Source organism: Lontra canadensis, unplaced genomic scaffold (assembly GCF_010015895.1).
Source record: "Lontra canadensis isolate GAN:19392208 unplaced genomic scaffold, GSC_riverotter_1.0 scaffold134, whole genome shotgun sequence".
Classification (NCBI taxonomy): Eukaryota; Metazoa; Chordata; class Mammalia; order Carnivora; family Mustelidae; genus Lontra; species Lontra canadensis.
Genome location: NW_022631128.1, coordinates 1,874,306 through 1,944,578, shown reverse-complemented (window position 1 = coordinate 1,944,578; position 70,273 = coordinate 1,874,306). Strand labels below are relative to the sequence as shown.

General features: G+C 43.7%; 3 protein-coding genes and 2 pseudogenes across 11 annotated transcripts in view; 2 read left to right on the top strand and 3 right to left on the bottom strand.

The window, feature by feature from the left end:
- Positions 1 to 4,148, top strand: part of SLC38A5 (solute carrier family 38 member 5) — a 13,747-nt gene extending 9,599 nt beyond the window's left edge. For all 5 annotated transcript variants that reach the window (XM_032842976.1, XM_032842975.1, XM_032842971.1 and 2 more), the window contains exons 8-16: positions 142 to 224; positions 525 to 583; positions 682 to 819; positions 1,030 to 1,109; positions 1,732 to 1,832; positions 2,092 to 2,207; positions 3,012 to 3,156; positions 3,251 to 3,354; positions 3,815 to 4,148. In XM_032842976.1, the coding sequence (XP_032698867.1) occupies positions 142 to 224; positions 525 to 583; positions 682 to 819; positions 1,030 to 1,109; positions 1,732 to 1,832; positions 2,092 to 2,207; positions 3,012 to 3,156; positions 3,251 to 3,354; positions 3,815 to 3,916 (928 nt within the window). In that variant the 3' untranslated portion in view covers positions 3,917 to 4,148. The remainder of the gene's footprint in view (positions 1 to 141; positions 225 to 524; positions 584 to 681; positions 820 to 1,029; positions 1,110 to 1,731; positions 1,833 to 2,091; positions 2,208 to 3,011; positions 3,157 to 3,250; positions 3,355 to 3,814) is intronic.
- Positions 4,149 to 19,693: 15,545 nt separating this feature from the next.
- Positions 19,694 to 27,147, bottom strand: LOC116858265 (putative protein SSX6). Its single transcript, XM_032842968.1, has 7 exons — positions 27,018 to 27,147; positions 26,449 to 26,563; positions 26,001 to 26,096; positions 23,529 to 23,578; positions 21,711 to 21,849; positions 20,674 to 20,778; positions 19,694 to 20,205 (listed from the first exon to the last, which is right to left on the bottom strand). Exons 1-6 carry the CDS (start codon positions 27,084 to 27,086, stop codon positions 20,678 to 20,680), a joined length of 570 nt encoding a protein of 189 aa, XP_032698859.1. The 5' UTR covers positions 27,087 to 27,147; the 3' UTR covers positions 19,694 to 20,205; positions 20,674 to 20,677.
- A 2,082-nt stretch (positions 27,148 to 29,229) lies between these two features.
- Positions 29,230 to 30,318, bottom strand: LOC116858308 (annotated as a pseudogene).
- Positions 30,319 to 35,428: 5,110 nt separating this feature from the next.
- Positions 35,429 to 38,598, bottom strand: LOC116858282 (annotated as a pseudogene).
- A 10,607-nt stretch (positions 38,599 to 49,205) lies between these two features.
- Positions 49,206 to 60,245, top strand: ZNF630 (zinc finger protein 630). Of its 5 annotated transcripts, none has more exons than XM_032842922.1 (5): positions 49,206 to 49,575; positions 53,110 to 53,214; positions 57,631 to 57,757; positions 58,017 to 58,112; positions 58,306 to 60,245. In XM_032842922.1, exons 2-5 carry the CDS (start codon positions 53,200 to 53,202, stop codon positions 60,030 to 60,032), a joined length of 1,965 nt encoding a protein of 654 aa, XP_032698813.1. In that variant the 5' UTR covers positions 49,206 to 49,575; positions 53,110 to 53,199; the 3' UTR covers positions 60,033 to 60,245. The 5 variants fall into 5 exon arrangements, with proteins under 5 accessions (XP_032698813.1, XP_032698814.1, XP_032698812.1 ...); XM_032842923.1 differs by having other exon boundaries at positions 49,206 to 49,733; XM_032842921.1 differs by having other exon boundaries at positions 49,206 to 50,235.
- The last annotated feature ends 10,028 nt before the right edge of the window (positions 60,246 to 70,273 follow it).

Sequence of the window (70,273 nt, the reverse complement as noted above, 5' to 3'; positions counted from 1 at the left end):
GAATGACCTCTCACGGCTGTGGTGTCAGCTCAGCTCCCCTGACTGAGGGCAGAAATCCGTCTGTTCGGCTATCTTCTATGAGTGTCTGCCTGATAGTTTCTTTGGCAGGCAACTAGTCACTGTGTTCACCTGTCTCCCTAGGGGCTGGTTCTTGAAGGGAAACCTCCTCATCATCATTGTCAGTGTGTTAATCATCCTGCCACTGGCCCTCATGAGACACTTGGGTAAGAGGCTTCCTGTGTTGGTCATTGGATAGTGGAGTAAGAGAAGGGGAGTCAGATGGAGAAAAATCCCCATTTTCCAGGGCTGTGAAATATCACGGGAGAGCTTATGGGAGGTGGGCTTTAACAGATGAATAGGAGTTTGCTACGGAGGGCAGGCTGGTCCAGGTAAAAGTAAAAGCTTGTGCAAAAGGGTGGCCTAATTAGGGGGAGATAGCCTGAAAGGCCAAGCTAGTGCTTGATATTTGCTATGTGTGTGGGGGGTCCCTTGATTTCTAAGACTCTGTTTGTTACCCCTTGCAGGCTACCTGGGGTATACCAGTGGTCTCTCTTTGACCTGTATGCTGTTTTTCCTCATTTCGGTGAGTCCAAGGGAGAAGGACATGCAAAAAGTGAAGAAGGAGTTTGGAACATTGCGACACAGCCTTCTCCATGATCTCGCTTCCCCACCCTCCCCCAGGTCATCTACAAGAAGTTCCAGCTTGGCTGTGCTGTAGGTCTCAATGAAACGGCAGTGGAGAGCAAGAGCCCCCCAGGCCTTCCCATCCAGGGTCTCAACAGGAGCTGTGAGGCCCAGATGTTCACTGTTGACTCCCAGGTGGGGGCGCAGGCCTGTGTATGGAGCTTCCGCCACACCGAGGCGCTCTGGTCCTGCCCTCCAGTGCACTCAGCTCAGAATGGGGCCAGGCATTGGCCATTCAGGGTTTCCACATGTCTGATACAGTGGGCAACGATGGGGCCAGGGGGGTGGGGGTGGGGGTGAGAGACCCCTGGAGGTTCTAATCTCTGGTGTGGGCCATTCCCCTAGATGTTCTACACGGTGCCCATCATGGCTTTTGCCTTCGTCTGCCATCCCGAGGTGCTCCCCATCTACACAGAGCTCTGTCGGTGAGTGGGCCGGCAAGTGAGCAGAGGTGGTGTGGTAGTCCTCACGTCCCACAGTCCCTAGGGTAGTCCTGGTGTTGTAGCTTGATTGGGCTAGATCATGCGGGGGGAAGGGTTTGAGGTGGCCTTGGGGGTGGGGTACAGGGCAGTGACTTTCTACTGATGAGGGCTTAAAGATTCTACTTTTAACATCCTGTACAAGCATGAAAGGGCAGAGTGGGGAGGCAGAAATGTTCTGATGAAGGGGGTAGCAGGTGTGGTTGGGGAAGGGGAGGACAGAGAGAGAGAGAGAGAGAGTAGGGTACGGGTGGACAAAATGAGGGGCAGGGAGGATATGTTGGAGGGACATGTGGATGATCAGATGGGGGGGCACAGCATGGAGGTCAGATGCGAGGGAGAGGCAGAGATGGTCAGAGGGGATAGACAAAGATGGTCGCATGGTGTGAGATGGATGGACAGAGGGAGGCTTGGCTAGCCACACAGGCGAGGTAGAGACAGGCCTCCCAGTGTGTACCAGCCGAACATCTGCTCTGGAAGAAGGGGACTCTGGAGGGTATGGGCTTCTTCTGAGGGGCACCAAGTCCAGGGGTCTGGGCATGACCCTTCCATAACCTCTATGACTCAGGCCCTCCAAGCACAGAATGCAAGCGGTGGCCAATGTGTCCATTGGGGCCATGTTCTGCATGTATGGGCTCACGGCGACCTTTGGATACCTCACCTTCTACAGTGAGTGGGGCTGCGGCCAGGGTGGGATGAGCTGGAGCAGGGACTGGGTAGACCGCTGGGGCAGGAGCCCTGGTGGTTTGCCTCCATGCCTGGACCCATCAGTTTCCAAAGAGAGGGTGCGTGTTACACATTGTAGATTTCATTGCCTAGCATGTAAGTATGGGATCGTGTGTGCCTGTGGGGGCATGTGTGTTTCTGGGATGCTGGTCCTGATGCTCCCACCACATCCTGCATCCCGTGCCCCATGTCCATGGCCCAGATAGCGTGGAGGCGGAGATGCTGCACATGTACAGCCAGCAAGACCTGCTCATCCTCTGTGTGCGCCTGGCGGTACTGCTTGCGGTGACTCTTACTGTGCCGGTCGTGCTGTTCCCTGTACGTGGGGTCGAGGGGCAGGGGTGCATGGAGCGGAGCTATGTGCGTGGATGGGTGGAGGGTGGAGGCATGGATGTTTGGCTGGGGAGTGGAGATGGGAGTGGATGGATGGATGGAGGAGACAGGGGTGGCCAGATAGGGAAGGCAGAGTTGTCAGATGGACAGAGGAGGCAAAAATAGATGGTCAGACAGAAAGGGGACATTGGTGGCAGGACAGAGAGAACCAAGGGGGGGAGGTGGGGTAGTCTGTCAGAGGGAGGAGGCACCAGATGTCTGGCTAGACAGAAGAGGGAGGCTGGAATAGTCAGACAGGCTAGAGGCAGAGAGAGATGGACAGTCAGAATAAAGAGACAGGGATGGACGGCATCCCTTAGGAAAGGTAGACACAGAAATAGCGAGGCGTGAGAACAACCAGGCTCTCAGATGGGAAGGTGGGGTGACTAGACAGAGGAAGCAGGCAGAGGTGGTCAGAGGGAGAGAGAGGCAGGGATCTCAGACGGAGTGGAAGGACAGGAGGATGGTCAGAGGGAGGCAGAGATTCCAGAGAGCGGGTACAGGCATCGAGGGGTGATCGGACCAAAGGGAGAGGCATGGATTGTCAGAAGGGTGGCGGGATGCTCTATCGGAAGGATGCTCAGACCAGGTGGACATGGAGATAGTCAGACGGAGGGGGGATCAGGAACCTCACACGGGGTGGAGGCACAGACAGATGCTCAGAGGGTAGAGTTCTATCCAGATGACCCCATGGAGGGGGGGCAGCTGAACTTGAGCCCTGACTGGTGTCCCACCCCACTCTGACCGCAGATCCGCCGGGCCCTGCAGCAGCTGCTCTTCCCAAGCAGGGACTTCAGCTGGCCACGACATGTGGCCATAGCCCTGATCCTGCTTGTCTTGGTCAATGTTCTTGTCATTTGCGTGCCGACCATCCGGGATATCTTTGGGGTTATTGGTCAGTATCCGCAACCCCAGTCCCAGACCCCACCTCATATGGGCCTTATACTCCAAACTTCCATTAACTTCTGTTCCTCTTGCTTGGCCTCCAGGGTCCACCTCGGCCCCCAGCCTCATCTTCATCCTGCCTAGCATCTTCTACCTCCGCATCGTGCCATCTGAAGTGGAGCCCCTCTGCTCCTGGCCCAAGATCCAGGTGAGCATTCTAGGGGAGGGCCGGGGGCAAGAGGGAGCATTCTGAGGAGGGAGCTGCCCAGGATGGCCAGAGAGCAAAAACATTTTCAGGAGGGGGCTGGGGGAGAGGAGGGAAGATGGTCTGGATGAAGGAAAGAGGTTGTCTTGGGAAGGGGCTGAGTGGACCGAGCAACAGTAGGGTCTGCCGAGACAGAGGAGGCATTCCACAGACGGATGGAAGGAGGGCCATTAGAAGATGGTTGGGAGCACTTTCAAGGAGGATGAAGGAGAATGCTCTCAGAAGTGTTCTGGAAAGATGGAGAATTCTTAGGAAGGGGCTGGTGTTAAGGAAGGGGAGGGAGCAGGAGGGTCAGGAATGAATGGGGTACTCTGGAGGGGATGGAGGGCTTGAGGAATATTTCCAGGAGGAGCTCTGGTGTGGAGGGCCAAGCAGCCCCATCTTCTCTCCCTCTCGTTCACAGGCTCTGTGTTTTGGTCTCCTGGGGGTCCTCTTCATGGCAATCAGTCTAGGCTTTATGTTTGCCAACTGGGCCACGGGCCAGAGCCATGTGTCTGGACACTGACCTTGCCCTGCTCCACCCTGGGCCCCTGTGCGCATGCTCCCATGTGTGTGGAGGACGATGGGGCCGCTCTCCAGGGTCCCTCAAGTCTGGCTCATGGAGGTGGCTGGTTCCCATTAACAGGGCTCTTGGAGGTGGTGGGGGCCACGGAGGTTGCAGAGTGGTCCGCTTTCTTCCTCCCCAGGGATGCTGAGCTCGGATCATGGCCCTAAACCCAACCCAACCCCAGGGGGAGGAGGAGGAGGAGACTGGGTCCTTGGGGGAATCCCTGCCCCACCCCGCCCAGTCCTTTCTGCCTCTCCTGGCAGAAGCTGTTTGTCAGGATCACCCTCAAGCTAAAGGGGAAAAATAAAGATGCTGAATTGCAACTCCCGCCTCCGCCTTCTGATCTCTTTCTAAGTCTTCCTGGGGACGCCTGGCTCCCTGGCTTGGTTCAGACAAGCCCTGAGGGTAAACAAGCCCTGAGCGTAGGATTGAACTGGCTCTCAAACATTCACTCACTTGTCCACTCCTTCGGTAACTTGCTACCCAACTCGTACTTTTGTTCATTTTCTCACTCCAGAAACCTCTACTGAGAGCCTCCCGGGTGCCAGGCATTGTTTTGGGTTCTGGGGTTTCAATAGTGCATCAAGAGGACCATAATCCCTGTAGTTGGTGTTCTAGCACCAAAGTAGGCAAACCATGACTCCCAGGCCAAATGCAGCAGCCTCTTTGTAGGGCCACTGAGCCAAGAATAGCTTGCACACTTCTTCTAAATGATTGGGAAAAAAAAATTCGAAGAAGAATAATTTGTGACACTTGAAAATGACGAAATTTAAGTTGCAGCGTCTGCAGCTCTTTTATGGGAATGCAGTAATGCCTGTTCACTTACATATACACATTGTTTATGGTTCTTCTGTGCTAGAACAGCAGGGCTAAGGAATTACAACAGAGACCACGTGGTCCACCAAGCCTCAGCTCTTTACAATCTGGCCCTTTTCAGAAAAAAAAAATTGCTGATCTCTGATGTAGCAGAAAAGAGGAAAAGAGATCAATCATTTCTGATAAAGATGAGCACTGTGAGGGGCTCCTGGCTGGCTCAGTTGGAGCCGGAGCACAGGATTCTTGATCCTGGGGTCGTGAGCTTGAGCTTCTTGGGAAAGAAGTGAAATCTTAAAAGTGAGATCTTTTTTTTTTTTAAAGATTTTATTGATTTATTTGACAGAGAGAGAGATCACAAGCAGGCAGAGAGGCAGGCAGCGAGGGAAGCACGCTCTTCGCTGAGCAGAGAGCCGGATGCAGGGCTCGATTCCAGGACCCTGAGATCATGACCTGAGCCGAAGGCGGAGTTTTAACCCACTGAGCCACCCAGGCGCCCCTTAAAAGTAAAATCTTAAAAAAAATTGATAGGCACGGTTAGGAAAAGAAGTAATGTTGAGTGTGGTGCTGGGGAGGTGGGGAGCCACTGACAGGGTTGTCAGGGAGGACTCATTGACAAAAAGACTAGGAGCCGCGTCCTAGATTGGGCGGAAGGAGCGAGTCCTGTGGTTATTTAGATAAAATGTTGCAGGCAGAGGCAGCAGCAAGTGCAAAGACCCTGAGGTAGGAGCCAGCATGGCCGTTTCGCTGTCCCGCTGGCAATGTATTTGAGTGCCGATTTCACAGCAGCCTGGGTCATGAGACGTGGATTCTTGCCAACCTACCAGGTGAAAATAGTATTGCTGTTAAAATTCACCATGTGTTTCTTTATGAAAGACGTTTCTGGGTGTTTGAGAGACTTTTATTTATCTTCCCAGATAACTTTTAATGCACATGCAGGCCACTACAGATAATCTTTCTTCTCTCCACATTTAGACACAGGACAGCTGGTTGTGGTTGATTCATACTGTAGACTCCTTATTTCACGCTTCTTCATGCCTTACTGCCTGTAACTCAGCTCAACGCTCAATTTAAGCTCAATAAGCCTGCTTTTAAAGAACATGGCTAACTTGTAATTCCAGTACCTGGACTTATAAATGCAGATGTACATATTTAACACCCACAAGAAGAGATCATCCTCTCAACGAGGTTTCTTTTTTTTTAATTAAAAAAAAATTTGTTTTTGTTAACAAAAAATGTATTATTAGCCCCAGGGGTACAGGTCTGTGAATCACCAGGTTTACACACTTCACATCAACGAGGTTTCTGGCAGAGCAAAGTCTAATTTCATCTTTTAAAAAAATGGGTTATTTTAAAGAATTGTTTACCATGCCCAAGTTTAAAAATTTTACATATTCGGGACTCCTGGGTGGCTCAGTCAGTTAAGGTTAAGCGTCTGCCTTCAGCTCCAGTCATGATCCCAGGGTCCTGGGATTGAGCCCCACGTCAGGCTCCTTGCTTGGTGGAATCTGCTTCTCCCTCTGCCTGCTGCTCCCCCTCTAATTTTTGTATAAGGTATGAAGTTTAGGGGGATGCTTTCTTTTTTTTTCTTTGCCTATAGATACTGAGTCACTCCAGCACCATTTCTGAAGACAATTCTTCCTCTACTGAATTGCTGTTGTATTATTTTCTTTTTCTTTTTTTAAGTAAGCTCTATACCCAACATGGCGCCCCAACTCAGGACCCCAAGATTAAGAGTTGCATTTTCTGCCAGCTGAGCTAGCCAGGCGCTCCTTCCTTTTGTATTCTGTAAAAATTCAGTGTGGAACTATTTCTGGGTTTTCTATTTTGTTCCATTGATCTATGTGTTTTATTATTTCCCCAATATCAATATCCCCAATATCCCCAATATTGATTCCTGTAGCTATATAAGTATTGTAATTTGGTAGGTAATTCCTCCCTTTTTTCCCCCATAATTGTTTTAGCTATTCTAGTTTGTTTGCCCTTCCATATGAATTTTAGAATAATCTTATTTACAATATTGCTGGGTTTGGGGACAACTGGCTGGCTCAGGTGGTAGAGCAGATGACTTTTTTTTAATTGAGGTATAATTGACATATAACATCAGTTTTGAATGTACAACATAATGATTCAATATTTGTATATATTGTGAAATTATCACCACAATAAGTCTAGTTAAACATCTGTCGTCAAACACAGTTACAAAAAATTTTTTCTTACGATAACTTTTAAAAAAAATATTTTATTTACTTATTTGACACAGAGAGAGACAGCGAGAGAGGTAACACAAGCAGGAGGAATGGAGAAAGGGAGAAGCAGGCTTCCGGCCGAGCAGGGAGCCTGATGTTGGACTCGATCCCAGGACCCTGGGATTGCGACCAGAGCTAAAGGCAGACGCTTAACTGACTGAGCTACCCTGGTGTCCCAATAATAGTGTGTTTTGCTGTAATGAATACTGAAATGTACTTTAAAATCATGGTAAGTGGGCCAGAAGAGTGTGGTAGGCAGAATAAGTGCCCCGCACCGACCGTGTTCTCAATCCTAATCCCTGGAACCAGTGAATATGTTGTTACATGGGGAAGGAATGGAAGCTGCAGGTGGACATAAGTTGCTAGACCTTAAAATAGCTTCTCCTGGGTTATCTGGGTAGGTCCAATCACAACCCCTTGTAAGTGGAAGAGGGTCTGAGAAAGAGATGTGAGGATGGGAGCAGGGTCAGAGAGATGTTATGTGTTTGCTTTGAGGATGGAAGAAAGGGGGCACTAACCAAGGAATGTGGGCAGCTTCTAGAGACCAACAGGCGAGGAAATCGTTTTCTCCTGAGCCTCCAGGAAGGAACACAGCTTGCAAACACCTTGATTTTAATCCAGTGAGATGCATTTTGGATTTCTAACCTACAGAACTGTAAGATAATAAATTTGTGGGTTTTTAAAAACATTTTTGTAATTTATTTAAGTAATGTCCGTACCAAACGTGGGGCTTGAACTCATGACCCCAAGATCAAGAGTAATGTGTTCTTCCAACAGAGCCAGTCAGGTGCCCCCAAATCTGTGTTGTTTTAAGCCACCAAGAATGTGGTAATTTGTCATAAGAGTGATAGAAAACGAATACACCCAGAAACAGATTAGTGAAACAAAATAGAAGGATGAGAAACATGCCTATCTATACACATTCATTTCCAAGTGGGAAAAGATGGGTTATCTACCAAATGATGGTTTGACAAGTGTCTATCCACTTGGAAAAAATAAAGATTAAATTCTTACCTTATTCTATGTAAGATAATAAAGTCAAGAAAAATTAGAGGTTTAAATGTAAAAATGTAAATTCATAAAGCACTAGAAGAAAATTTAGGAAATATGATGAATCTTGAGGTGGCAGAGGCATTTCTTTGCATTACACCAAGGCTGTGAGCAATAAATCTGCTATATTTAAAAGATATAAAACTGAAAAACTCCTCTGAGTCAAAAACCATCATAACCAACAATCTGAAAGGGTAAATTTGAGGGAAAATGTTGAAACACTGTAAGGGAGAAAAAAATATTTTCCTTCTACCCTTCTGGGTTTTTGGTTGGGGCTTTGTAACAAAAGACAGATTAATAAGAGAAAAACAAATAGAAGGCTATTAACACGTGTCTCCAAATCGATGGTAGAGCTTTGGGTTTATATAGCAATTTGGACTCTTAACAGGAGAAAGGGAGTTTGGGCTTCTGGGTTTGGGAGGCAAGTTATGGGGAAGTGACCTGGGAGTGTGGTAAACAAGGATAAGGTTTGTTATGCAGATTTAAGTCATTGCTTTCTCTATTGATCAGTGTTTCTTGTGATTTAGACTCCTGCACTTGGGGGGGGGAGGGACAGAAACCCTTACAAATGGAAATTTCCTTTATAAATATAAATTTCCCTTAGATATGGTAGATATGATAACATCTACTGTTTCTAGAGCTTCTGTCTGCCATTTCTCAAAATAATCAGCTCAAAGTCATGGTTATGCCAAAGAGGCATATTTTGGGGTGGCATATTCTGGTCCCCTACAATATGCAATAAATTAAAAGTAACTATCGCTAATATATAACGAAGCTTTTGTAGATCAATAAGAGAAACTGGAGTAACTCAATGAAAAAAGTCAGGCAATGGTGTTACTTCACATTATGGTACGAAGGATTAAGAAGTAGGTAGTATGAAAGAAATCACGGAAATGGAGGATGGATCGCAGAAGTTTCAACATTCATCTAGTAGGAGTTCCAAACAGAGAATAGAAAAGTGGAGAGAGGGGCACCTGGGTGGCTCAGTCAGTTAAGCGTCTGCCTTCTGCTCAGGTCATGCATGCATTCCAGAGTCCTGGGATCAAGCCCCACATCCATGGGCTCCCTGCTCAGTGGGAAGCCTGCTTCTCCCTCTCCCACTTCCCCTACTTCTGTTCCCTTTCTCCCTATGTCCTTGTTAAATAAATAAATGAATGAATAAATAATGGAGAGAAGACAATATTTGAAAAAATAATGTTCTAGAATTTTCTGAGCTGGAAAAAAGACATGAATCTTCAAACTGAAAAGAGCCACTAAATTCTAAGCATGATTAACACACACACACATACACACACACAGTGCCCCCCACCCCGCCACAACCTAAAAATAAAATTTCTAGGTTAAAGATAAAATCCTTAAGAATAAAAAGAAAATCCTGAACGGTCTCAGAAGAAAAGAGAGAAGAGAATATAGTAGAGAAGTTCTTCAAACAGCTGATGAGAAACAACTTTGAACCTCTATTTGTATATCGAGCCAAGATAATCCAGATGAAAGGAAAAATATTTCAGAAAATTCATCACACACCTACCCCTTCTGAAAAGATTATTAGGGTATATGATCCAGCAGAAGAAAAAAAAATGGATTAAAGAGCAACAAGTGGGTTCTAGTAAGCAATGGCGAGGGGAAAAATAATAACATTCATCGAAAAGTCTAAATAAGTTTTGACTGTAAATTTTAAAAGTCACAATCTTTTTTTTCCTAAAGATTATTTATTTATTTATTTGACAGCCAGAGATCACAAGTAGGCAGAGAGGCAGGCAGAGAGAGAGGTGGGGGGAAGCAGGCTCCCTGCTGATGCGGGGCTCGATCCCAGGACCCTGAGATCATGACCTGAGCTGAAGGCAGAGGCTTTAACCCACTGAGCCACCCAGGTGCCCCTGAAAATCCCAATCTTGAACTAAAATTCCAGGTAATATAAACATGGGAGGTGAGGGGAGAGGCAAGAAAGAAGAGGTTCTTCTGTTGTTTAAGGGATGAATGTAGATGCTAATTAATGACCGAACTCTAGAACAGCTAAGAGTACTCGCCTTTCAGAGTGCAGACTCTGGAGCCATACTGGGTGGCTTCAAATTCCGGCTCCTCAGTTTACTAGTTGTGTGCGCTTGTGTAAGTCACATGATCTTTCTGTGCCTCAGTCTACTTAAGAGTAAACTGAGGATAGTTATTGAACTCATTGGGTGGCTGTGATGATCAAATGAATTAATATATGTAAAGCACTTAGAAGAGCACCTGTCATGTGGTGTTATTGTTGTTGCTGCTCTAAGTAATGACTTAAATTGTCTGTTAAAATGTAAGGGCAGGGCCTCCTGGGTAGCTCAATCTGTTAAGCGTCTGCCTTCGGCTCAGGTTGTGATCTCGGGGTCCTGGGATCAAGCCCCCTGTCAGGCTCTCTGCTCAGCAGGGAGTCTGCTTCTCCCTCTCCCTCTGCCCCTTCTCCTGCTAGTGCTCTCTCTCTCTCTCTCTCTCTCAAATAAATAAATAAATAAAATCTTAAGAAAAAAGAATGGGAAAAGGAAGATTTTACTTGCAACAGGTAAAGGAGAACACCTGAGGTATTTCCCAAAGCAGTCTCCCCAAACAACAAAACCACGTTGGTTTCAAGCTAAGAGTGCCGGACTCCTGGGTGGCTCAGTCATTTAGCGGCTGCCTTCGGCTCAGATCAGGATCCCAGAGCCCTTGGTTTGAGCCCCGAATCAGGCTCCTTGCTCCACCGGAAGCCTGCTTCTCCCTCTCCCACTCCCCCTGCTTATGATCCCTCTCTCGCTGTGTTGCTCTCTGTCAAATAAATAAATAAAATCTTAAAAACAAAAATAAGCTAAGAGTGCATACATATTTATAATGGGGCTTGCACAACGGGGAATACAGAACTGAGCCCAGGTCAAAGTCATGGGGACCCCAAGGGCTAGCATCATTGCTTCTCTGGCACCAGACAGTCCAGTATCTGAGTGCTTAAAGGGGTTTAGATCCTGCAAAGATACCTCAGTGTGCGTCAGGTTGATATAGAGAACAAAAGCAAAAGAAATCTAGAAAAAAGACTTCTTTACAACCTTTAGCCTATTGACAAGTACTTGGACAGGCAGAGTGAACTTCCTCAAGGAGCTCAGCTGCTTCAATGTTAATACTTGGCTAGAGGCAAAAGGCAGCCTTAGCTTGACTTTAGCCAGACCCCCAGGATCCTGTAAGTCTTCTTTAACATATAAACATCCCTTTGGGGCACCTGGGTGGTTCAGTGGGTTAAAGTCTCTGCTTTGGCTCAGGTCATGATCCTGGGGTCCTGGAATCCAGCCCCAGCCCCCGCTTCGGGCTCTCTGCTCAGCAGCAAGCCTGCTCCCCCCACAACCCCCCCAACCCCGCCTGCCTCTCTGCCTACTTGTGATCTCTGTCTGTGAGATAAATAAATAAAATCTTTTAAACATCCCTTTGGAAACTTCCTTGATCTCTACCCTTCTTGAGTCCTTCCTGCGCAAGATACATGTAAGCAGTCATCCTCCAAGCATAGGCTTGCCGATATCCATCTGAAGGGTCTCATGACTAAGGTTGAACTAGACAGTAGTAAATGACCTTATCTTCAACGGCGGCCCCCCAAGGTCCGGCAAACCTTGCTTCCAAATTCCTCAGCGACTTCCGCTGTGGCTAACTCCCTCCCAACTTGAAAGTATATAATTTGTCACTCCTCACAACCCCAGCACAGCTCTTTTTGCCCATGGGTCCTGTCCCTGTGCTTTAATAAAACCACTTTTTTTTTTTTTCGCACCAAAGAAATCTCAAGACTTCTTTCTTGATCATTCGCTCATTCGCTCCGGGATCCCAACATTTCACATCAAGGTCAGTCTTCACTTTTGCGTATGATTAGGTTATCTCCTAGCCTGATAGTGATTGTTTGTTCTTACATTCTTTTTTTTTAAGATTTTTAAAAATTTATTTGACAGACAGATCACAAGTAGGCAGAGAGGCAGGCAGAGAGAGAGAGGAGGAGGAGGAAGGCAGGCTCCCTGCTGAGCAGAGAGCCCGATGCGGGACTTGATCCCAGGACCCTAAGATCATGACCCGAGCCGAAGGCAGAGGCTTCAACCACTGAGCCACCCAGGCGCCCCACATTCTTTTTTTTTTTTTTTAAAGATTTTATTTATTTATTTGTCAGAGAGAGCGAGCGAGCACAGGCAGGCAGAATGGCAGGCAGAGGCAGAGGGAAAAGCAGGCTCCCTGCCTTGCAAGGATCCAGATGTGGGACTCAATCCCAGGACGCCAGGATCATGGCTGAGCCAAAGGCAGATACTTACCAACTGAGCCACCCAGGCATCCTTGTTCTTACATTCTTTTACAAAATGGCGGGGGGCCTAAAATAGGTTTTCTTACGTCAAGAAAGCTATGTCTGTCTGTCTTTTACTGGGGACCCCAGCTCTTTCTGCTTATAGAACTGTTGGCAATACTGGATATTGATTGTTCAGATAAATAATTCTCTGGGATAGGTTGGATATTAAAACAGATGCATTCGAAAAGGCAAGAAAAGTGATCAGGAATGGATAAATGGATAGAGATGGAGTAAGTGAAAGACAAGCTAATGAATAGGGAGGATAGAAATATAAATGTCAAAGCCCATCTATCAGCAGCCCGGTAAAGAGGGAATGCTTAAAAAAAATGATGAGTGAGAAGATCTCAGATTTAAACAACTTCAGATTTTAAGGGATCACAGTGTGCTGAACAGAATAGATAAGACACGCACATATATACACTCCCCTCGACACAGTGAAATGTCAGATTATGAAAGACGAGAAGGGAGCCTGATGCTGGGCTTGATTCCAGGACCTTGGGATAATGACCTGAGTGGAAGGCTGACGCTTAACCAACTGAACCACCCAGGCATCCCTATTTTATTTTGTTTTAAAGATTTTTCTTTGTAAGGAATCTCTACACCCAACGTGGGGTTCGAACTTACAGTCCCAAGATCGAGCGTTACACGTTCCACCGACTGACCCAGCCAGGCACCCCCGAAAAATTATTTTTAAAACACCTAGAGAGAAATAGCAGTTTCCTTACAAAGGAAAATAATTTAACTGACACCAGATTTCTCAAACACCACACCGGAGGCAAGCCGACAAGGGTGTAATAATTCCAAAGTGTTGAAAGAAGGGAATTTTATATCAGGCGGAATAAAAACAGTTTCAGGCATACAGGGTCTCAGAAGGTCTAAGACAGAGAGAAAGCATGAGCAAGAAAGGCAACAAGACAGCAGGCAAATTAATGTGTGAGGAAGGAGAATTTTTGCACACTGCTCAGCAGGAAGTAAGACATAAAGGCTTTTCTTCCACCACCAAAGGTTGAGTATTCTCTTGAACTTTTAGATTCATTCTATTGTAATTATGATGACTGCTTTCCTTTGCATCTTACCTGTGGATTTACAGAATATTTAGGCAGCCACAAACTCCCAGAGAAAGCAGAAATGGCAGTGGAGACAATGTTTTTTTAATTATTTTATTAACATATAATGTATTATTTGCCCCAGGGGCACAATTCCGTGAATCATCAGGCTTACACATTTCACAGCACTCACCATAGCACATACCCTCCCCAATGGAGATCATTTTTTAAAATATTTTTATTTATTTATTTAACAGAGAGATCACAAGTAGACAGAGAGACAGGCAGAGGGGGGGGGAGGCAAACTCCCTGCTGAGCAGAGAGCTCTATGCGGGGCTGGATCCCTGGACCCTGGGATCATGAGTCGAACCTGAGCCGAAGGCAGAGGCTTTAACCCACTGAGCCACTCAGGCGCCCCTGGAGAGAATTTTTTAAAAAGATGTAGCTATTTTAGAGAGAGCACACACATGCCCACAAGTGGGTGGGGGGGAAGGGCAGAGGGAGATAATCTTCAAGGGGACTCCCCTCCCCAGTGAGCGCAGAGCCTGACTTGGGGCTCCATCCCACAACCCAGGAGACCTTGACCTGAGCCAACACCAAGAGCCGGTGGCTCAACTGACTGAGCCACTCAGGTGTCCCGGCAGTGGAGATCATTCAAAAATGGTAGTTTCACTATAAAAGAATAACCAAAGAAGAACGCTGTTAGGGTAAATAAACACAAAAGTGGATATTCCCCGTTGCCCCAAAAGCAAAGAGACTTCCCTCCTGCAGTTTTCTTCAAGCATTTCCTTGAGAAACCTAGGATTTGTGCATATGATGTGGGGCTCGATCCCAGGACCCTGGGATCATGACCTGAGCCGAAGGCCTCAGAGACTCAAGGACTGAGCCACCCAGGTGCCCCTAGGTCCATCTTTTTAAGAGCTAAAGAAGCCTGTTGCCGGCCTATAAGCCAGGAATGCCTTTCTTAAGAGTGTTGTAGTCATCTCTTTGAAATGTGGATCTCGAGGAAGATAAGCGCAGGGTTTCCCTGTCACCTACAAGTTTAGCCTAGACACCTGGCTCCAAGGTAAAAGCACCCGCTTATCATGGAGATAGGAGTTTAATCTTTCCTCCGGATAAAGGCAATTAGCCAGCACAGATGGCTGTTACAACTGGTGAACTTAGGACATGCCCGCGAGTGCTCAGCTCTGACCCTTGGATGCCGCTGGAAAGCCGGGCAAATGAGCAGCGTTCCTGGCCTTTTTGGCTCTTCCCATGACTTCTGGAAACTGCACCTGAGAGCGTGTAATCTGGCTTTCCGAACAGCTGCCGAAGGGGTCAGGGATGCAATCAAGAAATGTGGGGAGTTAATGCCTGTGGGGTACATTTTGACTAATTAAAAAAAAAAAAACAAAACAAAACCTGGGATTGGGCCAGACAAGTCAATTCTCTCCTCCCTCCCTCTCCTCATGCACTGTTTTGAGCTGAATTTCTCTGTATAATCTGTCTGGAGATGTCCTATATGCCCCACAGTCTGTTTCTTTGGGGATCTGGTCTTGAACAGCGGGTCATTCGAACTCGTGAAGCCAATGTTAAGTGTTGATTCTGGAGAACCCAAGTCAGAGTGGAGTAAAACCGTCCCAGGGGGGAAAAAAAGGGCAAATAATAGGACTGGGAAAAGATAGAAGTGATGCAGGCTGGCTGGGTCCACGGACCTAGAGGGGGTCCCCCGGGAGCAGCCAGGAGGGTCCTTGACTTCACACAGGAATAGAAATGAAGAACTGAAGAGGAAACAAGGGCAGAATTTATTGAACACTGTAAGCGATGGAGTACAGCAGGCGAAGTGTCTGGGAAACTAGAAAGGAAAGGAGAGAGGGACTTCGTCTTTCCTTGGGGTCTGAAGTTTTTCTTTTTCTTTTTTTTTTTAAGTAAATTCTACCCCCAGTGTGGGACTCAAACTCACGATCTTGAGACCAAGACTTGCAAGCCACACCAACTGAGCCAGCCAGGCTCCCCTGGGGTCTGAGGTTTTTATTGAGGATGTGGTCTGGTATTCATGTCCTCACGGGCACCCATGATCTGGTCGAAACAAGGACGAAGGCTCCGATGTCCGCTGTAAGTCGCTTAAGCCCTGGAGCCAGGGGTTTTAGCATCAAGGTGTCTGGAGTCAGGGGGCTGGAAGACGTATGTGATAACTTGCCCAGTCACTTCTATGATGTTATCTACTGTGCCGGAAGACTCCAAAGAAATCATTAACTCCATGACCTTTACAAGGAGGACACACACTATCTGTTCTATGAGGCGTGTGTAAGGTGGGGGTGTAGGTCCTAGCAAGAATAGAGACTGCAGGGTTGCCTGGGTGCCTCAGTCAGTTGGGCTCAGTCTCCCTTCTGCTCAGATCATGATCCCAGAGTCCTGGGATTGAGTCCAGAATCCGGCTCCCGGCTCCTCGGGGAGCCTGCTTCTCCCTCTGCCTGTTGCTTCTCCTGCTTGTGCTCTCTCTTCCTCTGTCAAATAAATAAAATCTTAAAAAAAAAAAAAAGAACAGAGGCTGCAATAAAGCAGTCCTTCCTGGGAGTCCCTTCAGTTTCTCTGTCTTAGAAGGAACAGAAGAACTGAAAGAGGACTTCGGCTGCGTCTACTTAGACCTCAAACTTTCCAGTTTTCGTTCTTTCTTTCCACTTTGTCTCTTGGCTCAGGTGGGAGGCTTGAGGACTAAGCATCCCCAGACACGCACCCTGTCAAGCAAGAAGGACTGCCCTGAGCCAGCAAGACCCTCACGCATGACTGACCTCAAGATGATGATCCATTTGACCCTAACTGCCTACTTGTGCTTACCCACCCAGCTTTACCCCACATTTCCTTATATAAACCCGGAAGTGTTCTCGGGCACTTTGGAGGCAGTCGTTTGAGACACTAGTCCACGGTCTTCCTGGTGCAATAAATTCCTTTATATCACCACCACTCAGTTGTCTGCCTTTGGATTTTGTCAGTGGCCAGTGGCCAAACCCGGTCTGTTTGGGGACACCCCCCAGAGCCAGGTGCTCTTGCTCCCCTCCACCCTGTCTACAGAACCAGTAGTCAAATATTTTGGGGGGTGGAAGAGGTGATTTAGGTGATTTTTATAATGAATGGCTCAGCTCTGTAAGATACATACCTCCTTCACCTCCAACCAGTCTTCTCTCTGACATCTGCAATACACTGCCCCTTTATAACATTGGGAAAGGAATTTTCTTTTTGGAGAATAAAATAGATTGAGTCCTGCGCTAGTGTTGGTGTGAGAAGCCTACAGAGAGAGCCTGGGGCAGGAGTGGGTCTCAGATGGCCCTCAGCCTGTCATGGGAAGAAGAAGCCCAGGCTGGCCTGTTTGAGGGTTAGACCACAGGAAGCAAAGATGCACGCTAGCGAATGCCCCTCCCAGCTGGCTAACTGACTGCGACTGATCACAGGCAAGACCAGCAAAAGATCCACCTGGTCCAACCCCAAGAGCTGACCCGTAAAATCAGGAGCAAATAAAATGTTTGTTGTTATAAGCTGAACAAACCAAACCAAACCCCCAAAAAACTGCACTCCCAAAGGGGCCTGCACGTAGCCAGGTTACAGAATACAATATACAATTTTTTATTATTTCTCATTTTTTTTTGGTAGGCTCCACGCCCAGAGTGGGGCTTGAACTCACGACCCTGAGATTGAGAGTTGCGTGCTCTACCCACTGAGACAGCCAGGTGCCCTTTATATGCAACAGCTGATGGGTTTCCGTACACCAAGAAGAACCATTTAGAGAATAAAGCGGAGGAAAATTGCATTCATGTAGTGATCAAAATACATAAAATATCTAAAAACAGATGATTGGAGGAGGATGGCAGATAGAGACTGAACCTCTATCTCCCATCCCACCCAACTTTCTAGTGATTTGGGAAGAAAAGTGTTTTTAAGGATAAATTCTTTAAAAAAATTTTTTTAAATTATTTTTATTATATTTTAATCTTTTAAAAAATATTTTATTTACTTTTTGTCAGAGAGAGAGAGAGAGACAGCATGAGCAGGGAGGAGCAGCAGGCTCCCTGCTGAGCAGGGAGCCAGATTTGGGACTCGATCCTGACTCTGGGATCGTGACCTAAGCTGAAGGTACCCCTGTTTGGTTTTTTTAGATTCCATGTATGAGTGAAATCATATGCTATTTGTGTTTCTCTTACTTCACTTAGCATTATACCCTCAAGGCTATCCAAGTTGTCCTCTACTCTGAGACTTGGGACAGAACCTGAAGCATATTCAAGTTCACCCTCCAGTACACACCTGTCCTCCTTAATGTCTCTGAAGTCGCAGTGAGTTCCAAACCCATTCCTTCCCACACATGCAAGCTGCAGGAACTCTGGCAGCAAGTCTGACATCTGTCTGTGTCTCTGTTTCATCTATAATCTCTCTCTATATCTATCTATCTATCTATCTATCTATCTATCTATCTATCTATATCATCATCTATAACATCTATAAAACACAAGATGAATATTAATTGCACTTTCTGGGGTTATTACAGAAGGTGGACTGTGAACACCCCATAAACCAGACCTCCCTCATTCCTGTCGATGGTGTTCCTGGACTGGGGTGCAGAGTCTTAGATTTGGGACCTGTCCCATCCAGAGGCGGGACCTCAAGCGACAACATAATATTCTCAGAGAAGCAGGTAAATAAGGATCCTCTTGATACACATTCCCCAGGAGCTGACTCTGCTGTAGAAGGCTGTGCCGTGGGGTATATGCTGGTCAGAGAGAATTCATGTGTGTGTCCACATCTGTCTACACCCCTGGCCGTGCCTTATTCCTCATCATGGCCCACACCAACTCCCAAATCTAGAGCTCCAAACAACAGTGATTCTTTGCAGCCTTTCTCAGTCTCCCAGGGCAAAGTTCTCTGGGCCCACCAAGCCCCAGGGCTTTAGGAGACCCGGTCCCAGGGCTGATGTGAGGAGAGCAAGCCTGCAACCCTGCAGCTGTCACGGGGTGCCCATGGAAGAAGGCAGACTCAGTTCTGGCCCAGGAGATGTGGCCTCAGCCAGGAGTCATGATGACCCATCAGAGTCCGAGGAGAGCCTCGATTCCTGTCCTTCTCCAGGACCCAGTCATCTGTGGGTTTATGGTTTCTCCCTGCCTTTGATCCGAATCTACTGGGACAAGGGGGCGGGTCTGGAAGTGGAACAGAGGCAAAGGTAGGGGAGATGGAGGCTTCAACAGGAGAGCGGAGACCTGCCAAGCCTGGATGGTTGCTGGGAGGCTGAGGTGATGGGCAGCATCAACCGTTTCCAGCTGGGGCTGGTATTTGATAGTCCTGTGCAAGCCACCTTTGTGACCTTTGTTGACAGCCTTTATGTCTCCCAGCACACACAATGGTTTGTTCCCAAACAGACTCCCCTCTTTCCTTTCCAAGAGTTGATGCTGTGGTCTGCAATGGTGTGAACAGAAGACTAGCCCATTCGTGACTCTTCATCCCCACCCCAACCCCCAAACCTTTGGTCATGAGACTCTTGAGGGAAAATTTCATACCTCTGTCCAGTGGATTTTTCCATCTGCTGCTTTCCTGCCTCATGACTAGTGGACACTTCCATTCCTGCCCACCATATGGTCCCCAGTGGGCCACTCCTTTTGTATCCTTCCACATTCCCTAGCAGATGGTTTTAGCTCTGTCTCCTTTCACAGACTTCTATATTGTTTAAATATTTTATTTATTTATTTGACAAGGAGAGAGAGCAGGAGAGCACAAGCAGGGAGAGCAGCAGAGGGAGAGGGAGAAGCAGGCTTCCCACTGAGCAGGGAGCCTGATGCGAGACTCAATCCCAGGACCTTGGGCTCATGACCTGAGCTGAAGGCAGATACTGAACCCACTGAGACAGCCAGGCACCCCATCTCACAGACTTCCAAATGGACCATCCCAGCCCCCGACCCTGGAGATCTCACAGACATCAAAGGCCATGGTGTCCAACCAGCACCCGCCCCAGGTCTGGGGTGTACGGTGTCCGTCAAAATGAAAACTGAAAAATCCTCCATTAGAATACCAGCTCCACATGGGCTGGGGCATTTGTCTGTCTTGTTCCCTGATGTTTTTCCAGCACCTAGAACAGTGCTCGGTACACAGGACGTGCTCAGTAGGTGTTTGTTGAATGAATGAACCCGCTGACATGACAGCTCCACTTCTGAGACCGTGTGCTAAAGAAACATTCACGCATATGTACAGGGCTCTGTGCCCAAGAACAAGACAAGCAAACAACCGAGAGAAACTTGTAAATTTTTATTAATTATCAACAACTGAGGCAACACAAATGAAGAAAGGGGGTTTTGCAGCATGGGGCACCTGCTAGACAGCAACAAAATGAGGGGTGCTTGTCCAGGACGTGCTGGCAGTGGGAAAGAGCAGGTGGGAGATACTTAGAGTGGTACTGCACGTGCATGTAAATGCAGAGAAAAACACGTGGAACCAAACACCCAGAGCTGCCCTCCAGCAATCGCATCAGAGGAGGAGGGTTGTGCTGTTCTGGGCAGAGAATACCCCCACGATACTTTGTTTTCTAAAGTAAGTGCATGGATACACAGAAAGAAATATGCATTGAGTAGATGTCTTGCTTATTAACAGAGCTCTATTATCTAACAGAATATCTGGCACATAGTAAGAAAAATCGTGCTTAACTTTTCACTATTGTGAACTCTTTTACTTGCTATACACCTGATGGCTAGGAGTTCACAGCCGTGCCCATGTTCGTGAAAGGCCACCAGGTTCTGCTCCTTATCATGGGCACTTGTCACATCCCTGAAGTTGAGGCAAGGAAAGAGAAGGAACGTGAGTGGCAGTGAGCTCCGATCGCCTGATAAATCCACACCAAACTCCTCCTTCGGGCCTGCAGTACCCCGAGCACTCAGATTCTGTCCTGTCTCATGGTCTACAAGCACCTCCCACTGCTTCTCCAACAGAACCTTGTGCTCAGGCCACAGTGACTCCTTTACCTGTCCTCGGAGTTTCTAGGCTAGAGGAAGACGTGGCCTACACATCATGGTTTTGGGAGCCCATAGCATTCTAGGTAGGGAGGATCCCTAGATACACAGAGCAGGGAGCACAGAGAGCCTGGGGGAACCTCATCACTTAGCCTCAAAGCAGCACCTCAAGGGACTAGGAGAAAGGAATGTTCTGGGGAACAGGTGACAAGATGGGGCACCAATACTGTTAACAAGAAAGTACATTTCGCAGAGGGGTGCGGGTGCGGACTGAAGGGTCACTTACAGATTTAGTCATCTTCCTCGGGATCACTGATCTCTTCATACACGATCAGGGTCTTTCTTTCCCGCAGTCTATAGGCCCAAACGCTATTCATCACTTTCCTGGGTCCTACAGTGGAGAAGAGCTGGTAAATGGGGGGGCCAGATGGGCTGGGGAGTGTTAGTCTCTGTTTTCCCAGATAAGAAGATGCCTGCTCCTTCCCGAGGGCACACAGGCATTCGACATAGCCTGTTTTCCCCATGTTCTGGCTCAGAGAGGCTGAGATGTTAGACCCGCGCTGATACACACCAAATGCCAGTTGGAATTTTCGCTTCTGGCTCCTCCCATTGTCAGGTTTGGATTGCCACCCTCTTTACGTACCAGAACATTTATTCAGACCTTCTTTCATTCAGCCTATGTTTGTTAAGGGCATATTGTGCGTCAGGCATTGAGCTGAGGGCTGGGGATACAACTGTGAGTGAGATATGTTCCCGGGTTATCACAGATGGAATGACTTGACCACCTTTCGTGTTGTCAGGCTTTCTAGGCTTAACGCCTTGAACAATTTGTGAACTACGATTCTTTATTTCCATTTTACGGACAAGGAATCTGGAGTTCAGAGAATTTGGAAGACTTGCCTAGAATCACCCGCTGTTATATCAATGACAATTCAAACCTGTGACTCTGGAAGTCACGTTCTAACATCTCGGCTGGAGCTGGGTGAGCTCCTCCAGCAGGTCTGGCCCCAGGCCCGCCCAGGATCCATCCCCCATGCCTAGACCACATACTGGAACATAGCCAGGAAAGGCAGAGGGGTTGCTCCCACATGGCTACCTCTTACTTGGTATCTTCTGCTTTTTTTTTTTTAATTGTATTTATTTGTCAGAGAGAAAGAAAGCAAGAGAGCACATGTGCCAGCAGGGGGGATTGGCAGGCAGAGGGAGAAGCAGGCTCTCCGCTGAGCAAGAAGCCAGATGCAGGACTCGATCCCAGGACTCTGGGATCACGACCTGAGCAGAAGGCAGATGCTTAGCTGACGGAGCCACCGAGGCATCTCTTACCTGGTATGTTCTCACTCTGTTGACCAGAGGTACTCGCTTCTTCTGGGGGGCACGGCTCTTTCTGAGCCTGCTCAGGGCCAGGTGTTATTGGTATTGGTTCCGAATCGCTTTCTTCCTTTATTGTTTTCTCGAGCATCACCTTTTTAATGTGAAGGTCACATACAAAGAGTATCAATGGCATTTCTCTAGTGGTTTAGAGCTTACGAAGTGTCTTCACATCCATACCTTGATTAATGTCCTCAACAACTCTGGGAGATGATTATATAACCTGTACCTAAATTATGAGGAAGGTTAGGACAAAAAGGAATGGCCTAAATGAAGGGTGTTTCCAGGACTAGAACGTTCGTCTTCACCCCCCTTTCAGATATTCTTGCAAACAGCAAAAATGCTCCATGGAAGTGGTATGTGGTATACAGAAGATTCGGGGAAGAGTAGCATTCTAAGATTCCACATGGTCTCTGGAAGAAAGGAGGGGCTTCTATAAAATATAAGGGAATCGTGCATAAGCTGATAGAGAACTGCTGGGAGAGTAAAGGTAAAAATTCAGAGGGGACAGAACACTGCTGGAAAACAGCAGAAGGGAGAGGAGCACAGGGGAGAGGAAAGGAATGGTGCACAGCAATTAATATGGACAGCGAAGAAAGCCACGCCAGATGCCACCTTCTGTCCTGCCCTGGCAAGAACGGTTAATGGGGAAGTAGGCAAGATGGCTGCTGTACCAGTTCTGTTTGCGTCAGCGTGTGAGTCACTGACCAACAATCTTAAGCTACCTTTCCTTCAGCTCCCTCATTTCTGAAACAGGGAAGAAGAAGAGTAGAAGAAGCTAAGGGAAAGTCCTTTCCAAGCTTGCAAACACTTTTCAATGTGGTGATAATGAAAATGAATACTTTCTCTTCTGATCCTTCTTTGCATTGTCTCCAAGGTCTCCACACTGGCAATTCAACTTCCAGGGGCCTTGTCCCTCTAAAGTAGAGTTTAATCTAAAACTGTGGAATCACTTACTCAAGGAACAATTTGGGGCACCTCAGAGGGTCCCCTGTCCCCAGCCCCGGGGCCCAGATGGAGGCTTCAGAGATGCCTCAGGTGCAGACAAGTTCCCATAGGAGCTCACAGTAGGGAGGGGCTGACAGCTAAGGTCATTCTCAAGCCAGGAGAGACTGGCCCTACCGCAGAGCAGAGGGGAGCTGGTATTTCCTCTTTCGAGAGTGGATGTCTAAACCAAGGCCTTAGCAGCCTCTGTGGGGTAGAAACCTTGGTGTGTGTGTGTGTGTGGGGGGTAACTCCTGAACTTAGACACATGAAAGGGCTCATGAGCTGGGATATCATTTGGGGCTTAATTGTCCTGTGATTCGTTAACAGTGTTCAGCAAAAACAATATTGTTCAGCAAGAACAATAAGGGCTTTTAAAAAAAGAAATGTTTCAAATGTACAGATTACTATCACTGCCACATGGTCTCGGAAAAATTACTTAGAATCTCTGTGCTACAATAGCCTCAACTTTATGATTAGTTATTATTATTATTAATAATATCTTCATTATTAGCTGGGAATAATGCTAAGAAAATATCATTGAGGTTTTTCTGAAGGATTAAAGAAATGAAAGCCGGTGAATTATCTGACATCACTGTGAAAATAAAAGAAGTATCGACTATCACAATCGCTCATTATTAAACAACCGATGCATCAGGAATTGTCAGAAGAGATCAGGAAAGGGAGGCAGTGACGGTCCGGCTATATTCAGTACCCTCCCACTCTTACTGATGTTCTCATCTGTGGAGGGAGAGAATCTCTGGTTTTTTAGATTTGGGAGATACTTACCTTCATTTTCTCTCTCTCTTGAGCATCAGAAGCTTCCTGAGAAGATTCATCTAAAAGAAAGTGATAAATAGGAATTTTGCTTTGTTGGCAAATATTTCCAAACTCCTGAGACTCCTGTGGCATCAGGGGTTTCTGCAGGAAAGGATTATGAGTCCACTTATTGTCAAGGAGTTATTTTGAGACTGGTTTTTGAACTGTCTTTAAATCATGGTTTATACATTTATTTGTGGCACCAATTCATAATTTTCCTTCTGATGATTTCTTTTTTTTTAAGATTTTATTTATTTGTCAGAGAGAGAGAGAGAGAGAATGCAAGCAGGCAGAGGCAGAGAGAAGCAGGCTCCCTGCCGAGCAAGGAGCCTGATGCGGGACTCGATCCCAGGACCCTGGGATCATGACCCGAGCCTAAGGCAGTGGCCTAACCGACTGAGCTACCCAGGTGTCCCCTTCTGATGATTTCTAAACCTTTTTTAAAAAAGATTTTATTTATTTATTTGACAGACAGAGATCACAAGTAGGCAGAGAGGCAGACAGAGGTAGAGGAAGCAGACTCCCTGCTGAGCAGAGAGCCCGATGTGGGGCTCTTATCCCAGAACCCTGGGATCATGACCCGAGCCGAAGGCAGAGGCTTTAACCCACTGAGCCACCCAGGCGCCCCAATGATTTCTAAACCTTGAACCAAACCCCATCACTGCCTTATCCTGTGCTACTACATATTTCTTACCTTTCCCCTACCCAAGGAATTAAACTGATTGAATTAATTAAATTGATTGCATTGACTTAAAAGGATGTGGCAGCTAAAATCACTGTCCACTCAGACCAGGTGAATTTTATAGTATGCCAATTACATTTCAACAAAGCCATTAGGTGTATGAGGAATCGTGGGTGATTTGGCCCAGTGGTTCTGGAATATTTCCAGTATAAAGTTACTCCTTCAGGGACACCTGGATGGCTCAGTCGGCCCCTGCTCAGCGGGGAGCCTGCTTCTCCCTCTCCCACTCCCCCTGTTTGTGTTCCTTTTCTTGCTGTGTCTCTCTCTGTCAAATAAATAAAATCTTTTTAAAAAAAGGTACTTTTGTAGTGTCAAAAACTGTAGACTCTCAAGCACTGGATTTTCAGCCCTCTCAGCAATTTTGGGTGCTTGCAGAATCTGGCCTGTTTTCCCAGAGAGTCATAGGTCTGTTGGAGACAGTTTGAAAATTCTGACTCTGTCTGCTTACAGCTGTGCTGTCAGAGCAGAAAAGCAAGTGAATACATTTCATCCCCTTTATGGTGAGTACACACACTGATCAAATACACAAAGATTTCTAGAATCTGCTACCCTTTTCACCATATGTTACCTCTGCTCACTGATAAGGAGAAAAGCTAATGGGTGAAGGATCACTTTCTCAAACATCTCCCAAGCTCAACACATAGAATCAGGTTTAATGGGGAGCAAGAAGACTATTTGGTTTAGGTAAAACTTGGGGATATAGCCGTATGTCATTTCCTAATGCATTCATCACTCTCTCTTAATATATTTATCTGATACTTATGACCTATTATGACATTGACTCTGGAAGTTTTTTGTGGATTTACACTTTTTTAAATTTAAATTTTATTTTTAAAAAGATTTTATTTATTTGAGAGCAAGACAGCGCACATATGTGCACAAACAAGCCCAAGCTGGGGGAGGGAAAGAGATAAGCAGACTTTGAGCTGAGTGTGGAGCCCAATGTGGGGCTCTATCCCACGACCCGAGACTTGACCCGAGCTGAAATCAAGAGCTGGATACCCAACTGACTGAGACACCCAGGCGTCCCTGCACTTTAAAAAAAAGTAATCTCTATGCCCAACATGGGGCTTGAACTCATGACTCCGAGATCAAGGGTCTTATGCTCTACCGACAGCTGGCCAGACGCTCCACATGGATCTACACTATAATTAAATTTTTCTTAATTGTCCTGTGATTCATTAACAGTGTTTAGCAAGAACCATAACTCCTTTTTAAAAAACGAAATGTTTCAAATGTAGAGAAACTTAGGGAGAATAATTTTGGAAACATATGCACATCTACCACTGAGTCTTGTCAGAACTTCCCATTATCCCGCAACTGCTTCAGACTGTTCTGAGATCTTTATTCAAAATATAACAAAACACTATAAACAAGTCATAGCTGAAGCCCTCTGTGCAGTCCTCCCTGATCCCTGACATCCGTCCCTTTGCACTCCTGAATTTGATGGGTTTTATTCTCATTCAGGTTTTATGCACTTACCATTTACTTATTATCCATAAAAATACACACTCTTGCTTTGCATGTTTTAAGATTTTATATGAATGGCCTCTGACTCTACTCGACCTTCTACATCCAACTTTTCTCACTCAGCCATGATGCTTTTGAGGAAACAAACTCCAGAGAATCCTTCCTAAGCAGCTGGACCCCAAAGCAACTGGGCTACGGGATGCTCTCTTGAAACCTCTCCTTTGACTCACCCTGATTCTCGTTCTGATCATCATCAGAATCACGCCCGTTGGATTTCATGGCTCGTTTTTTAGGACACATGAAGGCCGGGAGAGAGGCCCTGAGACCTAGAAAGAAGCGAAATATTTGTCCCTTAAGAGACAACCGGAGAGGAGGAATGTGGGGTAGAATCCTGGGAGGCAGCAGGGACAGTCAAGCTCATCAGCTGGGAATTCCAAACCAGGGTGAGCAGAAGAGAAATGGGCAAGACCTAGGTCTGAGCCTCTTTGTGGCCACTTCAGGTCCTCAGCCCTGCACAGAATATTAAAAAGAGGAGAGTGCCTCAAAGCTGCCCTGGGATTTCTCCCTGCAGGAAGATCTGGGACACTTAAGCAGCCTAGGAAGAAGGCATGGCATGTAAAGGTACTGAGGGATGGTCATGTGTTCCCAGGTTTGTCTGCACCCAGAACTTTCTGTTACCTAGACTAGTCATGGTGTCATAGTTTCTCTTCATGTACACGTAGGTGATTTTATCTGAGTATCCAAGCTTTGCCCACTCTTCCTTAGAGAAGTATTTGGAAATATCCTTGAAGGCCTAGGAAAGAAAAATAAGTACGTCAGAGCAGCAACTGAGCTAAACATGTCTGATCTTCAGCGGGGGTCTCTTCCTCTGCTACAGGACCTCCATGTTGGGATCTGTGAACTGAGGAGAATAATACCCCCTGGTTAATGTCAAGGTTAACCGAGAGAACATGGGTAACATTCCCTACCCTCTTCCCCAGCTTGTGGTAGATGCTTAAGGCTGATGGCATGCTCTTTCACCTTCCAGAATGGACTGAGAGTCACCAAATGCAGTGCAAGGTCAAAGACTGGTTGTCTCCAGAGATGCTAGGTGAGGAGACAGTGAAGGTGGGGAGCTCCAGAGGCTATGGATCTCCCCCCTGATACTCTGCTCCTTCTCCCTAGTACCTCTGAACTCACCTCCTCAAAATCTAGTCCCCCTACAGTATCCCCTGGGCCATTCCTCGACCCCCTCCAGGACACTTCACCTTGCATTTCTTCTCTGATTTCTGGGTATCCTCCTTGGAGTTCTTTGCAAAGGAGCTGCCTTTATTCATGGCGCCGGGAATAATTTGATCTCTGAAGGATGTAGCCTAATCTCTCCAGCCACAAGGCCAAAGGTCCTGAGGAAGAGAGACAGCATTGAGGGTAGGTTATATTCAGTTAATCACCTGGAATCAAGGTTCTACTTTTCTCCATCCTGGGCTTATCTGTCCCTGAGAAAGGACAAGGAGGGGGTGTCAAGCAAACATGGGGCAGGATGTCTGGGTGGCTCAGTCGGTTAAGCATCTGCCTTTGGCTTGGGTCATGATCCTAGGGTATTGGGATTGAGTCCCACATTGGGCTCCTTGTTCGGGAGGGAGTTTACTTCTCCCTCTGCCTGCCATTCCCCCTACTTGTGCAGGCGCGTGCTCGCTCTCTCTGACAAATAAATAAATAAAATCTTAAAAAAAAAAAAAAGAAACAGGGAAGCTGGGTGGCTCATTCGGTTAAGCGTCTGCCTTCATCATAATCCTGGGGTCCAGGGCTCTCTGTTCAGTAGGAAGCCTGCTTCTCCCTCTCCCTTTGCCCCTCCCCGCACTTGGACACTCTCTATCTCTCTTTCTGGCAAATAAATAAATAAAATCTTTATTAAAAAAAGAAAATATTTAAATAAAACCTTTAAGAAAAAAAGGGGTGCCTGGGTGGCTCAGTGGGTTAAGCCTCTGCCTTCAGCTCAGGTCATGATATCAGGGTCCTGAGATTGAACCCGCATGGGGCTCTCTGCTCTGCAGGGAGCCTGCTTCCCCCTTCTCTCTGCCTGCCTCTCTGCCTACTTGTGATCTCTGTCTGTCAAATAAATAAATAAAATCTTAAAAAAAAAGAAAATATTTAGTGTGAAGGGAAGTGGAATCTCCAAGACTACAGGACCAACCTTCGCTTAGGCTGAGAATATGGAGAGCTTTATTTTTCTATTTTTTTAAAGATTTTATTTATTTTTGTGAGCGAGACAGAAACAGAGACAGAGAATGAATGAGCACGAGCGGGGGAAGGGGCAGAGGGAGAAACAGACTCCTCACCGAGCAGGGAGCCCAATGCGGGGCTCCATCCCCGGACCCTGGAATCCCGACCCGAGCCAAAGGCTGATGCTTAATAGGCTGAGCCACCCAGGCGCCCCAGAATGTGGAGAGTTTTAATGTAGTAATCTGGTGTTCCCCAACTGATGGCACTTGGAAACTCTTAAGGAGAGGAAATTTAGGGATCTCTGAGGCCAAGAAAGTTTCTGCTTAATCCTGGAGGAGGCAATAAAGGAGTCACTTAGGCAGTGGCTTTTATCTCCAGTTAAAGAAATCTAGTGGCATCTAGCTGATTTGGGGGTTTCTCGGGCTAAGGGGAGTTCTTTTTCCTTCAGGAAGAACAATTATAAAGTCTTACAGGCCAAAAATAGTTTTAATTTTATCTTTGCCTGACCGGGATTACCCCGAAAAGCTTTAAATCATTTTTCAGTCCTAAGGATCTTGAGGTACAGCAAGAACTAAACTATTTGAGTGATCTACAGAGGTTCCTTACTTTTTTACTAGCCTATCTTTAACCTGTTCAAGATGGTCCAAAGAGAGCGCTTACCTCAGGGTTGAAGCCGTGGCGGCTAAGAATCGCTCCACGAGATGAAGTCCCAGAATTCCACTGCCCAAGAGTAGTCAACCAATCAGAACAGTTAATGAACTTGAACTGGCCAATCAAAGCCTAGGAGAGTAGGCGGGGCAAATGAGTCAGGAACAGGGTCTAAAAGTCCAGCTCCAGGGATAGGACCGTCTTTTCAAAGTGGGTTGATTTTCCCGCCTGAAGCAGGATTGCGCTCTGCCAGAATTGGCCACTCCAGATTCCATAAGCTCATGCCTTGCGCATGCTCAGATGTTCCTTTCCCCTTCAGCGTACATCTTGCTACTCTCTGCTCTGACTTTATTGTTTCATTTTAATAAATAGTAAGTACGAGGCCACCACCTCAAATCCTTGCTATCAGTTTGCAACTTTCTCAGTTGCAAGTTCCTCAGGGGTTCTTTTCTAGGATCTCTCTAGTGACTTAAGAATTTTAAACTTCTTTTTTTAGATTGAATTACTTTTGTTAATACACACATCGAAATATTGAGACAATGACTTCATATAGTTGTCCCATTAAAGATAGCACTTGTAGGTATAAAGTTTCAGAGATGTCCACAGTCTTCATATGTTCACTTGAAAAGATTCAATAGCAGTCTGATACTGGGTTTTCTGCTCTAGATGAAGATTAACAAATCATCTGTAATCAAACTGATGTCTTTGATTAGATGACTAACAAAATTTCTAGTAATTTAGCTAGAAGCTCCCTAGCGAAGAGACACACAAATAGGGCACATCACAGGAATGATCTGAAATAGGAACTATCTGGTCATTGTTACAGTGATTTCATAAATGCTGTCAGGTAAAATTTAATCATTGATGAAAGGGACACTTTAAAGTGGGATGCCCAGAAAAACCTGTATTTTCTTGACAAGTTTCTGTGTCCTCAGAGGTGAGTGTTTCACTCCTATTACTGTTTCCTACTGAATCTTGAGAGATCTGAATGTTTGGAATGGGAGAGGAATCACCATGTTCATCTTGATACTTCTTATTTTTTAAAAAATGTATTCATTCTTTTGACAAGGAGAGAGAGATCACAAGCAAGAGGAACAACAGGCAGAGGAAAAGGGAGAAGCAGGCTTCCTGCTGGGCAGGGAGCCCAAGGTGGGATTTGATTCCAGGACCTTGGGATCACAACATGATCCGAAGTGAGACCCTTAACTGACTGAGCCACCCAGGCGTCCCTTTTTTAAAATTAAAAAATTATAAAGATTTTATTCATTTATTTGACGCAGAGAGAGAGAGAGCGAGAGCAGGAGAGAGTGCACAGCACGGGGAGCAGCAGGCAGAGGGAGAGGGTGCAGCAGCCTCCGTGCTGAGCAAGGACATCTTGATACTTCTTAACAAAATTTGTAATGATGTCTCAAGTTATAGAATTTAATTTGTTTTGCACAGCATCTGCAGCTATCAGCAAACCTCATGATAGTTTCAAGGTCTTAGGCTTGTTTAGGACAGTCACTCTCTCTTCTAGTCACATTTCGGTAACAGAGGGGATAATGTATTCTGCTTTCTCTTGTTGTAGTCAGAAAACATTTTCTACAGAAGACGTGCTGATAGACCATGGCCTCATGGCAGTTTTTAGCACCTGTAACAGATGGGACAGTAGAAATAATCTTTGGTGTAGGATGAGGCTGCAGAGAGCTCCTCGGCCATGGTGAGATGGATGGAGGATCAAAGCAATGGTGGTGATGGATGGAGGATCAAAGCAATGGTGGTGGCAGCAGCAGTTCAGCAGCCAAGGTGGCAGTGGCCGCCTGCCCGACTCCCCATGCAAACCCAGTCGGGGAGGGGAATCATCTTAAACTCCATTTTTTTTCTCCGTTTTTAATATGTGCTTTTTTAAAAAAGATTTATTTATTTATTTGACAGAGAGAAACACAGTGAGAGGAAACACATGCAGGGGGAGTGGGAGAGGGAGAAGCAGGTTTCCTGCTGAGCAGGGAGCCTGATGCGGGGTTTGATCCCAGGACCCTGGGACCATGACCTGAACTGAAGGCAGACACTTAACGACTGAGCCACCCAGGTGCCCCTTGATAGGTGCTTTTTAAAAAATGCGCTTTTCTTAGAATACCCAATAGCTAGGAACAAGTTTTATCCCTTAAGAGTAATACTTACAATAGTATTAAAAAGTATCCATGTAATTACGGTTCACTGCGTCCCTCAGGGGATTCAGAAGTTACTTTCTCTAGGCATTCTTTTCTCCCCCTCCCCACCACCAGTGTCTCCAATGGGTCCCCAATATCCCCTGTGCTTTCATATATATATATAAAGATTTTATTTATTTATTTATTTATTTATTTATTTGACAGAGATCACAAGTAGGCAGAGATGGAGGCGGGGTTGGGGGAAGCAGGCTTCCCACTGAGCAGAGAGCCTGATGCAGGGCTTGATCCCAGGACCCTGGGATCATGACCTGAGCTGAAGGCAGAGGCTTTAACCCACTGAGCTACCCAGGTGCCCCTCCCCTGTGCTTTCTAGCCACAGCCTTGATCTCTCTAAGTTGTTCCTCCCAGAATGACAGAGCTCTCTGAGAACAGGGACGGCAGTGACCCTTGCTGCCAGCACAAAGCCCTTCATGCGCATCATCCCATGTAATTTTCAGAACCTCACCTTGAGTTAAGTACTGTTATTATCCTTATTGTGCAGATAGATGTTGAGACTGAGGCTCAGAGAGTTAAGCACCCTGATCAAGGTCACACAATCAGTGGGTAGCAGAGCTAGAATTCACTCCCAAGTTGAACTGAATCCATAGTCTGTGGTTTTAATTACTCTTTCATATCGCCTCAAATATTTATTGGTTGCTGAATGAATAAATGAATGCATTTTAACACTACAAAGAACCTTCAACAAAATCTACATAATCTCTTGCAATCACTCACATTTCCTTTGGCTGCTGTAACAAATTAATGTCTTGCAGCATAAAACAACAGAAATTTGGGGTGCCTGGGTGGCTCAGTCGTTAAGCATCTGCCTTCAGCTTAGTCATGATCCCAGGGTCCTGGGATGGAGCCCTGTATTGGGCTCCCTGCTTGGCAGGAAACTTGCTTCTCCCTCTCCCACTCCCCCTGCTTGTGCTCCCTCTCTCGCTGTGTCTCTCTGTCAAATAAATAAATAAAAATCTTAAAAAAAACCCGAGAAATTTATTTTATCACAGTTCTGGAAACTAGCAGCCTAAAATTAGTTTCTCTGTGCTGGAATCAGGGTGTCAGCAGGGCTGTGCTCCTTTCAGAGGCTCTAGGAGAGAATATGCTCCTTGTTCTTCCAGCTTCTGGTAGCTGCCAGCTTTTCTTGGCTGTGGCCGCATCATTCTAATCTCTGCTTCCATGGTCACACCCCCCTCTTTTCTTCTCTTGGTGTCAAATTTCCCTCTGCTTCCCTCTGATAAGGACGCTTGTGATACATTTAGGATCCACCCAAATAATCCAGGATAAGATCTTTATCTGAAGATATTTAACTTAATCCCATCAGCAAGTCCTTTTTTGTTATTATTGTAAGGTAACATACATAAATTCCAGGAAATAGAATATCTTTGGGGGGGGGGGATTATTCACCTGTAATCAGCCTCCTGGTCCCCAAGGATTCATTTCCATCCCACAAGAAAAAAAAAACAACACATGTAGTATGTCACCAAACCCCCAAATTTCTCAATGCATTGCACTATGAACTCAAGTCCCAAATCTCATTTAATATTATCAGCTCAAAAATACCAAATCTTGGGTGCCTGGGTGGCTCAGTGGGTTAAGTCTCTGCCTTTGGCCCAGGTCATGATCCCAGGGTCCTAGGATCAAGCCCTGCCTTGGGCTCTCTGCTCAGCGGGGAGTCTGCTTCCCCCTCTCTCTCTGCCTTCCTCTCTGCCTACTTGTGATCTCTCTTTCTCTCTGTCAAATAAAAAAAAAAAACTCAACACCTAAAATAGGTATGGATTAAACTCTGGGTATGATCCATCCTGGTCAAAATTTCTCTTTGGACATGGACACTAGAAATCAGGTTATCACTCTTAGAGGGAAAGATGGCAGAGTAGAAATATCCTGAGCTCACCTCCTCCTCCCAGAGACACATCAAGGCTGTAACTATCTGGTGCAACTCTTTCTGGGCATAACTTAGAGACAAGCAGAAAGCCCATCCACACCCAAAGATATGAAGAAAAAGTTACATCAAGAAGGGTAGGAGAGCACCTGGGTGGCTCAGTCATTAAGCATCTGCCTTTGGCTCAGGTCATGATCCTGGAGTCCTGGGATTGAGCCCGTGTCCGGCTCCCTGTTCCGTGGGAAATCTTCTCCCTCTCCCACTCCCTTGCTTGTGTTCCCTCTCTTGCAGCGTCTCTCTCTGTCAAATAAATAAATAAAATCTCAAAAAAAGAGAGAAAACTAGGGTAAGAAATAGGACACCTGGGTAGCTTGGTTGGTTAAGGGTCTGCCTTCAGCTCAGGGTCCTGGGATCAAATCCCAAATCACTCCTTGCTCAGTTGGGAGCCTGCTTCTCTCTCTGCTTGTACTCTCTCTCTTTCTGACAAGTAAATAAATAAAATCTTAAAAAAAAAAAGGTAGGAATGGCAGAGATGCACCCTGGTTGAGAACCAAACCCTGGTGTAACAACTCATAAGTGTAAGGAATATCACAGGCATGGAGGTCCTCTGTGAGGAGCTAGGAGTTCAAGTCTCACATTAGGGACCACCAGCCCTGAGGATCTGCCCTAGGAAGATGAGCCTCCATAAAATTTGGTTTTGAAAATTAGTGGAGCTTAATTCTGGGAAAGCTGGTGGGCTATAGGAAACCAAGGCTCTACACAATTTCACTTGCTCTGACACCCAGCACAGAGATAGCAGATTAAAAAATACCTGGGCCACATGTGAAAATTATTGACTAATTTTAGGATATGTTCTGGAGGGGTAGAGATCTGTAGGAAATTTTACCTGGAACAGAAGTGTTAGCAGTTACCATTTTTCTTGCCTTCCTTCAGCCTCTCTTGGCCAGTGCTGGCAGGTACCAGTTCAGACACTCTCCATCTACCTTGCTAGCACCACTTGCCCCACCTGATTCCTTTGCAGCCCCACCCTGCACAATAGGCCTGTCTCAGCAGACACCCTTCCAAAGTAACTTCTGCCCCACCACACCCTGTGGGCAGCCTCAGTTGGGACCAGTGCCCCTCCAAAGTGATTCCTATGACAGGGAGAGGCAGCCACGTCCACCAGCATGCCTGCAAGAGTCATGGGCTGACCTCACAGCCAGCAACACTAGGAGATAATTCCACCCACCAACACATCTACAGCAGCTTCAGCTGGGGCTCTCAGGCAGTCATGCTGGGGGCCAGCACCACCCACCAGCAGTCACAATAGGCTGCACATGCAGCCTACACAGGGAACACCTCTGGAATGCCTGGTTCTGGTGCCCAGAGGGGATCATGCTTTGGGGGCCCATAAGATGCCTTCTACTAAGGCCACTATCTGAAAGACCAGGAAATGTTGTGAACCTACTTAATACATAGAAAAAAAAACAGAGAGTCAGACAAAATAAGGAGACAGAGGAATATGTTAAAATGAAAGAATAAGTCAAAACCTCAGGAAAAGAACTAAATGAAACGGACATAAGTCGTCTACCTGATAAAGAGTTCAAAGTAATGATCATAAAGATGCTCAGAGAATTTGGGAAAAGAGTTAATGAACTCATTGAAAATGTCAACAAAGAAAAAATAAAAAAAAAACAATTCAGAGCTGAGGAATAAAATAACTGAAACAAAAACACACTAGGGGAAATTAGTAAAAGATTGGAGGATGTGGAAGAACAGATCAGTGATCTGGGAAGACAGGGTAGTGGAAATCATCCAAACTGAACAGCAAAAAGAAAAAGGAATTTAAAAAATGAGGATACATTAAGGGACCGCTGGAACAACATCAAGCATATTAACATTCTTTATGTTAATACCCATATTATAGGGGTCCCAGCAGGAGAAGAGAGAGAGAAAGGGGCAGAAAACATATTTGAAGAAATGATAGCTGAAAACGTCCCTAGCCTGGGGGAAAGACAGACATCTAGGTCCAGGAATCAGAGAGATTCCCAAATAAATGAACCCAAAGAGCATAAGACACATAATAATTGGGGCGCCTGGGTGGCTTAGTGGGTTAAAGCCTCTGCCTTCGGCTCAGGTCATGATCCCGGGGTCCTGGGATCAAGCCCCGCATCGGGCTCTCTGCTCGGCAAGGAGCCTGCTTCCTCCTCTCTCTCTGACTGCCTCTCTGCCTACTTGTGATCTCTGTCAAATAAAAAAAAAGACAAAAGTAGTAAAATCAAATATATCTACAATAAGTGGTTAAGGGATACACAAAATAAAACATGCAAATTGTGACATCAAATACACAAAACATTCAGGAGGGAAGGATTAAAAATGTAGTGCTTTTAGAATGTGTTTGAACTTAACAACCACCAATTTAAATAAGACACTTATAGACATAGGGTGTTACAGTCGAACCTCATGGTAACCGCAACCCAAAAATTTATAATAGATACACATAAAGGAAAATAAAGAGAAGGGAATCTAAACACAACACTAAAGAAAATCATCAAGTTGCAATGGAAGAGAGCAAGAGAAGAAGAAAGGAACAGAAAAGAACTATAAAGATAACTGGAAAACAATGAACAAAATGGCAGTAAGTCTTACCTATCAACAGTTACTTTAAATGTAAATGTAATGAATTCTTCATCAAAAGACATAGCGTCACCAAAGGGATGAAAAAACAAGACTCATTTTTATGCTGCCTACAAGATACTCACTTCAGACCTAAAGGCACAAACAGACTGAAAGTGAATAGATGGAAAAAGATAGTCCATGAAAATGAAAATAAGAAAAAAGCTGGGGTAGCAGTACTTACATCAGACAAAATAGATTTTTTTTAAAGATTTCATTTATTTACTTGACAGACAGAGATCACCAGTAGGCAGAGAGGCAGGCAGAGAGAGAGAAGGAAGCAGGCTCCCCGCCAAGCAGAGAGCCGGATGCGAGACTTGATCCCAGGACCCCGAGACCACAACCTGAGCCGAAGGCAGAGGCCCTAACCCACTGAGCCACCCAGGCACCCGACAAAATAGATTTTAAAACAAAGACCGTAACAGGAGATGAAGGATGGTGTAATATAATGATAAAGAGGAATGTAACAAGAAGATATAAAAATTATAAATATCTATGTACCAAATAGGAGCACCTAAATATATAAAGCAAATATTAACAGACATAAAGGGAGAAATTGACAGTAATACAATAATAGCAGGAGACTTCAACACACTACTTACATCAGTGGTTAGATTATTCACATAGAAAATCAGTAAGTAAACAGTGTCTTTGAAAGACACATTAGACCAGACAGACTTAACTGGTATATACAGAGCATTCCATCCCAAACCAGCAGAATACATATTCTCTTCAAGTGCACATGGAACATTCTGCAGGATAGATCACATGTTAGGCCACAAAACAAGTCTCAACAAATTGAAGATTATTAAAATCATATCAGGCGTCTTTTCTGAATGAAACTAGAAATCAGGCGTGCCTGGGTGGCTCAGTCGGTTAGGCATCTGCCTTCGGCTCAGGTCATGATCCCAGGATCCTGGGATCCACCCTTCATTGGGCTCCCTGCTTGGCTGGGAGTCTGCTTCTCCCTCTCCACCCTGCTTGTGCTCTCTCCCTTGCTCTCTGTCTCATTCTCTCAAATAAATAAATAAAACCTTAAAAAAGTAGAAATCAATTACAAGAAAAAAAGTAACAACAACAAAAAAATGGAATCTAAACAACATGCTACCAAACAGCCAGTGGATCAATACAAAATGAAATTTATTTTCTCATGGTTCTGTAGGTCATGTCTGGAATCAGTATCACTTGTCAATATCAAGTTGTCAGAAGGGCTGTGTACCCTCATGGGCTCTAGGGAGAATCATGCCTTACCTCTTGCAACCTCTGTTGTTGTCATTATTCCTTGGTTTCTGGTGGCATTGCTTCAATCATCAAGGTTAACATCCTCACATCTCTCTGTTTCATCATTACATTGCCTTCTCCTCTGAGTCTTTTCAAGTCTTCTTCTGCTTCTTTCTTTCTTTTTCTTTTCAATGCACAGTCTTCATTTTCTCTAAAAATTGAGGTAAAGGGAACTTTTTTGAAAAGGAAACCACCTGCGTGCTTGAAAATGGGTAGGTCCTAACTTATACAATGTTATATGTCAACTATATCTCAGTAGAGCTGAGAAAAATCTTTAATACAAAAAAAAATCGGAAAAAGAAAATGGGAAGGTCCAGTTTCACGCAGTAGCTCCAGTGTGCTCAGAGGAAGAAAATCAAAGTTGGCCAAAGTTAACCAAAAATTTCCTGAGTATTTCCTGAATGACTAGTATTTCCTGAGTGACTAGTAATTCAAAGATGAAAACGATCGGTCAAAAGTTTAAGTCTTATAGCCATTGGAAATATGTAACGCCGATGCTCTTGTCATCTCAGCTGAGCTAGCATTTCTGGTATTGGTGAGAAAACTGCCCCTGTTTCCCAGGTCCTTCTGTTTTCCCCATGACCAGCCTGGGATCTGCCCAGTCCTCCTGCCCCAAGAGAGCGACCAATTCTTATAAGTTTTGGAGAAGAATGCTCCGGCAGGTGTCAATATCTTGTACCATGAGCCAGCTTCACAAGAAAGTTGGGTATGCAAAGCCTTCTAGAAGGGTCTGGAGAATCAGAACAGGGCAGAATTTTCAACAGTAGCCAACCCTAAGGACGATCTTTCAGGGTGGGCCTTCTCCTTTGTCCCCTTTCATTATGGCTGGACTGGTCCTAATAAAACTGTGACTTTTCCATCAGCTCTACTCTCACTGTGTTTTTGGAAGTTCACAGCGACATTCCACAGGCACTCAGTGGTTTTGTTATTGCAGACCCTTGGGGACGCCCAGGTCCTTTTGCAGTCACCAAAGTATTTGTCACACAAGGGCTCCAGGCTCTGAGCTAAGGGACAGTGCAACCTGGTCTATGCCCCCTACCATGTTGACTTGATGAAGGGGATAAAGAACGTCCAGAGCAGGCACAGAAGGAAGGAGTCCCAGACCAGCTGGGAGTGGATGATGCCTGGGTCCACTGCATAGATGGTGACCCCTGTGCCTTGGAGTCTCTTGGCCAGTTCCCAATTAAAAATGCATTGGCCACTTTGCTGTGGCAATGCGCGAGACCCCCAGAGGTTGTGGAAGTGAATCTTGACCACATGGTGGGTTACTGATGACAGGTTCATCACCTGCGAGGGCACAGACTTTTTCAGTGGCACCAGGAGCAAGTGGGCACAAAGGAAGTGGCTGAGGACATTGACTCCCAGGTTCGTTTCAAAGCCACCAGCTGACTTGGAATACGGATACATCATCACTCCTGTGTTGTTGATCAGAACATGGAGCTGTTTTTTTCTCTGCCAGAAAGCCCTTAGCAAAGGCTCTGGTGGATTTGGTATGGGATGGGTCCCGTTTCTGAATTAGCATCTGAGAGTTGTTGGTATTGGCCTGGGTTTCACTGGCCAGCAGATTATCCCTTCAGTATATCTCAGAAGGCAATGCTTACTTGAGCTCCTCTGCTATCAGGCTCTCTGGCCGTCTCCTTGCTGATGCCAGTGTTGACTCCGGTGATTACCACTATCTTCCTAGGAAAGGGCATGCTAGTTCTCCAAACCCCAGGAGCAAAGAGCTTCCTAACAGATAGAGGGATCACATATAGGAAAGAAAGGAAGGAGGTGAACAGTCCCAAAATAACTGCATCTTTTAAATAGTTTTAGTTGCTGCTGCTTTAGCAAAAGCAGTTTTTACTCCAACTCTGGCTCTGTCTCCTGGTCTGGCTCCAACCCTTGGCTGCTTCTGTCTCCCCACCTCTTTAGCTTCTTTAGCTCCTGGGCTCTCAGGAACACCCTGGCCTGCTCATTCTTACAAGTATACATGTGGTTGCATTTAGGGCCTGCGCAGATAATCCAGGATAATCTCCTTATCTCAACAGCCTTAACTTAATCATATTTACAAAGAACCATTTTCCAAATAAGGTAACATTTACAGGTTCCAGGGATTATGACTTAATATCTTTGGGGGGGGGCGCCCATCATTCAGCCTACTACAAGGAGTAAGTCAGACACTTTGTTTTGAAGTTCTAGGGTCATTGGGTTTTGAAAAGGGTGACTGGAGATTTCTTTTTTTGCTTCTTAAGATTTTATTTATTTATGTGGCAGAGAGAGAGACATAGGGAGAGAGGGAACATAAGCAGGGCAAGTGGGAAAGGGAGAAGCAGGCTACCCCCAGAGCAGGGATCCTGATGTGGGGCTTGATCCCAGGACCCTGAGATCACAACCTGAGCCAAAGGCAGACACCCAATGACTGAGCCACTCACGCGCCCCTGACTGGAGCTTTTTTTTTTTTTTTAAAGATTTTATTTTATTTATTTATTTGACAGACAGAGATCAGAAGTAGGCAGAGAGGCAGGCAGAGAGAGACGGAGGAAGCAGGCTCCCTGCTGAGCAGAGAGCCCAACTCGGGGCTCGATCCCAGGACCCTGGGATCATGACCTGAGCCAAAAGGCAGAGGCTTTAACCCACTGAGCCACCCAGGCGCCCCTGACTGGAGCTTTTTGAGGTCACATGGGTAGAGGTCGGTGCAGCCTGGTGGGAAGGACGTGGGCTTTGTGGTCAGATAGACCGGAATTCACTTCCCAGCCCCAATATCTGATGACCTTGGGCAAGTCACTCAACCTTTCTAACTCCATTTCTCCCTCTGTGAAATGAGGTGATAACTGCTTCTCTCTCACGGGGTTGTTATAACTTGCACTTAGCACAGGGCTAGGCACATAGTGAGTGATCAACAGACATTAGCTGTCCGTATTAAGTCAGGAGCATGATGACAATAATAACACTCACTTACTCTGTGTTTACTTTCTTCTGGGTTCACAAGGGATCTTGACATACACTCCCAGGAATATGTCATACAGATGGCCTCATTGCCCCGTGTCACAGATATAGATTCAAGAGGCCAGGATTCGCCCAGAGTTGGCCAGTCAACAAATAGCAGAGGAAGAGATGAAGACCAAGTATGGTTAATCTTTCAACACAATGTGAATCTCCATCACAGGAGGTGATTGTAAATCCCAGCACATGCAGAGCGCATATGTAAACAATAAACACGTCTGCAAGCAGGAAAGTCTGTGGCCAGTTGTACGGAGGGACTTGCCAACTCTTGGGGCTGCAGACTCTGGTGTGGAAAACCAGGATGGAGGACATCTCTGTGCTTAGTACTTTTCCACCAAGACAATAAAAGGCCCCACACAGGTAGTGGTGACAGACCCCTGTATGAGACCAAGACCTGCACCAGGACCCAGGATTCTGTGGACCTTTTGACTCCAGGTTGAATGGATGAGAAGGCCAGCATCATGGGACTCTGAGAGTTTCCCACGATTCCCCAACAATACTGTTCATTGAGCCCAAGATTTTTTCATGCTATAGTATAATTCCACTTCTTTTTTTAATTCAACTTTATATATTTTTTAAAGATTTTATTTTATTTATTTGACAGAGAGAAATCACAAGTAGGCAGAGAGGCAGGCAGAGAGGGAAAAGCAGGCTCCCCGCTGAGCAGAGAGCCTGATGTGGGGCTCAATCCCAGGACCCTGAGATCATGACACCTGAGCCAAAGACAGAGGCTTAACCCACTGAGCCACCCAGGTACCCCTTCAACTTTATATTGAAGTATAGCGTAAAGATGGAATCTTGCACATTGTAGCTTTATCATTTGACAGAGGCAGGGGAACTCAGGATTTGAGAGTTGGTGTTATTTTCCTCAAGATCGATCATTGCTGTTGAGTATGAGATCAGAAAAACATATCTGCCAGGTTCATGGTTCAACAACTTAGACTTTTTTTTTGAGAGAGAGAGAGAGAGAGCATGAGAAGAGGGGAGAGTCAACGGGAGAAACAGACTCCCCACAGAGCAGGAAGCCCGATGCGGAACTCGATTCTGGGACTCCAGGATCATGACCTGAGCCAAAGGCAGTCGCCCAACCAACTGAGCCACCCAGGCGCCCCCAACTTAGACTTCCTTGAATGTATTTCTGGCATGATTGGCCATGCAGACTGTTGTTATCTATGACATTAAAAAATGGCTTTATTAAGGTATAACTGAATGAATTATACATATTAGAAATATATCATTTGATAAGTTTATATATTGCATATATATATTCACCATAATCAAGATAGTAAACATACACATCATTCTCTCATTCACACTGATGCTGTCACTAAAGATGAGTTTGCAGTTTATAACGTTTTATATAAATAGAAACATGCACTATGTACCCTTTTTTGAATAGCTTCCTTCGCTTAGTATTATTTTGAGATTCTTCCATGTCGTGCTGGAAGGACGATACACTCTAATTTGTTTGGATATGGATACACTCTAATTTGTTTATTCATTCACCTGTTGATGAACATTTGGGTTGTTTTCAGTTTTTGACTATTATAAATGCACTTCCAAGCAAATATTGTACAAATCTTTGTATGGACATAGCTTTTCATTTCTCCTGGATTAAAAACCTAAAGAGTGCAAAATATAGCTCATATGGTAGGTGCGTGGTTAGATTTTAAAGAAACTATGAAACTGTTTCCCAAACTGGTTGTACCATTTTACATTTCCACCAGCTGTGTATGAGAGTTCCAGCTCCTCTACATATATGCCAATACTTGCTATGGTGATTTTAATTTCCTTTTTTAAAAAAAATTTTTAAGTAGGCGTCACGCCCAGATCAGAGCCAGAGCAGAACTCAAACTCACAACTGTGAGATTGAGACCCAGAAGCTCAACCGACAGAGCCACCCAGGCGCCCCCCTATGGTCATTCTAATTTTAGACATTCTCTCTCTCTCTCTCACTTTAAAGATTTTATTTATTTATTTGACAGAGACACAGAGAGAGAGGGAACTATGCAGGGTGAGTGTGAGAGGGAGAAGCAGGCTTCCTGCCAAGCAGGGAGCCCGATGCAGGGCTGGATCCCAGGACTCTGAGATCATGACCTGAGGACAAGGCAGGCGCTTAACTACTGAGCCACCCAGGTGCCCCTTGCCCATTTTTTATTGGGTTATTTTCTTTCTTTTTCTTTTAAAGATTTTATCCATTCGTTTGAAAGAGAGAGAACGCGTGCACAAGCAGGAGGTGGGGTAGAGGAAGAAGCAGACTCCCTGCTGAAGAAAGAGCCCGATGCTCCATCCCAGGACCCTGGGTTCATGATCTGAGCCGAAGGGAGATGGTTAACAGACTGAGCTACCCAGGCATCCCAAAACTGTGATTTGACATTTTTTCCCTTTATGGATCATCCTTTCGGTGTCATGTGAAAAAAACTGCCTAACTCCAGGTCATGAAGCTATTTCTCCTATTAGGACCTGAGCCTAAGGCAGAAGCCCAAACATCTGGGCCACCCAGGCACCCCGGGCTATTTTCTCATTGTTGAGTTTTGTGAGTCTTTTTTTAATACTCAGATACATGTTTTTGCTAAGACTTCCCAGTCCGTGGCTTGTTTTTCTACAATCTTAACTGTGTCCTTTAAAGAATGGATTTTTTAGTTTTGATGAAATTGTAATTTATCATTTTTTTCTTTTGTAAATTGTGCTTTTGTTGTCAAATCTAAGAAATCCTTGCCTAACTTAATGTCATAAATTTTCCCCTGTGGTTTCTTCTAGAAGTTTTACACTTTTAGGTTTTATTTATTTATTTATAATTTTTAAATTATTTTAAAAAGATATTATTTGTTCATTTGACAGAGAGAGCGAGCACAAGCAGGGGGAATGGGAGAGGGAGAAGCAGGCTCTCAGCTGCGCAGGGGGTCTGATGTGGGACTCGATCCCAGGACCCTGGGATCAGGACCCAAGCTGAAGGCAGATGCTTAACCAACTGAGCCACCCAGGCTTTTAGGTTTTAAATGTAGGTCTATGATCCATTTTGAGTTAATTTTTGAATATTTATATATCTAATTGTTCCAGCACTGTTTGTTGAAAAGGCTATCCTTTCCTTACTTCATTATCTTCGCATCTTAAAAAAATTAGTTATAACCCACATATATGCGTGGGTTTGTCTAAAGTATCTATTTTGCTCCATTTATCTACTATTTGATCTTTATACCAATACCACACAGTGTCAATTACTGCATATTTATAATAATTCTTGAGTCAGTGTTAAGTCCTCCAACTTTTTCTTTTTTAAGAGTTATTTTAGCTGGGTATGTGTTATGGCGAGTGCTGTGAAATGTGTAAGCCTGATGATTTACAGACCTGTACCCCTGGGGCAAATAATGTATTATATGTTAATAAAAATAATTAATAAAAAAACTTTAAAAAAGAGCTGTTTTACTTATTCTTAGATACTTTGCATTTCTATATGAATTTTATTGATTATTTATTTATTTATTTATTTTCATTTAAATTCAATTAGCCAACACATACTACATCATTAGTTTCAGATAAAGTGTTCAACAACTCAGCAGTTGCATATAACACTCAGTGCTCATCCCATCACGTGCCCTCCTTAATGCCCGTCACCCAGTTACCCCATCCCCCCACCGTCCTCCCCTCCAACAACCCTCAGTTTGTTTCCTAGAGTTAAGAGTCTCTCATGGTTTGTCTCCTTCTCTGATATTTTCCCATTCAGTTTTCCCTCCCTCCCTCTGTGGTCCTCCATGCTATTCCTTATGTTCCACATATGAATGAAACCACATGATAATTGTCCCTGCTTGACTTATTTCACCTAGCATAATCCCTTCCAGTTCCATCCATGTCAGTGCAAATGGTGGGTATTCATCCTTTCTGATGGCTGAGTAATATTCCATTGTGTATATATACCACTTCTTTAGCCATTCATCTGTTGAAGGGTATCTTGGCTCCTTCCACAGTTTGGTTATTGTGGCCATTGCTGCTATGAACATTGGGGTGCAGGTGCCCCTTTGTTTCACTACATCTGTATCTTTGGGGTAAATAGCTAGGAGTGCAATTGCTATCTATTTTTTTTTAAGATTTCATTTATTTGTGGGGCACCTAGGTGGCTCAGTAGTTAAGTGTCTGCCTTCAGCTCAGGTCATGACTCCAGGGTCCCGGGGTTGAGCCCTCAGTCGGGCTCCCTACTCAGTGGGAGTAGGGAAGTGGGAAGTGGGAAGCCTGCTTCTCCCTCTCCCACTCCCCCTGCTTGTGTTCCCCTCTCTCACTGGGTCTCTCTCTCTCTGTCAAATAAATTAAATTTTAAAAAAAGATTTTATTTATGTATTTGAGAGAGAGTGAAAGAAAGAGAGATCACAGAGAAAGAGGGAGAAGCAGACTCGCTTTTGTTGTAAATATTATTTTTTATTTAAAATATTTTTTATTTATATTTTATCTGTATTTTAAATGATATTGGTTTTTAAATTCAATTTCTGATTGTTCATTGCTGGTATAATAGGCATATTATTTGTTTTTGTATACAGATCTTGTATCCTGCAAACGTGCTAAACTCACTTATTAGATCTAGTAGCTTTTTTTCAAAGATTTTATTTTACTTTTAAAAAAACTTATTTATTTATTAGAGAGAGAGAGAGAGAGAGAGTGAGTGGGGAGAGGGAGAGGTAGAGGAGGAGGGAGAGAATCTCCACAGACTCTGTGCTGAATGCAAAGCCCAGTGCGAGGCTCTGGGCTTAATGTCACAACCCTGAGATCATGACCTGAGCTGTAATCAAGAGTCAGATGCAGGGCGCCTGGGTGGCTCAGTGGGTTAAAGCCTCTGCCTTCGGCTCAGGTCACGATCTCAGGGTCCTGGGATTGAGCCCCGCATAGGGCTCTCTGCTCTGTGGGGAGTCTGCTTCCCTCTGTCTCTGCCTGCCTCTCTGCCTACTTGTGATCTCTCTCTGTCAAATAAATAAATAAAATCTTTAAAATAAAAAAAGAGTCAGATGCTTGACAGACTGAGCCACATAGGCACCCCTTAAGATTTTATTTTTTAAATAATCTCTCCACCCAGTGTGGGGCTTGAATTTACAACTCCAAGATCAAGAGTTGCATGCCCTACCAATCAAGCCAGCCAAGTGCCTCAAATCTAATAGCCTTTTAATAAATGCTATTGGATTTTCTACAAAGATGGTCATGTCATCTCTGACATTGTCTTTTTTTTTTTTAACAATGAACTTGCTTTTAACCACAGATTTGTCATTTTAATGTGTTCTTCATTTAATACTTCCCCCTAAAATATGTACAGGAAAGTGAAAACAGAAGCCATCCCATAAAACCTTTTACTGAGTTTTCACTATCATACTCACTCAACCAGGTGTGATTTCACTCCCCAAAGGACATTTGGCAATGTCTGCAAAACTTTGTTTGTCACAACTGGGATGAGGGGGCTACTGACAACTAGTGGGTAGAGGCTAAACGTTGTACGATGCACAAAATCACAAAATGTGACAAAGAATTATGTAGCCCCAAATGTCAATAGTGTTGAGGTTGAGAAATTCTGCACTAGAAATCAGTACATACACAGATGTGATCCTCACGATAAATGTCTTTATGCAGACAGTACAATGTAGACAGATGTAGCAGGGTTCATCTAAATTTCATATAAATTTTATCCTTTCCTTGAATCCTGTAAAAATTGAACTTTCTCTTTTTACTTGAAGAGGTGTCCCGTGGTTCTTCTGACATGCAGTTTCCCTCATTGGAAAGGGTCAATGAACTTGACATTGTAGTACTATAAGATTTGTTTCTGGTTCTTTTAGGTTGATCAAACTAGAACAAATTCATGCTATGGAGTCAGATTCCCCATGGTGAGACCTGTTTTTTGGGAAACTGGACTGGTCCAGAACCTGGAGAAATGGGAGCGGACGTGATGAGTTTCTAAGCTAAGCCTCCGAAGGATGGGCAGGGTGAGCTGAGTCAATGCCTCAATTCACAGTCATCCATGGCTGAAACACTCTCTGCCAGCAGTGACCTTGCCCCTCCTTTCCTTGCAGCAATAGTTCTATCAGCTCCTGGGGGCTCAATGTCCACATGATGGCTCAGCCCTGTGGTCTGAATCACCCAGGAGAACTGATATGTTAATGGGGCTGGGACTGTGTAACCTGGGTTCCTCTGGCAGTGGCCAAAGCCAGCTGGATCACCAAGTACAGTACCGTTGAAGGGTGGCACTAACATTCAGGCTCAGCACCTCATTCCAGATGGTTCTATAAGGGCCTATTCAGCCAGAGTAGCCCCACCCTGGTTGAACTGCCATTTTGCTGTAAAGCTTAAATTGACCTTGCCCCCCCACAGGGGAACTTATTTAAAAGCAAGTCTGGGAAACCAGTCCCACGTAACAAAGTCCAAATACAAGGGTGGGTCAGGCCGGGTGGAGGTATCAATCAGTGGGGGCGCATGCTGTCTCCTAGCTACCAAGGAGTATGGGCCCCGCCCTTTGGGCACATTTTGGGCGCCAATTCTGAACTAGGTGATAGGCTGGTTTAAATGTCTACTAGGGTAAATTGTAATTCAATTGGTTGCCTAGCATCACTGTGGAGTTTCCTGTGTGTGTTACAATCTCATTGGCCACCTGTGTGTGGCCAGGCCCAAACACATGGCCTTTGCTCTATAAAAGTTAGTCTGGAAAGCAGGGAGGGGTCGTCCTTTCTGTAGGGGCGGCCCCAACGGGTCTGTTGGACGGTCGGTCTGATTCCTGATGCTTGGCGCGAAATAAAGCTTTGCTTGACCTTCGCTTTGTATCAGTCTCACTCCTTTAATCACGGACCCATTATTGGGGGACCCAATTTTGGGGGACCCAAACAGTTCCCATGGCTTCACTGGATCCCTTTCAGCCTACAGAGCTGCAAAGCAAAGTAGCTTAGGGCATCTGCCAAGAAACCTGGGTGACAGGGTCCTCCCCTGAGGCCTTTGGATCCACTGGTGCAGCTGGTATGTCCTGGTACCTGGCTACCTGGAGGCAGAGGTTTGGACAAAAAGACCTGCTGGGGCATAAGTGGCACAGAGAGGGGACAGTTCTTGCAGCTCCATTCCAAGGGTGTCAGATATAGGTCCTTCCCTCCCACCCTGAGGATACCCTGGCTGCTCCTGGACTTAGACATGGTTTCCCTGTTTCCTTTAGTCCCTCCCAAGCCCCTTTCAAGACCTCTTCAGTGGGAAGAAGGCATCAGTTCTCAGCTCCTGACCTTTTCCCTTGGGATTGTTTTCCCCAGATTTCACTAGGCAAGGCTCCTCCAGAGGGAGGCTGGGGTAGCCAGATCCTTGATGTAGATTTCATATTGATCCCCTTCACTTCTGCCTGTGAGTTGGGTGGGTGTTCCTGGCACAGGAGACCCTCCATCCCTGATTCACCGAGTTAACTGTCCACTTTGTCTCTGGTTTTATCTGCTTATCTCTTTCTCTCTCTCCATTCTCTTCCTCTTATGGTCTCTCTCAGAGGCCTCTCTCCTTCCCCCACACTCTCCCTCTTTGGTTCTCCTCTCCTCTTTACCTCTTGACTTAAGGTGTTGGCTGCCACATCTCTAGCGGATGTTCAAACCCTAATACAACCACAAAAAGAGCCAGTGACATTGCCCTTAATCACCTGTTGCTGTCACATCTTGGGGGATGTCCAGAAGGCAGGGACATTTGCAATCAGGGCTCGGAGACATTTACTGCAGAAAGGAACTGGAGCATGGAATCATGGCGAACACATCTCCTGGGGGCCAACACTTTCACCGTGAGCCTGAACATGAAATAATAATAATTATGAATCAATATCCCTCAGATATGAACTTTGGTCCTGGTCCTCCATAGAGGACCTCATAAATGTCTCATAGACACTCAGGTCTGCCCTTGTACCTGGTTCTCTGCTCAGTTTTCTCTCTACACAGCCTTCTATTAATGCTTTGGCCACCAATGCTCCACTGGTTGGGGCATTTAATTTAGGTATCTGTCAACTAGTTGTTCTATCATCAGTTTACTCTGTCGTGAAAAGCAAACCTGAGTCTTTACTTCCATCAGTGCCTAATCTGATCTGTGAATGAAATCCAAGGCTCTTAACATTAGTGTTCCTTGTTGAGCTATATATTAAATCCAGATTGCACTTCTAGATGTTACCATCAATGCCCCTCTTTTCTGACCTTGACTCTACCTATTAAATCTTTATTCATTAATGACCTTTAGCTTTAACCTTAAACCCAGGGCTCTGTTGAGTATTCTGCCGTCAATGTGTCTATGTTCTAGATCTTAAACCTGGGCTTCTGTTAACTTTTCCACCACCAGTGTGCTCCTATGACCATTACCTAGGGTGTCTACTGATATTTCCAACAGTTTCCTTTGTTCTGACCTTGAACCCAGGCCTTTGAAAAAATTCTGACATAAAAGCCTGGGCCCTTTATTGGTAACCATCTGGTCTGAATTCAAACTTGATCTACTGCCACTAGTCTTTCCCTATTAATACTTTGTGCCTTAATCAAGTCTTCCACCACCATTAACCCTCTAATTTGTTGTCTTACATGGAAAAAAAGGACCAGATATGATTTGAGATGGGAAGATTATTATGGATTATCCAGATGAGTCCAATGTAATCACAAGGATCCTTTTGAGAAGGAAGAGGAGGGTTAGATTCAAAGAACGTGTGAAGGTGGAAGCAGAAGTTCATGGAGACTTGAAGATGCTACACTTCCTATTTAGGTCACTATTTTATGTTCAGTGTCCTTCTAGTCTGACCTAGAAGTAAGATTAAAAAAAAAATTATTTATTTATTTGAGAGAGAGAGAGAGCAGAGGGGGAGAGTGAGAGGGAGAAGCCGACTCCCTGCCAAGCTGAAAGCCTGGTGTGGGACTCGATCCTACAACCCCGAGATCGTGACCTGAGCCGAAGGCAGACTTTACTTGTTAGTTTTCTTCATCCATGAACCTTGATAGAGGTCTTGACTATTTCACCATCAGTACTCCTCTATTTTGTAGATCTAGAATGTGAGCCTTTGTTAACTATTCAATCCCATTCTGGGCTGACCTCAACGCTAGTCTTTTGTTAAGTTTTCTAAAATCAATGCCCCTTAGGCTCTACATTAAACCTCTGCCCCTCTTACTTCTTTCAGCTTTGACATGGGCTGCCAAAGGCCACATCTGCCCACTTTAAGAGACCCGGGCAGAGAGTCTGGCCTGTGAATGACAAGAGGGAGCGGACCTTCTGTGTTCCAAGGAGCCAATAGAAGAGCAGGAGAGCCCTGAGGCGGGGCCTTGAGTGACCAACGGGTAGGGGGCTCAGCTCCATTGAAGGCCGGAGGGCTCTGACGCGAGGCTGCCAGAGGTGGGCCGGGAATGTGAAGGAGAGACTACACTATGTCCAAAGACTCTTCACTTTCACCAGAGGTTTTAGAAACGAGGCTTCGGCAGAGGAATCTCCCAGGCTGTGCTTCTACCTTCTGGCCTTACCAGTCCTCCGCCCCCCTCCCCAGATCCCGGTTCCCACCCAACACTCCCGACCTGAACGTCGCCACGCCTTTGCTCAGGCCCGGCCTCCGCTGAGGACCGGGAACGCCCCTTCACCCTCCCCGAACAGTCCTCCACATCCGAGCCTTACACTGCTTTCAAAGCACTAATTCCGAATACCCAGCCTCGAAAATATCACGGAGACTCCCCGTCCCCTAAAATGCCTATCTCTTCTGGTTGGAATGGGAGCCTCCAGAAGCAGTGTGAGGCCCTGGCCGGCGACAGAGTTCCTGGCGTAGCCCGAATGACGCCATTTTTGTTACTGGCAGAGCTCGGCTGGGAGGCTGTTGCTGAGCCTGCGAAAGATAAGCTAATGCGTCATCTAGAGTTACCAAGGAGGGCTGGAGGGGAAAGGGAATTTCGGGCGATGCTGAGCCTGCTTGTGGAAGCAGGGAGCCAAGCTCGTCTTGAGAAGGAGCTTTGGGGTCCTGAGAGCAGAGCCAGGGTGAGGGACCCGGTTGAGTGATGCGGGTCTGTGTGGTCGGTGATGGGGACATGTGGAAGGACCAATGAAGGGGTTGTTTGGGCTGAATGATGTGGAGAGCAGTGATAGGGAAGGGAGTCTGTAGGACTGTGTGTGGGATATGTGATGAATTTATGGGAGTGAGTGGGGGGGGGTCTGTAGGTGAGTGATGGGGTTTCTAGGAAGTGAGTGAAAGGGGTTTGTGGGGTGAGTGAATGGGGTCTGGGTGAGTGATGGAGAGTTTTTTGGGTGAATGATGGTGGATCTGGGGTGAGCAATGGGGTGGTCTTTATTAGGGTGAGTGATGAGAGTCCATGGGGTCAAGAGTGGGCAAATATAGGGTCAATGTTGGGATTCTGTGGGGTCCATGATGGGTGGCTCTTTGAGATCAATAATACATCCATGAATAAACAAAAATCCTTGCCCTTGTGGGGTCAACATTCCAATGGAGGAGTCAGACATTGAGGCTTTACTTTATTTCCCTGATGACTGCTCTTTCATATATGTATTGATCTCTTAGATCCTCTTTCGTGAGGCACCTGTTCAGATCTTTTGCTCATTTTCTTATTGGATGTCCGCCTTTTCCTTATTGATTTGTAGGACTTGTTTTCATATATTCTGATAACTACTCCTTTAGCAGTGGTATGTGTTTTGCCAATATTTCCTTGATTTTTTGGCTTCTCTTTTCCTCATTGTGGCTTTGAATATTAAGGTTTTCAGTTAACTTTGAGCTGCAAAGCACAGTGTAAGTTTAGAGTTTTGTTATTCTCAAGTTAAAAAGCAGACAATGTCCTCTGTAATTTAGGATGAGAATTAATTTTTTATGGCACTGGGAAATAGCGTGTTGCATCTCTGAAGACTTCGGTGCCATGACAGCTAGGGAGGAGTTCTCTGCTTTTTTTTTTTTTTTTAAGATTTTATTTATTTATTTGACAGACAGAGATCACAAGTAGGCAGAGCAGCAGGCAGAGAGAGAGGGGGAAGCAGGCTCCCTGCTGAGCAGAGAGCCCGATGTGGGGCTCGATTCCAGGACCCTGGGATCACGACCTGAGCCGAAGGCCGAGGCTTAACCCACTGAGCCACCCAGGCGCCCCTAGTTCTCTGCTTTTTGTTTTCCCACCAGCTCACCCTCTAGTTGCTGGCTGTGTGATCATGGATAAGTTACTGAAACTTTTAGGCCTCAGTTTCCTCACTGTGAAATGAGGATAATAGTAGGGTCTATCCTTTGAGGCTTGGATGATAATTAAGTGAGTTAATACCGGATTATTATCTATTCACCATGGTTTTGTAGCACTTATCTTGTACGGATCGTCCTTGAACTGAAGGTCAGTTCTATTCGTGTGATTCCCAAGAAAATATAATGAAAGAAATCAAATGCCAAGTAATAAGATTTTGTCAGGTAGCGTTGAGCTTTGGAGGGCCACAAACCATTGCGATTATCTTAGGGGTCAGGTGTTTGTTGTTATTAAACAATTGGGAGTGTGATCTTGTGGTCTGCCTTGTCTTCATTCTGCAGCTGTATTTCCATGCTATTAACTTTATTTCCATATTACTACTAAGCTCATTTCTATGGAAATTTTTTTTCAAGATTTTATTTATTTGTTAGAGAGCGTGCGCGAGAGAGAGCGAGCACAGGCAGACAGAGTGGCAGGCAGAGGCAGAGGGAGAAGCAGGCTCCCTGCCAAACAAGGAGCCCGATGTGGGACTTGATCTCAGGACACTGGGATCATGACCTGAGCCGAAGGCAGGTCACTTAACCAACTGAGCCACCCAGGCTTCCCTCTGTGGAAATTTTTAAACATTCAGCAAAATAAGAGGGAATTCTATAATAACCCCCCATTATGCCCATCACCCAGTCACATCAATCGTCTCCTGATGGCCACTGTTGTTTCACCTAGACCAGGGTATGGAAAACCAGAGGCAGTGGGCCATATTGGCTCGCTGCTCTTTTCATGAAGCCATAAACTAAGAATGGTTTTCACATTTTTTAATGTTTGGAAAAAAATCAGACTATGTTGTGACATATGAAAATGATATAAAATTCAAATTATAGTGCTCATAAGTGAGGTTTTTAAAGAGTATACTTAAAAAAAATTTTTTAGAGTGAGACAGTGCCATGGGGGGAGGGGCAGAGGGAGAGGAAGAGAAAGAGAGAGAGAGAGATGCTCAAGCAGGCTTCAGGCTCAGTGTGAAGCCCGATGCAGGGCTTGATCTCACTGCCCTGAGATCATTGACCTGAGCTAAAAATCAGGAGTCAGACTGATTTTAACTGACTGACCCCCCCCAGGTGCTCCATAAATGAGGTTTTACTGGAACACAGTCAATAAACAGAATTGGCTTATATATTGTCTCTGGCTGCTTTCAACCACTGAATTGCAACAGAGACCATAGGCTTCACAAATCTGAAATATTTACTATCCGTCTCTGTACAGAGAAAGTTTGCCAACCTGTAATCTAGACCACCCATTTATTTCTCCCTCCTAGGTTGTTTTCTCCTTGTTATTGGTAACATAAAATGCACATTAAAAAAAAAGATTTTATTTATTTATTTGACAGACAAAGATCACAAGTAGGCAGAGAGGCAGGCAGAGAGAGAGAGAGAGAGAAGAGGAAGCAGGCTCCCTGAAGAGCACACAGCCCTATGTGGGGCTTGATCCCAGGACCCTGGGATGAAGACCTGAGCCGAAGGCAGAGGCTTTAACCCACTGAGCCACCCAGGTGCCCCTAAAATGCACATTTTTAAAAAAGATTTGACAGAGAGAGAGAGAGAACACGAGCAGGGGGAGGGGCAGGCAGAGGGAGAAGCAGACTCCCCGCTGAGCAGGGAACCTGATATGGGACTCCATCCCAGGACCATGGGATCATGACCTGAGCTGAAGGCTGATGCTTAACTGACTGAGCCACCCAGGTGCTCCTAAAATGCACAAATATTAAGTGTATAGCCAAATGAATCTTTACATATGTAGTCCTTATTATTTTGAAACAAATCCCAGATATATAATTTCATAATAAAGACTTCATCATGTACCTGTAAAAGATAAGGTCTTAAAGGTCAATACTGTTATTCAAGATAAAATAATTAACGATAATAACTTCAGATCATCATTGGTTAAATTTTGTAATATCATTAAATATCTAGTCAGGGCTCAAACTTTAATGATTAACTCAAAGATTTTTTTGTGTATTCAAATTAAGATCCAGACAAGGTCTGCACTTTACATGTGGTTGCTGTGTCTTTTGAGCCTCTTAATTGTCTCTAGTGTTACTTTAAATGGTCACCTGCTTTTCCATTTCTTGGAGGTTCCACAAATTATTTTCTCAGTCCTCAGTGACTGGGCATTTGGTTATTTTCAAAACTGTGGTGTTCTTGACAAAGTTGTGATGAAGGTTCTTTCAGTTAAATCTCTGCACGCATCCATGATTATTACCTTAGAAAAAGTTCTAGAAATGGAAATGCTGGTCAGATGATAAACACAGATTATCAATGAATTAACAAGCAACACATGTTACATTCAGCCATCGAAGAGTGGTTAAACCCAGCTTGGTCTCTGAAGACTCTTCTGTACCCCACTGCACCCCCAATTGCTTTCCGAAGAGAAACAGAAAATGACTGAGTCCCAGGTAATTTGTTTGTTTTCTGCTTGTTTTTCCCACAGTAAAATGAGAAAGGACGATACTTTGAAAATAAGAATTAGAGAAATTTAGACAGAATAGAAGATCAAGATGCAGGTAAAGTTGCTGTTAAGATACATAGATTATGTGGCCTTACTTCATATAAACTGAGCTAAACATTTTACCTTCAAGCTTCCTGGCAGCCACAGGGAAAATGGCAAACAGGATACGTTAGATGGCTTGTATTCTCCAACAAGAGAAATCAGTTCATCAGTCCAGCTCTTCAGCAAGTCACAATTTCCGGGACTTTAGCTTAAAAAATTTTATTGCTGAGTTTTCCTAAAGGCCAGTGGTTTTCTGCTCAGTGTGGTAACATCAGTAGTTGTTTCAAAGAGGCGCTTTTTAGTTAAAATTTTCTGGCAGAGGCTTGGAGCGTGGATGGTTTCCTGGTTTTCCATGGCTCCTTTGCTGTCATCACATAGTTTGTGGGATCATGCCCCATCACAAGGCCAGTTTCTTCTCTGCTCTTCCATTTTATGTCTTTTTTAAAAATAGTTTTTAGATTTTTTTTATTTTTATTTTTTTAAAGATTTTATTTATTTATTTGACAGACAGAGATCACAAGTAGGCAGAGAGGCAGGCAGAGAGAGAAGGGAGGAAGCAGGCTCCCTGCTGAGCAGAGAGCCCGATGCGGGGCTCAATCCCAGGACCCTGAGATCATGACCCGAGCCGAAGGCAGAGGCTTTAACCCACTGAGCCACCCAGGTGCCCCAAAATAGTTTTTTAAAAAAGATTTTTATCCATCCATTTGAGAGAGAGAGAGAATACGAGTGGGGGAGAGGGGCAGAGGGAGAGGGAGAAGCAGACTGCCCATAAAGCAGGGAGTCAGATGCAGGGGTCAATCCCAGGACCCTGAAATCACCACTGGAGCTGAAGCCAGACGCCTAACTGACTGAGCCACCTAGGTGTCCCCATTTTATGTCTTCTTATCCCTTCTCTGCAAGGGTAATGTATATATGGTGCAAAAAATGTAAATAATATTGCAAAGCAAAAATTAGAAAGGGAAATATCTCTTTAATGTAACTTCTGCCCTCTTCCCTGGTATAACTAGTGTTGTGTAGTTTGAGGATGATCCTTCCAGATACATATAACCCCTGCGTGTATAGATACATATGCATGAATGTGTGTGAGTGATTTTATTATTTTCATGTATTTTTCTTTACCACACACACTACATCTTCTGTAACTTTTAAAAAATGTATTGATAAAACATTACCAATAAATACAGCTTTTATACATTTTATTATGGAAAATTTCAATTTTGAACATACACAGAAGTAGATTTTTGTGAACCGCTTGTCCTTATCTCCCAGCTGCAAATATTATCAACTGATGGCCAATCTTGTTTTATCTATGGTCAATCTTCATCCACTCCTGTCATCCTCCTCATCATCATTATCATCAAGCCAGTCCTTTATTAATATTTTTGTTGAGGATTTTTACTACTCTGTTCATGAGACACATTGACTTGTAATTTTTCTTGTATTTCTGTTTATGTTTTGCCATCACAGTTAGGTTGGCTTTATTTAACAAGTTGGGAAGTATTCTCTGAAAGAGTTTGGGTAAGGTTACTATTATTTCCTTCTTAAATATTTGGAAGAGTTCTCCAGTGAAGTCATCAGGGTGTGGAGTTTTCTTTGTGGATAGGTTTTTGACTATGAATTTGACTTACTGAAAAAGTATGGTACCATTCATATTTTCTATTTCTTTGTACATTGGGTTTGTTAAGCTGCGGTTTTCAAATAATTTGTCCAGTTTGCCTAAGTCTAAATCAGGGGTCAGCAAACTTTTCCTGTAGAGGGCCAGATAGAAATATTTAGGCCTGTTGGCCATATGGTCTCTGTTGCAATGACTCAGCTCTCTTTTTGTAGGTTGAAAGCAGCTGTAGACAATATGCAAACCAATGAGTGTGGCTGCGATCCAGTGAAATTTTATTTATGGACACTGAAAGTTGAATTTCATATAATTTTTACATGCCACAAAATATTGTCCTTTGGCTTTTTTCTTCAACCATTTAAAAGTGTAAACACCATTCTTAGCTCATGGGCCAGATTTAGCCTGCATGCCATAATCTGCTGTCCTATGATCTGCATCGTCAAATTTCTTGTCATAAAATTGTTCATAGCATCCTTTTATTATTCTTTTAATGTTTGTAGGATACCAGCCCCTTGTTGATGGACTTTTTTATTTTATTTACTTATTTTTAATTTATTTTAAAAAAGATTTTATTTATTTGAGAGAGAGACTGAACACACAGAGGGAGAGGGAGAAGCAGACTCCCAGCTGAGCAGAGAGCCTGATGTGGGATTCGATCCCAGGACCCTGGGATCATAACCTGAGCTGAAGACAGATGCTTAACTGACTGAGCCACACAGGTGCCCTGCTTATTGCTTTCTAGAGGCTTTTTTATGAGTGATAGGAATTTTGAAGTACACATTACAAACTTTTTTGGGCTATGTGTTGATTTGTCACTCAGCCTTATTGGCTGTCTCCTCTCACTAGATTATGAGATGCTTGAGGGAAGATATTTTTTCCAGGTTTCTTTTTGGCTCAATCCCCAGTTCCTAGAACAATCCCTGGTATTCAGTGGGGTCTCAGTAACAGCTTTCTGCATAGATGAAATTTTTTTCACTTAACAATGTATCTTAGAGATTGTTGCATATCAATCCTTGTTGCTTTTTATGGTTGTATGTGGTATTCCTTTATGAATTATTGAAGCATAATTCATCCGATCCTCATGAGGTTGTCCTCATCATCTTGCTGTTATAAACAGTACTGTAGTTTTTTATTTAATTTTTTAATTTTTATTTTTTAAAGATTTTATTTATTTATTTGACAGAGATCCCAAGTAGGCAGAGAGGGAGGCAGAGAGAGGGGGGGAAGCAGGCTCCCTGCTGAGCAGAGAGCCCGATGTGGGGCTCGATCCCAGGACTCTGGGATCATGACCTGAGCCGAAGGCAGCGGCTTAACCCACTGAGCCACCCAGGTGCCCCAGTACTGTAGTTTTTTAAAAAAGATTTTATTTATTTATGTGACAGAGAGGGAGAGAGATAGTGAGAGAGGGAACACAAGGAGGGGGAGTGGGAGAGGGAGAAGCAGACTTCCTGCTGAGTGGGGAGCCTGATGCAGGACTCAATCCCAAGACCCTGGGATCATGACCTGAGCCAAAGGAAGATGCTTAACGACTGAGCCACCCAGGCACCCAACAGTACCATAGTGAAATAACTTCACACATGCTGTTTTGTTCACATATCTGAATATATATGTTAAGTAATTTCTAGAAATGGAATTGCTGGTCAGATGATGTGCACATTTAAAATTTTAATGGCTATTATCAAATTAATTGCCCTCAAAATATTTTGTACCAGTGTATACACACAATTTGAGTGTGCTCTTTTTTGGTATCTTTACCAACTTAGTGACTTATCAAACTCTAGTCTTTGATAATATGTAAGAAAAGCATGATGTTTTGTTTTGGTTTAATTTGCATTTCTCTTCATGTAAATGAATTTGAACATCATTTTCCATGTTTAGAAGCCGTTTGCATTTCCTTCTCTGTGAATTGATGGTCGTGTCCTCTGATTATTTTTTTTTAAAAAGTGAAGTTGTTGGTCTTTTTCTTCGTGCTTTGTAGGAGCTCTATAAGTTGAGGAAATTATTTCTTTGTCCATTTTATGTGTTGTGCACACATCCACTCCCCAGTTAGTTGCTTGTCCTTTGAGTTTGTTTATGATATATCTTGTTGTGCAATACAGAAACTAGTCAGATTGATCACTGTTTTCCTTTGTGGCATCTAGGTTTTGTAGCGTGCCTAGTTAGAAGATTTTTCTCCACTTTAAACTTATTTTAAAAATCTCTCCTGTCTTTCTTTATTCTATGGCTTCTCTTTTTCTTTGTTTAAGTTTTTGTTGTATCTCAAATTTATTTTTGTGTATGGTGTGAAATAGGGAGTCTGTCTTTACATTTTTTTCTGATAGCTACCCAGTTTTGAATAATCTGTCTTTTTTGCAGTTATTTATTTATTTGTGTATTTTTATTTTATTTTTAAGTAACCTCTACTTCTCACATGGGGCTCAAATTCACAAACCCGAGATTAGGAGTCACATGTTCCACTGACTGAGCCAGCCAGGCGCCCCTGCACTTATTTAAAATACTCCTTTCTTATATATTAAATGTCCCATTTTTATTTATATCTAGCTTTAGACTATTTGTTCTGTTCCACTAACTATTCTTTGCAATGGCAGAATTTTACAAAGTTTTTCTCCTTAAGTAGGCTACACAAAAGTGCTAAGTAAGTATCCTACAGGTATTGCTGTGGTAAAAATGATCAGAATGAGCAGATTGTACAGGAATGTGCTGTCATAGGAACCAGTGACCTATGAAGATGTGGCTGTGGACTTCACCCAGGAAGAGTGGCAGCACCTGGATGCTGCTCAGAAGACCCTACACAGAGATGTGATGCTGGAGATCTATGACCACCTGGTCTCTGTGGGTAAGGGCATAATCTTTATGGAACAATGAATCGAATCCTCTTCATCCTTCAGAGCTGTCAAGACCATGACCTTTATGATTTTCCATGAATAAAGTCTTCTTTTATAGCTTGCACTTTCCATTCATATTTTTGTTATATCTGAAATTTACATTTGTGAGTTAAGGATCCATCTTTCCTTGGGAGGCCCCCAAGACTGCTTCTTCTCCTCATGGATTTCTGAGCTGCCAAGGCCAAGACAATTATACTTTTCCCTTAACAGGGTGTTCAAGTATAAAACCAGGTATAATCTTCAAGTTGGAACATGAAGAGGACCCGTGGATCATAAAGAGTGAATTGTCAACATGGATCCACTCAGGTGAATGAGAATTGGGTAGATGGCTAAGAGGACATTTTCTTCTTCTCTGACATCAGTGGCCTCCTTTCTTTCTTAAAATTCATTAGGCCTTTTTTACAGCATCCATCTTACATTAGCACCTTCCTAACACTTCTGTTTGTTGCTGTTTTCTTTTTGGTTCCTATTTGATTTTATATTTTTCTTCTTCTTTCAGACAGGGAGAAAAGCCTTGACTCCTCCCAGCAGATCATTTCAGAAGAACTTTCATTTCAAAAGGAGATATTGGAGAAAGCCCCAAAAGAGAATTCATCGTACTCTCTCTTAAAAGCCTGGCATACTGATGGTCAGATAGATAGGTATCAAGGAAACCAAGACAAGGTTTTGAAGCAGGTCACAGTCCTTAGCCATGAAACATTGGCCAAGGAGAAAACCCCCAAATATAATACATTTGGAAAAATATTTGGTGAGTGCATAGACCTTGGCCCTTCAAGTAAAAAACTCCATGATTTTGATTCATGTGAAAAGAGCTTGAAATTTAATTTAGACTCACTGACTTGCAATAGGAGCTATGCAAGAAAGAACCCCATTGAGAGATTTGGATGTGGGACACCACTTAGCTATAGTGATTCCTGTACTGTGCCTGAGAAAATTTATACTGACATGAAACCCCATGGACATAGTCGATGTGAAAAAGGTCTTAATCATGAACAAGTCCATATTCAGTATAAGAAAGATCAAGCTGGTAGGAAACCCAATGTTTGTAGTGAGTGTGGGAAAGGGTTTATTAAGAAGTCACAGCTTACTATACATCAAAGAATTCATACTGGAGAGAAACCGTATGTATGTGGAGACTGTGGAAAGGCCTTCAGTGAGAAATCACACCTCATTGTGCATCAGAGGATTCATACTGGGGAGAAACCTTATAAATGTACTGAGTGTGGGAGAGCTTTCTCCCAGAAGTCACCCTTCATCGTTCATCAGAGAGTCCATACTGGAGAGAAACCCTATGAATGTTTTGAGTGTCAAAAAGCCTTCTCTCAGAAGTCACATCTCATTATACATCAACGAGTTCATACTAGAGAGAAGCCATTTGAATGCAGTGAATGTGGGAAAGCCTTCTGTGAGAAGTCTCACCTTTTTACACACCAGACAACTCATACTGGAGAGAGACCCTATAAATGTACTGAATGTGGGAAAACTTTCCCTCGGAAAACACAACTCGTCATCCATCGGAGAACACATACTGGAGAGAAACCCTATAAGTGCAGTGAATGTGGAAAAACCTTTTGCCAGCAGTCCCACCTCATAGGGCATCAAAGAATTCATACAGGAGAGAAACCTTATATATGTACTGACTGTGGAAAAGCCTTTTCCCAAAAGTCACACCTTACTGGACATCAAAGGCTTCATACTGGTGAGAAACCTTATATATGTACAGAATGTGGAAAAGCCTTCTCTCAGAAGTCCCCTCTTATTATACACCAGAGAATTCATACGGGGGAGAAACCTTATGAGTGTAATGACTGTGGTAAAACCTTCTCCCAGAAATCACCCCTCATTATCCATCAGAGAATCCATACAGGGGAGAAACCCTATGAATGTCCTGAGTGTGGAAGGGCCTTTTCCCTGAAGTCACATCTCATTATACATCAGAGAGCTCATGCTGGAGCAAAACCATATGAATGTAGTGAATGTGGAAAGGTCTTCTGTGAGAAGTCTCCACTAGCTGTGCATCAGAAAACTCATACTAGGGAAAAACCCTCTGAATCTGCTGAATATGGGATGGCTTTTTCCCGGAAATCACAGATGATCACATATCAGAGAACACACACAGGGGAGAAACCGTCAAAATGCAGTGACTGTGGGAAGGTGTTCTGCCAGCATATACACCTTGCTGGACGTCAGAATCCACATAGGAGACAAACGTTGTGTATGTACTGATTGTGGGAAGGTCTTCCCAGAAGTCAGATCTGACTGTGTGTGAAAAAACTCACACTGGACAGAAATCTATGGATGTGTTGGACAGGAAGAAAATGTGGCACCTCCTTTACTGTAGAATAGCCTCATATGCTGCTAAGTATTTCTTTTTTTCTGTAAAGATTTTATTTATTTATTTATTTGAGGGGGTGGGGAGGAGGAGTGGGAGAAGGACAAGCAGACTCTGTGTTGAGCTCGGAGCCCATCATGGGGCTTGATCTCAGGACCCTGAGGTCGCTACCTGGGCTGAAATTGACTGAGCCACCCAACCACCCAATTCTGAAGTATTTCTGATTACCCCTCCGCAGAATGATCTTGTCAGGTTCTCAATACCGTAAATTTGGAATGGATTTGTTCACCCTCAAAGTATCCTATCCCCCCTCACAGAATAAATGTGTCTGGAACAATTAGCACTGTTTTGGTGTTATTTGGTCCTTGAAGGTATTGTAGAACTCTCCTTGAATTTATTTGGGGATGGTGCATTTTTTGAAAGCGATCTTTCTGTATTTCTTTCATCATATTTTCTCTCTTCAGATTACACATATATTTATGTTGATATACCTATTGATATATAGATGTAGATATATGAATCCCTGTAATTTTCATAAAAATCATCCATTTCCTGAAGGTTCTTAATATATTTGTGAAATTTTGAAAAAATATATTTGTGAATTTTGAGCAAAGTGATCTCATACGATTCATTTTATTTTCCTCTAAATATGGAGTTATTTCTCCACTATCATTTCTTATAGAGTGTATTTGTGATTTTCCCCCTCAGTTAGGTAAACTAATACTTATGTTTTGTTTATCTTATGTCCTCCCAAAGACCAATTCTTGCATTTATATAATTTCTCTATTTTCCAATTCATTCATTGGTACTTTTTATTTCATTAAAGTCCTTCCGTTTTCTTTTCTATTTCTTCTAACCTCGTTCATTGAATGTGTATGTCAATTAATCTCATTCTTTCTGGTCTGTTTATAGATGTGTTTTGGGCTGTGTATTAATCTGAGAACTACCTTAGCTGTTTGTGGTTCAGTCTGAGAGTATTCTGGTTTTTGATAGGTTAGTCCTACTGTATAACCCAATATTGTTTGTGGATATAACAGATCTATTTAGTCTTAGGTCTTTCAGCGTATTTCCTGTTGTGCATCCTGTTTTCATTGCTTTTATGTCTTTTCATCTTTCATCATGTGTTCTAATTTCTTTTGTACTCTTCTGGATGTGTTACTTGTGTTCCAGAGCATAGCAAAGGGAGGTATGCTTCCAAAAGGTTTTCAGGAAGCTAGCAGAATTATGGTTTCCATAATCTTGATAACCCATAGTAGCAGAGAGATGAGATTTGAGGCTGCAAGAAAGCATAATGGCAAACTTTTGATCATAAATGTTCAGAGGACTTTTTTTTTTAACCTTTCTGCTTAATGCCATGATTTAAGGTATATAATTTCTCTTACAGTCCTTTTGAGCAGAGATGGTTTTATTTTTAGCTCATTCTTTCACAGAGAGTAAAGCCTTTTTGTTTCCAAATGTACGTCAGCAGTCTTTGCCCACATTGAACAGGACATGTTCTTGAAAACTGTAGTGTGATTGTTCTTGAAGTGAAGGATCCACAATAGTGAAATGTCTGTTTGCTGTGGTGTGGCCCAGCTTCTGGGGTCTGGTCTCTTATGGAGTCAGTGACTTGCAGCACGCCACAGCAAGAATGGGGAATTTCCTAAAAATGTCCCAGAGTGCGGATGGACATTATTACTTCATGTGCAACCAATCTTTACTGAGCATGGCAGGCAGTACTCTAAGGATCCTGCAGTGAACAAGGCAGACAGAAATGTCCCTGTCCTCATGGAGAGATGGACAATAAAAAATTATATATATTATATTAAACTACATTTATATAATATGGATCATATATAAGTGTATTTTTAATATAGTAAAGAATAAAATAAAAAGCTTAATGTAACATAGATAGTATTTAAGGGTTTCTTAAAAGATGTATCTCCAACAGACACTGATCGCAAATAATGATCCGAGATACAAGAATGATGAGCAAAAAAAAGTGATAAAGATGTGGGTAAATTAAAATGAACAGTAACTACAAAACCCGGTAATGATAAATCATGGGCATAAGAACAAGACAGAAATAAAATGTGCATGTTATACTTAGTAGGAAATATATTGACTAAATTTAGACTTTAGTAAGTTCAAATGCATGCTAAAATTTCTAAGGTAACCAGCAAAATAATAGAAAGAGTGTACAACTTCCAAATTAAGACAGTCAAGAAATGGATGGTGTATTATTTTCCTATTGCTGTTATAACAAATTACCATAAACTTTGCAGCTTAAAATAACTTAGATTTATCTTAGAGTAGGTCATAAGTCTAACACAGATCTCACTGGGCTAAATCAAAGTGTTGACAAGGCTACATTTATTTCTAAGCTTTCAGAGAGAATTCATTTACTTGCCCTTTCTGGCTTCTGGAGGCTGTCTGAATTCTTTGGCTCATGACCACTTTCCTTCATCTTCAAAGCCCTCAAGTTACAGCTCTATGACTCTTCCCACATTGTCACATTTCTCTCTGACTATAACTGGCGAAGGATTTCCACTTCTAAGCACTTTTGTAGTTGGATTAGGCCCACTTTACTAATCCAGGATAATTTCTGCATCGCAAGGTCTCTAACCTTAATCATATCTGCAAAGACCCCTATTCTATGTAAGGTAACATATTCACAGGTTCTGAGCGTTAGGGCATGGGTATTTTTGGTGGTCATCATCCTGCTTATCAAAGGTGGATTAAAAAAATCAACCTAAAAGAAGACAAGAAGGGAGACAAAAATATTGAAAAATAGTGTTACAAATATAAAGCACAGAATAAGATAGTCGAAATACATATATATATATATATATATAGAGAGAGAGAGAGAGAGAGAGAGTCAGTCATAATAAATACAGATGAACTGTACCCACCAGTTAAAAGAGAAAATTGTCAGATTGTATGACATAAAATCTAGCTGTATGCCATTTTAAGAGACATACTTAAAGTCTAAAAACATTATCAGGTATTTTCAGAACAGCATTACACAATAACACTCTTCCTGGGCTTCGCATATTGTTGAGTCAGCATATATATTGTTTCCCCACAGAATATGCAGGCTTTGAGTTGACAGAGAGATAGTATATGATGATAAGTCTCCATCTGTCCCTATTTTATTGGAGTTATTTTTTTGAGTCAAGAAAAGCTGTTGAATTTTATCAAATTACCTTCTCAGCGTTTATGGAGATGATCATATGACTATTCATTTTGATCCATTATATAATAAATTATATTAACAAATGTCCTTATATTGAACCCTTCTTGCATTAGTAGAATAAACTTCATTTGCTCGTGCTATGAGCCAGCATGCAGCAGACAAATTTTGCTGGTATTTTAGTTAGTAGTTTTGCATTGATTGTTGCAAATAAAACTGATCTGTAGCTTGCTTTTTTGGTCCATATTTTTCAGATTTGTTTGATTCAACTATGTTGGCTCCCCACAAACCCTTTAGAAGTGTCCCTCCCTTTGTTACAGAAGAAAATTGCCCAAACTAATATGAAGGCAACCAGGACCACATAACAAAAGATTAAAAGACAAAATCAATGGAAACAGCATGAACAATAGGAAATAGACTGGGAGACCTAAGACCAAATAGCTGTCATGTGTACAGACAAAATCAGGGTAAACTTGTCTACTGAAAGACCAAATATATTCAATTTGAAATACAAAGCAAAACCCAAAATACAGGACACCTGGGTGGGTCAGTGGATTAAGCCGCTGCCTTCGGCTAAGGTCATGATCTCAGGGTCCTGGGATCAAGTCCCCCATTGAGCTCTCTGCTCCGCAGGGAGACTGTCTCCCACCCCCGCCTGCCTCTCTGTCTACTTGTGATCTCTCTCTGTCAAATGAATAAATAAAACATTTTAAAAAACTTCAAAATACAAGAGATAATTTGGAAAGATTAGAAGAAGGACAAATATAAAATCATACCTGACAATTGCAAATAAAAGGAAGTGAGAAGAGAATCTTGACATCTGAAAATGTTGAGTTTAGGACAATTAGCAACAAGTGACAAAATATAGACTGATTTTATTTTATTTTTTTAAAAAGATTTTTATTTACTTATTTATTTGACAGAGATCACAAGTAGGCAGAGAGGCAGATCAAGTGTCACATGTCTACCGACTTAGCCAGCTAGGCACCCCAATAGTTTTTTTTTTTAAGATTTTATTTATTTACTTATTTATTTACTTATTTTAATTTTTCAGTGTTCTAAGATTCACTGTTTATTATTTATTTTACAGAAAGAGGAGAGAGAGAGAGCATAAGCAGGGGGAGTAGCAGGCAGAGGGAGAGGGAGAAGTAGGCTCCGTGCTGAGCAAGGAGCCTGATGTGGGACTTGATCCCAGGACCCTGGGATCATGACCTGAGCCAAAGGCAGAAGCTTAACTGACTGAGCCTCCCAGGCACCCCTTGATATTTATAAACAAACAAAAACTACGGGGCACCTGGGTGGCTTAGTCGGTTAAGTGTCCAACTCTTGATTTCAGCTCAGGTCATGATCTGAGGTCATGTTGTGAGATGGAGTCCCCCGTTGGGCTCTGTGCTGGGCTTGGAGCCTGCATAAGATTCTCATTCTCCCTCCCACTCTGTCCCTCTCCTTCTCTAAAAAAAATCCCCCAAAACAATAACAACAACAAAAATAAGAAATAAAATAATATTCAAAAATTTTAAAAATGGGAGATTTTATGTATTGATCTATAATAGATCAATTGGACAAATAAAAAATTATAGAAGAATTAAACAATATAATAAGATATTCCTTTTTTTAAAAAGAAATCATTTAAATCACAGCACCACCATTGTGTATGTGCCTTTTTTAAAAAAAAGATTTTATTTATTTATTTGACAGACAGAGATCACAAGTAGGCAGAGAGAGAGAGAGGAGGAAGCAGGCTTCCTGCTGAGCAGAGAGCCCGATGCGGGGCTTGATCCCAGGACCCTGGGATCATGACCTGAGCTGAAGGCAGAGGCTTTAACCCACTGAGCCACCCAGGTGCCCCTATAATAAGATATTTGTAACAAATAGGAGGCTAAATAGATCTGTTAGATCTACAAATATAACAGGACTAAATTTAGTTATTAAAAAAACAGAATACCATCGAATTGGATCACAGTTAAAGTAGTACTTAAAATGATTAGCCCAAAATGTTTCTATTAACAAACAAGAAATGCTGTTAAGGGAAAATCATAAAGGTCTTTGCCTTGACAGTTCAAAAATTCACATAGAAAAGAAGCAATTTCAGGGACATCATAAAGAAGCTGCACATTAGCCTCCCATTAAAACTGGATTCCTAACTCATACCATACACAAAAATAAATTCCAGGGGTGCCTGGATGGTTCAGTTGGTTAAGCATCTGCCTTTGGCTTGGGTCGTGATCCCTGGGGTCCTGGGATTGAATCCCGTGTCAGGCTCCTTGGTCAGTGAGGAGCCTGCTTCTCCCTTTCCCTCTACCCCTCCCCCTGCTTGTGTGCTCTTTCTCTCTCCCTCTCTCTCACACACAAATAAATAAATAAAATCTTTTAAAAACAATAAATTCCATATGTAACAGAAAGGTAAACACTAAAAAACTCCCAGAAACCATACACGTAATAAAAAAAGAAACACTCTGTTATAGGAAAAACAAAGACCTTGGCACTGACAGCTCTGAAGTACAGAGAAAAGGATTAGGTTCATTAAATTACAGAGGGTGGCCATTCTTACCCACAGAGATCAGGTGGTTGTAAGTCTGCAGCTTCACTTTCATATTCAGGGTCCTCTGAACAAGGCCCACATTCTTTTTTTTTTTTTTAAGCAGAAAAGCATTTTATTTACAATGCAGTGGCTGGAATCACAGAATCAATGGAAGTCTGGAGAATCAGGGTCAGAAAAGAAAGAAGAGCTAAGAGAAATAAGGCATTCAGAAGATCACACCCTGAGAACATTTTTTTTGCTTTTTATTTATTAAATAACAATCTTCTAATAACATTAAATTCAAATTTAAAAAGAGAAAGAAAAAAATCCATAATTTCTCCATGAGAGAGTTGTCTTTCTTAGTTTTTGTGTGTTTCTCACTACTCTTTTATTATTGTTAGGTTGATGTGCTTTAGAAATGATAGCTCTTTTTTAAAGATTTTTTTCTTTTTAAATTTAAACTCAACAATTAACATATAATGTATTATTTGTTTCAGGGGAACAGGTCTGTGATTCATCAGTCTCATATAACACCCAATGCTCATTAGAACACATATCCTGCCCATTGTCCATCACCCAGTTACTCCATTCCTCCACTCCCTTCCCTCCAGCAGCCCTTAGTTTGTTTCCTATGATTAAGAGTCTCCTATGGTTTTTCTCCCTCTCTGGTTTCCTCCTGTTTCATTTTTTCCTCTCTTCCCCTAAGATCCTCTGACTTGTTTCTTAAATTCCACATATCAGTGAGGCCATATAATTGTCTTTCTCTAATTGACTTATTTTGCTTAGCCTAATACCCTCTAGTTCGATCCATGTTGTAACAAATGGCAAGATTTCATTTTTTGATGGCTGCATAATATTCCATTATATATATATACCACATCTTCTTTATCCATTCATTTGTTGACAGACATCTGGGCTCTTCCTCAGTTTGGCTATTGTGGACATTGCTGCTATGAACACTGGGGTGCATGTGCCCCTTCAGATCACTACATTCGTATCTTTAGGGTAAATACCCAGTAGCGCGATTCCTGGGTCATAGGATAGCTCTATTTTCAACTTTTTGAGGAACCTCCGTACTGTTTTCCAGAGTGGCTGCACCAGCTTGCATTCCCAGCAACAGTGTAAGAAGGTTTCCCTTTCTCCAGGCCCATATTCTGCCACTCCTCCTGGGAGAAGTCCAGAGCCATGTCCTTAAAGGCTATTGATCCCTGTTCAGCACATACCTGTTCAGCTTGAAGTGATCATCCTCATCATTTTTACCACATTAAAATGTGTAGAATGTTTACTGTGGACCTAGATTTTGCTTGTACTTTATAAGAGAAATAATGTAAAATCCTGCCATCAGCAGAATAGTAATTGAAACAAAATGGAGTCCAAAAAGGGACCCAACTACAAATGGGAATTTAATAATATGATAGAAGTGGCATCTTACATCCATGGAGGAAAGATAGATTATTTAAAACCAAGTAGTCATGAGAAAAAAAATCTAGTCAGACTCCTACCTCACACCTTAGAAAAAGATAATTACATATGTGACAAAAATTTAAACCTAAAATACTGAAACCATAAAACATAGAGAGAAACAATAAAAGAAATACAAGAGAATAAAGAGAATTTTTGTTTATAACTTCTTAGTGGAAGAGACCTTATAAACCATTATATAAAACCTAGATAGTGGGGCACCTGGGTGGCTCAGTCGTTAAGCGTCTGCATTCTGCTCTGGTCATGATCCCAGGGTCCTGGGATCAAGCCCCGTGTTGGGCTTCCTGCTCTGCAGGAAGCCTGTTTTCCCTCTCCCATTCTCCCTGCTTGTGTTCCCTCTCTCACTGTGTCTCTCTCTGTCAAATAAATAAATAAAATCTTTAAAAAAAAAACCTAGACAGTATAAAAGATTGGTAAGTTTTTCTCCATAAACATGTTTTTCTTCAAATTATATCAAAAAGTACCATAAACAAAACAAATAGCAGGATAGAACATAGAGTAGATTTTTTTGTGTGTCAAAGACAATACAGAATATAATGAACAATACACTCATTTTACACGAAGCTCCACACAGGTAGATGGGCTTATATGTATATTAAACAAAATCTGGCCAGAATTTCTTCAGACCAGATAATCCTGGTTATGTTAGACCGAAGGTTAGGGAATATATTATGGAGGATTTTCCTTTTCCTTTTACAGAGATTTTTCTTTTCCTAATGTTTACCTATATTGTTTACATTTTTTCCTCCATATACAGGTTGTGTTTGTGGAGAAAAAAAATGCTTTTCAAGTAGAAGAGCATAGGAGAAGGAACTTGCCTTCAGTTGGGGGATAAACTCATAGAGATGACTGCAAAGAAGCCATAGAAAAACCAAGAAAGCCTACCCTCCGCCCTGAAAACATTTGCTCAGAATTTTTTACTAAATATGGACTCACTGGGAAAATTCTGAGCTGAAAATCACTGACCTTTAGAAAGAACCAACAATAAAATTTCCTAGGCCTCAGTGCCTGGCAATCTTTATTTACTTCCTTAGGAACTGATTTGTTTTCTCTGTGTGGAGAATGCGAATCATGTAGCTGATCACGTTTGCCTTTTTTTTTTTTTTCAATTGTGGTTGTCAGGAAGCTAACAGACAAATGCATAGTTTGTATAGAAGTCGGGAATATGAGCTCTTCATCTTTATATTCTAAATTTCTCTAGTCCTATTTTTCAATTATTTTCCCTTCTCCATTTTGTTGTATGGAAAAACAATGAGGACTACTGTGTTGAGGGTCCCAAAGACAACTCTCAGTCATGATGATTTACTAGAAGAACTCACAGAATTCAGAAAAGCTGTTATACTTGTGGTTATGATTTATTACAGTGCAAGATATGGATTAAAACCAGCAACAGGAAAAGGTCCATGCTGAAGAGTCCAGCAAAAACCAGAAGCAAGATTCCAGTTATTCTCCCCAAGTAGGGTCACACAGAGAGTCCTTATTCTCTCAGCAATGATGTGTTACAATACACAGGAAGTATAGTCAATCAGAGAAGCTCATCTGAGCCTTGCTGTCCAGGGTTTTTATTGGGGGTCAGTCATATAGGCATGGAGTGCCCACCTGTGGGAGTGGAGGGACTGACCTTAGCTACTCAGTCTCCAGCTCCCAAGAAGTTGAACTGCTACAGGGTAGCCCAAAGACCAAAGCATACAAAGACCAGGCTTTTGCATAAGTTGCTCTGTTAGCATACACTGGCATGACCCAAGATTGCAGGTAGGCAAAGACATTCTTTTTTTTTTTAAGGTTTTATTTATTTATTTGACAGAGAGAGAGAGAGACAGTGCGAGAGGGAACAAAAGCAGGGGGAGGGTCAGAGGGAGAAGGAGAAGCAGGGAGCCTGATGTGGGGCTCGATCCCAGGATGCTGGGATCATGACCTGAGCTAAAGGCAGAGGCTTAACCAACTGAGCCACCCAGGCGCCCCTCTACTAATGTTGTTTTAATCCACCATCCATGTTGTTGCCGCTGGGTACTAATGGCCTGAATGTAGTTAGGATACATGTTTTGTACTCCAAAATTTTGGGACCTCCGTTAGGGCTAGCTGAGTGGTAGGCATATCTAGATGAAGTTTAGTCTGAGTATTCCAACGAGGCCTCCAAAAGGCTTCTTCATCTGAGAGAGGGGCTGTCCTGCAGGGAATTTGGACCAAGCATGTGATGCCTACTGCTTTATCCCCTGTCTGAAACCCACTCCCCCCGGCATTCTGTTTAGTAGTTCCCTGTCCATGAAAACAAGCACAATATATACTCATGCACAGCACACTGTGGTTTATCAGACATGTTGCTTCTGTATTTTGTCCAGAATAATCAGGGACTTTAAAAAAAAAAAGATTATTTATTTGAGGAAGAGAGAGAGCAGTGTGAGTGGTGGGGAGGGGCAGAGGACGAGGGGGAAGGAGAGACATAGACTCCCTGGTGGGGACAGAACCCTGTGCTGGGCTTTTCTCCCTAGATATAAGGAATCTCCTTCAACCTCAATACTTTTCAAAAAGGGCAATGTATGCTTAGCCAGACTGCTTTCTTTTTTCATCTTAAGTACTCTGTTCCTTCTGATTTAAGTTTTCTAGACTCTCGGTGAGCTAAAGGTCTACAAAAGCATGCTATATCTCCAAGTTTAGGCATTCTTCAAGTCCCAGAAGGAGGCAGTAGCTTTCTTTTCTCATCATGCTCTCAAGAAACCTTTGAACGAGAAGCTAGGCCGGGAGTAAATCTAAGAATTTTGCTGCAGCAAATCATGTATGGGCAACCGCTATGGTTAGAGCTGTTGCCGTGTGGACCACTCTGGAGTTCACCAGGACTCCTGCATCTGCCATGCTCTGCTACTGGAAATAGCCATGACCGTGGACAATTTTACCAAAACCACCAAGATGATTGCCAAAGAACTCCAGGAACTCCAGCCAGGGGTCCTTCATAACTATCTAGT

What these genes read in the sequence shown, in the direction of transcription:
- ZNF630 (XM_032842920.1), top strand. Translation starts at nt 49,291, where the DNA reads ATGCCTATCTCTTCTGGTTGGAATGGGAGCCTCCAGAAGCAGTGTGAG. An exon ending in GTCCTGAGAGCAGAGCCAGG is followed by an intron (nt 49,576 to 57,630) that starts GTGAGGGACCCG and finishes GTGCTGTCATAG; the next exon opens with GAACCAGTGACCTATGAAGA. An exon ending in GTCAACATGGATCCACTCAG is followed by an intron (nt 58,113 to 58,305) that starts GTGAATGAGAAT and finishes TTCTTCTTTCAG; the next exon opens with ACAGGGAGAAAAGCCTTGAC.
- LOC116858265 (XM_032842968.1), bottom strand. Translation starts at nt 27,086, where the DNA reads ATGAATAAAGGCAGCTCCTTTGCAAAGAACTCCAAGGAGGATACCCAG. An exon ending in TGATCAGAACGAGAATCAGG is followed by an intron (nt 23,579 to 26,000) that starts GTGAGTCAAAGG and finishes ACTTTCTTTTAG; the next exon opens with ATGAATCTTCTCAGGAAGCT. An exon ending in ACAGAGTGAGAACATACCAG is followed by an intron (nt 20,779 to 21,710) that starts GTAAGAGATGCC and finishes TCTCCACTGTAG; the next exon opens with GACCCAGGAAAGTGATGAAT.